The sequence below is a fragment of the Monomorium pharaonis genome, chromosome 9 (genome assembly GCF_013373865.1).
Source record: "Monomorium pharaonis isolate MP-MQ-018 chromosome 9, ASM1337386v2, whole genome shotgun sequence".
In the NCBI taxonomy this organism is placed as follows: Eukaryota; Metazoa; Arthropoda; class Insecta; order Hymenoptera; family Formicidae; genus Monomorium; species Monomorium pharaonis.
In genome coordinates this window covers 10,797,393-10,860,152 of record NC_050475.1, presented here as the reverse complement: position 1 = coordinate 10,860,152, position 62,760 = coordinate 10,797,393, and the positions used below count along the sequence as shown (strand labels likewise).

Genomic DNA, 62,760 nt, shown 5'->3' with positions numbered 1-62,760 from the left:
TTTAACTCCTGTATGCTCCTGTATATAATAAATCTGTCTGATTTACGCTAGTTTGACGTCTTGTCACCAGGAGTGCTCGGGAAATCTTTGCATCGCCAATAATCCGAATTTCCGACCCGCTTTAATGACAAACAATTTCTCGGCTTCGTCGAAAGCTAATTTTATGCTGTTAAACGCTCTTTGTTCCTCTGAACCCCATGCGAACTTTATGTTCTTTTTTAGCAGGTTTTCTAGAGGTTTGGTCATTTCTGCGAGACCTTTTATAAATCTCCTATCCCAATTTACTAAGCCTGAAAATGCTTGAACGCCCTTCTTGTTTTTAGGACGTGCTAAATTTTTAATCGCCATCTTTGTATCTTCATTCATTTCTGCGGTTATCTCATCGAAAGTGTGACCCAAGAACTTTATCTCGGTTTTCATAAATTCACATTTTTCCGCATTTAATCTGAATTCTACCTTCTCTAATTTTCTGAGAACGTAGTTCAAATCAAACAAATGTTCCTCGAGCGTATTTGATGCTATCAATATATTATCTAAGTAAACTATAGTGAACGGATCGCATTTATCTCCTAACGCTTTTCGTATTGCTCGCGTAAAGGATGCTCCCGCCGTTTTAAGACCGAATGGTAGTCTATTAAAAACGTAAGTTTGGTTGTAAAAAATAAAACCTGTGTATTTTGTACTTTTTTTATCCAGAGGTATTTGCCAAAATGCCTTAGCCACGTCCAATGTGGTAAAGTATTTCCGGCTTCCTATTCTACAAAATACTTCGTCAATCGTCGGTGGTTAATCGTGATCATTCGTCATTCTCTTATTAAATTGGCGCGTCAAGACATAGTCTAATTTCGTCTGACTTTTTCACAACTACGACTAATGGATTAACATATTGCGTTGCCTCGCGTTTTACGATTCCATGCTTTTCGAGATCTAATATATGTTCACGTAGTTTGTCGTGATGTGCGTCTGGTATCGAATACGTTTTTGCTTTGTACGCCTTATCCGTTTTCATTACGATAGAATATTCGTAGTGTATCACGCGTTCTATTTCGTTTTTAAATAATTTATCGAATTTATTTATTAAATTTTTTAAGAGTGTCTTAAACAACGTCGCTTCTTCCGCATTTATCGCGTTTATTTTACTGCGACTTTCGTTATTTTGATTTGATGCTGCGCTATTAAATTCGACTGCGAATTGTTTGTGACTGCACTTCAGTATCGCGGCCTGGTCTATCAGAAAATCAATTCCGAGAATCATCTCGTATGAAAGGTTTTTAATCACGTAAAATTCGTGTAAATATTTTTCTTTCTCGATCTCGAATTTTACTTGCACGCGATTCGCGATGGGTTGACCCTTGTCGCTGAACGCTCCTCGCAAAACAACCCAGATAGGCAAATAAAGGCAACGTGTTGTTATTTTGCTGTCTCTTATTCCCTATTAATTTTATCAAACTAAAGCCAAGGTGTTTCCTCAAACTGTCTATTGTTCTGACATCATATAAAATTCTACATTAGAATTCAACAAACTGACGGCAAGTTGTCAACATGCATGCACAATTGCTGTCAATGTGACAAGTTTATTATTCCTCAATGTATGCACTTATAATTTTATAAACTCATGAAGGTTATTTGCTCTCCTGATGTTAACTTCGTTCCACGTTAAATTACAATGACAGCAAATTGTGGGCAAGTTCACAACATACATGCAGTGCATTAATTTGCTCGATATGCTTAATCTTGCTTGGTTATCTGGGAAATTGCTTGATCGGTATAACGCGCATCTCGATCGCTTCCGAAATGAACTTGTCGTAGAGATCTTTAAGTCACTGCCGATATCTGTGCCCCCGTGTCGACCAATGCTTTTATCGCAACGTTTCCAATTTTCACCCGCACGTATGGTTTAGGCTTTTTTGTATCCGCGTGTTGGTCTTGTTTTGACACTTCTTCGACATCGCGTATGAGTACGAATTATCGCCACATTTTTTTCTTCCGCGTCGATAATCTCGTTGACTTCGCTTTCGTTTCCGGTATCGGTTTTATTATTTTCTTTTGAGCTTATCGTGACTACTTTACGTTTTGGTTTCGCGTCATTTTTTACGCAACATTTTTCGTTCAGTACTCGGATTTCTGGTTTCTCGTGACTTCAAGTTTTTTAACGCCCTTTTTGCGACCTTCCGATCATACAAGACCAGTACTTTTCCCTCCGCTTCGTTCTCGCTTTCCGATTCGGAATTATCAGCTTTGCGCAATGACTTTGGTTCGTAATTTCGCGACTTTTGTTTCGTGTATGCGTTTTTGTTCTCCCCGTGTTTACTTTCTCGCCACGACTGAGATTCCGTCGCGCATCGGTTAGTCACTCGATCGTTGCTCGCATTGTAACGGCATTTGTTTATGACCGGTGCCGCCCTTCGCAACGCATCTGCTTTGTTGTCAGATTCTCTGTTCGGTACTCCCCTCTTTCCGACTTTGCATAATTTCGTCTAGTTTCGGACTTTGCGTTTTTATAAGTCATTTGGGCTTTTGGGGTTTCTTCTCGCGTTTTATTTTTCTTATTCCGTTTTATTTCATATTCGAGTTCGTCTAACAGTTTCGTGAACTCTTCTTATTTTTCACTGTCGTCGGCCTTATTTCGCGCGCTATTTCCCTTCCGAAATACCTTTTGACGTTCCTTATAATTTCCGTCTCTGACATTGGTGGGTTTAGATATTTCGCTCTTTTAGCTAAGTCTAACGCGTATTCCGCCATTGACATTTTTTTATTCGGCGCGTAGCTTTCCGTATAGATATGTTCGCGAAATCTGGCTTGTTACTCGTTGCTCCAAAAATATTCCACGAAGAGCTTCTTTGCCTCATCTATATCTTCTGATTCGCGTACGTCAAACCAATTTAACGCAGTACCACGCATACATTTTCCAAAGAAATAAAGCTGTTCTCGCTCGTTAATTTCCTCGTATGACGCGATTTTTTTAAAAGCGTTTTAAAAATTTAATAAAGCTTTGGGCGTCCGTTTCGCCATAATAACGCAAATCTTCGAACGGATTTTTAAGCCAGCCCCCCTTTGGTAATCTCGCATGTACTATAGAACTATCGTCTCGGTCGATTACCATTTTACGCGTCAATGCGTCGTTGCTTCCCGCTTTTTCCGGCACGTTTTCGCATTCGCTCGCACCTTTGGTTTCGTTTGCGCATCGTGTTCTACGCGTTTCCAGGCTCTCTAACCTCGCACAAATTTCGTCTAAGCACAAAACAATATCATCCTTTTCCACGCTACTCGATTCTCTTTCGCGCATTATTTCGCGCTGATTTAATCGTTTTTTAAGAATCTCGTTTTCTTCGATTAATCTTTTTATTTTATCCGCATCGGTTTCCGTCGCACTTTGTTTCGCTTGTTCAGATGCTTTTGTTTTCGATCGTGCCTATCTTCGCTCGATTGTTTCTTTGGCGAATGTTGCACCAAAGGCTTTGTGTAGTCGCGTTCTACGCTCTTTTCGTTATCTTTGTCCAAACACATTTTAATCGTATTATTACGTATTTACTAACGTATCTCGGTACTCGCGAAAATATAACACGTTAAGATTCGCTCGCTTATTGCTAAACTTTCCGATCTATTGTAAACCAATTGATCATTTTAAGTCGAGATCACTCGCGATCGTCATTTCGGTTTAGTCGAATCCTGTCACGGTCGCCATGATTTCATTAGCGCGGTTTTCACTGCCGCGCGGATACTTCGTGATTTGCCAGAAGAACTCGAGCATCGAACTTTGTTACCAAATTTACAGACCCTTTCGTTTAGTTACACTGTGACCGATCTACGCTACGTTGAAAATATATTCGTTTCGGAAAAACAAGAACTACAAACCTTTAGATGATCGTTTTTTACGTCCTTTCGGTCGCCAGCTTTTTTATCCACCAAGAAGCAAGGATTCACGCACGGCAATGGACTTTCTTCCTTCCCGTCGGCTGCCGTCGGAACGAGAAACTTCGTGTTTCGTCGAATAAACACGCAAGTATTATTTAACTATTGTTATTTTATTATTCACTCACTCAAGCGGATTACTAATATCTTTTATTACGTCGTGGATTGGTTTGTTCATCTCGGGGGCTGCTCGGCAGCTGGGCTTTTACGCGCCGGTGTCCGGGCTGGCGGTAGACCGAAAGGCCCCCTCTTTCTCCTCGGCCTGTTTAACGTTTCCCGGCGTGCCGTGGCAGTTCCGGGGGGAGCGTCCCAGATGCGCACAGTAATAAACGGACACAGCAGGCTGAGTGAAACGGACACAGTAACAAACGGACACAGACCAAACGGACACAGTAATAAACGGACACAGTGCGAAACGGACACAGTAATAAACGGACACAGTGCGAAACGGACACAGACCAAATGCGCACACTGCACATGCGCACACTGCACGTGTGCAAGGACCAAATGCAATCCATGTACATTGCAAGCAGAGTAAAGTCCACATAGGTTAGCGACTTGGACGGGGTGGGTGCGGGAGGGGGGCCGAAGGCCCCCTTGCACCCCCCGTGTGTGTGTGTGTGTGTGTGTGTGTGTGTGTGCGTGCGTGCAAAGCATTCACTGCATCACATGGGTTTGCGACTTTCCGTGTATGCATTTGGTCCGTGCGCATGTGCAGTGTGCGCATTTGGTCTGTGTCCGTTTCGCACTGTGTCCGTTTCGCTCTGTGCGCATTTGGTCTGTGTCCGTTTCGCACTGTGTCCGTTTCGCACTGTGTCCGTTTCGCTCTGTGCGCATTTGGTCTGTGTCCGTTTGTTACTGTGTCCGTTTCGCACTGTGTCCGTTTTGCACTGTGTCCGTTTGTTACTGTGTCCGTTTCGCACTGTGTCCGTTTTGCACTGTGTCCGTTTGTTACTGTGTCCGTTTCGCACTGTGTCCGTTTATTACTGTGTCCGTTTGGTCTGTGTCCGTTTCACTTAGCTTGCTGTGTCCGTTTATTATTGTGCGCATCTGGGACTCACTTGTTCCGGGTGAGCACCCCCTCCTTCCCGCACTGCGAGCAAAACAGCTTTGGGGGTCTCTTGCAAAAGCGGCGGGTATGTCCTCGTTGCTCGCACCCCCAGCAGCACTCGCGAGAGTCGTATGCGGGGGTGATGGCGGCGGCGGCGGCGGTCTTCGGCTTTTCCTTGCCCCTCGGTGGTTAGTAGTTCTGTTCGTAGCGCCTAGCGCGCTCGTAATTGTCGGTAAACTGCAACAGTCCCGGGAGGTCGAGGAAGTCATTTCGGCGCGCGTACAAGTGGTATTCCGGTCGCAAGTTATGGTAGATGGCTTCCAGGCGGTCCTCCGCGGGTAATCCTCCGTGACGGCGTATCAAGGTCTGGAGTGCTGTCATGTATTCTCGTGCAGTCTCATTCGGCCCCTGGGTCCGGCGGGCGATCTCGGCCTCCAGCTCGAAGCGGGTCTTGGTGGGTACGAAGTACCGCCGGCAGTCCTTCTCAAAGTCTGCCCAGCCTCTCCAGTCGTCCCGGTTGTTCCGATACCAGAGCAGCGCCTGGTCTTTGAAAAGCAGCGGGAGGTATCGTTGTAATTGTGTCTGTGTCAGCCCGTAGCTGAGGCGCAGGTTCTCGAGGCGCTCTAGGAATGCGACTCCGTCTTTTCCGTCGAACTGGCATCCCCATTTGCGGACGGTATCCAGTAGTGCCGCCGTGTCCGATAAGGTACCCTTGCGTCGTGTTCGGGGGGTCCCTCGGACGGTTGCCATCTTATCTGCGCTGCTGTCGTCGACCGTGGTTTCTCCTCCCGTCATCTCGGGGCCGTCGGTGGCGAATTTGTCGCTCGCGGTATCTTACCTATTCACTCAACCAGTCCCTGTTCGGGCGCCATTTTGTAACCGTGAATTTTGAATTCTATTCGCTACGGATAGCCGCGGGTAATTCAGGGTTCGGGCAACGGGCTGGTAGAGTGAATAACAAAGGCACTATGAATATGCTTAACACTATGGTTTATTAAAATACTCCTAGCTAATATGTACAATTGTCCCTACCTAATATGCACAGTGCTTAACCTAATATCTCGCGGTGCGAGATGCGGAAGATTCGCTGTTGGCGACGTGTGTCGCGGTGCGCGTGTGCCCGTGGTAGTTCGACGCTGGATTGGCTGCGGCGGGCGTACGGCTCGTGCGTCGGTCGATCGGTACGTCGATTGGCGGTAGCGGCCGGTCTCGGTGATCGCGGCACTCGTGGCGGTACAGCTACGGCTCACAGTGATGCCAAACGCCTAAATTCTTGGACATGGTTTGAAAAATCTCAAAGACTCGACTGATACGCATACAATTTGGTACATAAAGGTTTTTGGGGTTGCTAATTTTGAATTTGGTATCAAAATTTAAAAAAACAAAATAGCGGATTGAATATAGCGGACAAAAATTCAAAAAGTACATGAATATTGACTTCTATTTGTAAGTTTTTTTAGTAATATTTTAATCAGTCTCATAGAAAATAGTATAATAATTCTAGGCACATATTCTCTAAATTTCCTAGAGTGAAACATTACTCTAAAAAAGTAAAAATTGGACATATCTAAGTTTGAGTGATTTGTCAATTTGGGAATTACTTTGAAAAAGGACCTCGGTAATAGATAATGTAGGAGGCAAGGGGACTCACTTTAAAAAAGCACCCCGATAATAGATAATGTGAGAGGCAAGGGAACTCACATTAAAAAAGCACCTCGATGATAGATAATGTGAGAGGCGATTTCCTCGTGGTAAACTGCCGAAACGATAAGTTTTATAGGCTAATTGCAGACGTCCTGGAAATATTATATGTGTTATATTTTATATTATATTATAATTTTTCTTGGCAACTAAACATTGCAACACTGCAACTAGTATGTAAGTTCAACATGACAACAATCGCCGTCCGCCGCGGCCCGGTCGCCCAGCCGGCGCGGCGCGGCACGGCGGCGCGGTGTGAATTATTATTTTTAATCATGTTCCACCACTCCGATTAATTTAAAAAAAAAAATGTGTTAAAGAAGATCTAGAGATGTTTTTGTGAAAATATAAAAGTGGTATCTCAGAACTATCACCCCCCAAAAAATTCATAAAAAATTCAAAAATTTTTTTATCGGGTTTTTTTTTACCACAAAAATTACTTAAAATTTTCTCAAACTTGTCTAAATGATGTTTACAACATATATTTTTTTCATTAAAATCGATCCAACCATTTTAAAAAAAAACCACTTTCTTTATTTTTCTTTCCCCCTCCATAACTCCCCCAAAAATGCAATTTTGTAACTAATATTTGGGGAAGTTTTACATCTCATGAGTGCCAACTAATGATATCAATTTGAGCTCAATTAGTGCGGGGGCAGATTTTACCTGCTTATTCCGCTATGCCCTTTGGAAATTCTTTTCTAGAATTAAAGTACACATATTAATATCCATCTGTGAATTGGACTTTATGTCGAGGACAAAAAATTTTTTTATTGCTCTACTTATCGACTTTTTACGCGTATATAACCTAAATTTTCGTTTCACAATTTCGTCTCAATTAGACACTAAAATCTAATTTTTTAAACTCGACACTATTTGTTCTTGTCGTCTACTAGTCTGTGAATACGAATTTCGTAGATACAAACTGTAGATCTTTTATATTAAGCAAACATTATTATGATGTGACAGCAAATTAACAATTTTTTCTCGTTTTTGGAGGAAATTCCACTCCACAGACTGATAGCAATGCGTATTTTTTTATTCTGGAGAAGGATTTCCAAATCTATAAAAGAAATAAAAAGATATTGTTAAACAAAAATTACTATCTTTTTGTTGGTAAAACAGACAACTCCAGCATCCCCTTAATGATATTGATAGGCTTATAACTGTATCATGTACTACATATATATAAGATGTATTAGAATGTAAATAAGACTGACTATAATTAAAATAATTAAACTGATCACACTAATAATTAATAAAAACATCTTTTTTAGATCACGCAACGCACGAAAACGCGGTGGCTCGCTCCACGGCTACTTTTGCCTTGTTTCCGCCTCGCCCTGCGCTGCTTCTTTCGATCTCTCGAGCCTAACGATAAGTATGTTCTTGCCGTCCTTGGCCCTTGCTTCAGTTTTGGTCGCCTTGAACTTCTTCAGTTCCTTGGGGCCATCCTGCCTCGCCATGGGTGGAAGAATCACCTGGTCGTCCCTTGGTATCGGTCTCATTAGAGCACTAAAAAAGTAGGTATTCTCACATCCGCCATTTTTCTTCAAACTAGCAAGTAACTAGCATAATGTTTTACATATATAATACATCGCAATAACCTTTACAGTCTCAAGATCATAAATATCGTGTCTTCGTTTCATTGTCGCTTAAAGTTTGGTGTTTTCAAAGATTATTGACGTATATATTGTCACGACTTTTCCTGACCGGGAAAGCCGCGAGCAAAAAGCAGCGAGACCGATAGGGTAACCGGTACCCCCGATGCCGTGCTTGTCGCGCTCGAATCTCGGCCACACGTTATCACGAGAATTGTTGGGCGCCAGACGCGCTTGACGACGCGTCAATTCGCGAAAATCGTTACGCCAAGGTGTCCTTGATCCTCGCGCGACAATCTCGACCAGCTCTGCCTAACGGTAGAGGGGCGGGGCAGATCGTAAGGGAGCAGGCGGCGGCGGAAACACGAACTGGTGGACGACACACCAAAAAAAAAACTAGACTCCGAGCTTAACAAATAACGATCTTTATTAGAAATAAATGTCAGATAGAAACAATAATCTCACGGGACGCGGCATGCGGCGCTCCGACAATGCGGCGCCACGGCGCGAATTAGACCAAAAAGAAACGCGAACGACACGCGGGAAGCTCCCGCGGTAGGCACGCGGCCGACAAGGACGGGCGGTGGAATCTCCCGCGCACAATGAATTTCGGGCGTTCGCACGTGCCGACACTCCCGGCAACTATAGATCCCGACCGCGTGGCTCACGAGGGTCACAAAGCAATCGCCGGCCGCTGCCGCACTTTACCCCGTCGCGAAACCGGAAGTCCCGTCCACCCGCTACTCGCGACGCAATACTCGCTCGCGCGAGGGCTTTGCGGCGCACACGGTCGAGGGGAATCTCCGACGGAACCCGAGCGTCCTCACAACCGTCCTCCCCGTGGCTCGGCGCGTTGGCGTCCCGTCCGCTTGCATCCGATGAATCCCCAATTACTTACGCAAACGTATGACCGCCCTGCGGCCCACGCGAATCACGCACCAACACAAAAACGGATGCAGAACGGGCCCGGGGACACCTCGCCGACCGGCAACCGCTCACACTGAATTATCTGGGTAGGCCACCTCACCGATAAGGTCCTGGCTCGTCCCCTGGCCCGACATCCTCCCTCGTCTCCAGGCTCGTCCCTTTGCCCTGGTTGAGGCCTCGCACAAGCCACACCGATAATTCACCAGGGACACGACACGCAACTTAACGGCTGGACCGCTCGCAGGCAAAAGCGGGGTGGATCGCGGTCGATCCCGGATCGACGCTGCGACCCCCCGTCCAGTCATGCGCATTGTTTCCGCGCCGCGACCCAATTGCTGCAAGGCACGCAGTCCTGCGTACGCAGGGACGTGCGCGCCATAATCCTTCCGGGGGCCTCGCAGGCCCCCGCAAAATTTTCTTTCTCCCGCTGGGCCACTTCCCGAGCCGGGGCAGCGCCCGCGGAGACCTCCGTTCCTCGCGAGAGGACTTGACGCCTCCCTCGATGTGTTTGGTCCCATCCGGGCTCCTCCACAGCCCTCCGAGATGTTCCGTCGTGGTGTTGGCGGGCACCGCCGCTTTAGGCTCCGGCCGTGGCTCTCCCAGGGCCACGCCGAATTCCCGTGCGGGCCGCGTGCTCGTCTCTCCCGGGCACCAGTGGCGTCCTTCCTCCTTCCTCGCATCGCCGTCGCTCATTCTCCTCCTCTCTCGCTCTCTCGCCGAATTCCATCGAGAGGCGGTCGCCGCGCAAAGAAATCAAAAATATGTAATATTAATAGTACGCTCGCTAGGCCCGTCGCGGTTCCCCATGGAGATCCCCTCTCGCCTCTCGCCTATTTTCCCCGTACGGCGCGAATTCGCAGCCTGTGACGGGGGAGGAACGCTGCTACCCGTGGCAGCTGAGCTACCACGTCACAATATATACAAAACATACTTAATTTTTCATGCTAGTTAGAAGAAAAATGGCGGACGTGAGAATACTCACTTTTATAGTGCCTTAGTCTCATCTTCCTCTCCAAAGGGTTTTGTCCAGACTTATTTTCTGGACATAGCGCTTTCTTTTTTGTTGGCGTGGGTGGAATTTCCTCCTCGGTTTCACTGGCGGAGGATGAAAGGTCCTTGAGATGTTGTCTCGTTCTTTTACGGAAGGTCCACTTCCTTATCTTTCTCGGTGATGTTTTTTTTTGGCGAGTCTTTTTTACTGTATTGGTCCTCGCTATATTGATTATCTTGCTCGATGAGTTGGTTTTCCTTATTATTTTTTGCCTCAGCCTCGTCGTCTGTTTGATCGCGTTCAGATACTGGTTCCTGATTGGGTGTATCGAACTCGGGCTGTTGGAGGTTATGCTCGTCGATGGTATTGGGTTGTTATCCGTCGTTATCTGATTTGGCCTTTGCTTCGCTTCGTTTTTCGGATCGTTTACTGGATCTTCCGGAAGTAGGAAGTACTTGATGTTTATACTTCCGTTAATTATATTAGCGATAACTTGTAGGTTAGGTGGTTTTTTATTTTTGTCCACCAATTCGGTTTCGATCATTACCTTGTCACGACATTGCCTTGACCTTTGTCACGACATTGCCTTCCTTATCTTTTATCTCAGCAGTGTCGAACGCACTATCTCTCTTTGATATATTTTTATAGTGGTTGTTGACGAAATCGGTGAGCGCGTTAGATTTTTTTTTATCGTGGCGCAGTAGTTCCAATGCCTTTTTTCTGTCGAACTTTTCTTTTGTCGATTCCGTTTCTTGGGTCATGTTCCTCAAGAAGTCTAACCTCTTTTGCTTCCTCGCGACTGGCTCGAGGTTAAGGACATTCATCATTACCCTGTCGAGCAGTTCTTCTTCGCTGTCGAGATTTAATTTCGAAATATCTTTCATTATTCGCGTTAGTAGACTTGATATTTCGTCGGGTTGCTGTGCACTTGGTTTGCTTTTTTGCCGATGTTGACTTTCAGCCCGAACGGCGCGTGCAAGTTTTAACCATAGATCGCGTAGTCGTGAGATTTGCTTGTCGGGGTTAGATTCTTTTTCCCTAGACCCTTTCGATTGGCTTACGCGTCGTGCCACTGCGTTGCCGCCTATTGGTTGATCGCTCGGTTTATCGCGTGACTTAAAATTAAGGTGCTTTTTTGTCGCATTATTCGCGTCGCTGTTACTGAGTCGTTTGGGCGATTTTTCGGTTTGTTCATTTAATTTATCTTTTATATATCATTCGTACGCGCTCTGCTCGGGGTCGCACACTACTAGCTCATACGCCGCAGAATTTTCTCACGTAATTATTAGGCTTTTTTCCCGCGTTTGGTTTTGAAAGCTATTTATCGTATATGTTTTGTTTATTTTATCTCGCGAGTTTTTTCTCTCGTAATTTAATCGTGTTATTATTCCCATGTCTGATGACGTGGAAAAATCGCTATCGCTTATTTCGACGACTTTATCGTTAATTTCGATGTTATTTACGCGTTTATTTCCCGATTCTTGGTTTCGTGATATGCTATACGAGTTTACATTTTTTAGTGTAGTGTGTATCGTAGGGTTACACTTTTGGGTGTAGTTTTCGCTATCGGTTTCTAACGCGTTTCGTGTGGAAAATCGTAAATTCTTTGCTTACGCTTGTCGGATGTCTGTCTGGAATGAGTATTGGGCTGATCTTGGTCAGTTTGTAGTCGCTGTCGACATCTATTGGCTTGGTGGTGTTGCTCGTGTCCCTCGTTAAGCCGGATTCACTTTGTGATATGCTCGCGCCTGGTTTGGCCTCGTCGGGGTCGCTACGATTTTCTTTCTCTCCTTTCTGGCGATTCTCGAATTTGGATAGTTGCTTGTCCATTTGAGACAGAACTAACGCAGACTTCCCGTACGAAAAAAAATTATAAGAGAATTATTTAAAAAATATTGAAAAACTTCTGAGAATAATATAGGAAAACTATTGAAATACTATTGAAAAATATTGGAATACTACTGTGTTCTTATTACAATACTATTAGAAAACTACTGAGAGCCTATACGTTAAGTATAGTATTATTCCTAATAGTATTTTCGTCGACAACTACTGAATTCTGATACCAAAACTATTTGTGAAATATTCGAACAAAATTTGTTTTTACATTTCAGTGATAAAGAACGAAACTTCTAACAAATTTGTGATGCATAAAAAACATCTTTCGAGTAAATTTCTCCCTAAATTTTCTTGAGCTCTTATTTTTATTTCAACTTTTCCTTTTCCATAAAAAAACTTTTTTTTTAATATAAATTTTAACTGTAAGTACATAAGAAATAATTTATAAAAAAATGTGGATTTATAATTAAAATGTCTAAAAACTTTAAATTTTTGTAATATTTTTTTATTTTAAATACAATATATAACTTTTTAGTCATATTTTTTGCAAGAAACATATACATGTGTACATATAAAAGAACAAAATTTTAACTCATAAAGAATTACATTAGGATAAATTTAATAAACGATAAATTATTTAATCAATTTCCACTGTATTTACCAAAGGCACGATATGTAACTTATATATATCACATATATATCACTATTTTCGTAAAAGTAGTAATTGCACCGAGGAAAGTTATTTGTTTTCTTTGGTCTGGTTTTTCTTTGCTCGAGGTACAGCATTGTTACATTTCTGTCTGACAGCTGCTTTAAAAAGTTTTTGAGTGTCCTTATTACACTCAAATATTGAAAACACATGCATGAGCTGTAATAATTAAAAAAATAAATTAATTTTTAAGAAAATTTTAAAAATATGTTAACAAAAATAACGCAATAGTAAAATAAATATATATATATAATATTTCTTGGTTGTAAGAAAACGCAAGACATAATATTAAATTTATAAATTATTTATATATAAGATATAGTCGAGGCATGAAATTCGTCCATAATTTTTTAGGTAAATTTAATTTATTCTTTATTTGATACTTACGGCGTCATTAATACTTAATCATATTTACTACAGTAGTGCAGAGTGTATGTTTCTTTTTCAATATACTTTCATATTAAAAAGAAAGATATGCTTTGAACTAATGAAAATTAGTATGGCTAGGCATCAATGACGCCATACTATGTATGTACACGGACCTTCAACGATAAAAAGAATTTTTCCATTGGACGAGAAAAAATTCACAAACTAATTCCAAAAAGTACAGACAATTATTTAGTCTACATTTTTATAAATGTATCTTATTATAGGCTTTCCTTTTAGGGAACACAATCGACACAAGTATCGTTTTATCTTTGTTACTCATTGAACATAAAAAAAGATAGAACGATGCATGTGTCGATTGTGTCGCTAAAAGGAAAGCAGCCATATTTTATTATTGATATATGCGACAAAATTTTCAGAATTTTAAATACTATAGATTAATGCAGAATGTTTTAAATTGCATAATATGTCTGATGCGTGATTATATAATAAAAAGTATTAGTAAAATCAAAAGAGTATAGGTTGTTGAACCACGAGATCTTCGTGTTTGAACAACCTACAATGTTGAAGTTAATTAATCTTATCAATAATATTATATTAACTCTAACAACATATTTATATAATTTGTTATATTAAATTTAATTACATATATAATTTATGCTATTTAAATTATAAATTTTATTAGAATAGTAATATTTAGTATTACAGTCTCTTTATTAACAATAAATTCGTAATTTATCCAGCTTAATTCTTGAAAAACGCTGTAAAAGTTAGAATTACCTTCAATTGCCTCATGACGTTTTGGATTTAAACGTTCTTTAGGTGTTATATTTGCTCCTTTCATAGTATTAGCAATTTTTCCCGTTAAACTACATGATGCCAGTTCTTCTTTAGAAAAAACTACTGATAGTAAATCGCATGTGTATTGCGAAATACTATTTCTGTTACAATTTCGAAGACGACTAGCACTTACAAGGACACCTGTTTCACCAAGATCAATCATTTTTTCCTATGAATAAAAAAAAATCAATTATTTTTGTACACAAAAAAATGTAAAATAAATATATGAAAATTATACTTACATTATTAGATTCTTTATTTGATTCCATTTCTAATATGTTATTTGTAGTATTTATCTCATTTTTACTTTTCTGTAAATATATTTTAGAATCGTAAATATAAATCTTAATATCTAATCTTAAATATAAATTAAATTCTCTATAAATGTAAAAATATGACATTATATTATACATAAATAAAAAAGTTAAAGCTCTAGTAATAGATAGATTATTTTATTATTTACAATGATAAAATAATTAATCTATATTTAACAGTTAAACGAATATAATTTTTAAATAGTTAAGACAGTTAAAAAAATATTTTTTTTATACAAGAAATTAATTTTATTTTGAATCTAAATAAAATATAAGAAACTCGTTATTTTTTAAGTTTAACATTATTTTAAAATAAATAAGATAAATTGATATTTCTATAAATAAAAAATAATATTTACTTTGAAGTCAGTGAAATCAACTTTGTCGTTAAGTTTCTCTGTTTTAAGAAGTATGTTCTCCACTAAATTGTTTATTCTCGGCAAATCTAAAAATTACATATAAAACAATTAGAACATTAACAAATGAAAGAGTGAATATGTGTAGTGAATGTATAATACGATTTCTCCTAACATAATATATACTTAAATTTTTATATATAGTTGATATGTAATATATTTCTAAGTAGTTGTACTATGAGAGTTCTGACCCAAGTTGGAGTGGGGATAAGGGGAAGGGAGGGGAGGGTAATTAATCGAGGGGAGGGTAATTAATTGAGGGGGAGAGGGGATTTAATCGAGGAGGAGAGAGTAATTAATTGAGGGGAGAGGGTATTTAATTGTAGGGGAGAGGATAAATAATAGAGGGGAGGGTAATTAATTGAGGGGAGAGGGTATTTAATTGTAGGGGAGAGAGTATTTAATTGTAGGGGAGAGGGTAATTAATTGAGGGGAGAGGGTATTTAATTGTAGGGGAGAGGATAAATAATAGAGGGGAGGGTATTTAATTGTAGGGAGAGGGTAATTAATCGAGGAGGAGAGGGTAATTAATAGAGGGGGAGTATTAATCGGGGAAATTAATCGAGGGGATTAATTAATCTTTGGCGAAAGAAGGGTTATCAAATAATTTATCAGGAGGGGTGGGGTTAACATGTCACATAAATTTCAAATTTCTTTTGTTCTTATTGTTCTGTATAACAATTGACCTGTCACATAAATTTCAATTTTCTTTTTTCTTTTTAACAAATGTCTCTATCATAAATTTCAAACTTTCTTTTTTCTTTTGTTTATTGTATCTTTTAACAAATGTCTCTATCATAAATTTCAAACTTTCTTTTTTCTTTTGTTTATTGTTTCTCTGTAACAAATTATCCTATCATAAATTTTGAACTTTCTTTGTTTATTGTTTCTTTTTATCAAATTACCCTGTCATAAATTTTGAACTTTTTTTTCTTTTTTCTTTTTTATTGTTTCTCTGTAACAAATTACCCTGTCATTAATTTTGAACTTTCTTTTCTTTTTTCTTTGTTTATTGTTTCTTTGTAACAAATTACCCTGTCATAAATTTTAAACTTTCTTTTTTCTTTTGTTTATTGTTTCTTTTTAACAAATTACCCTATCATAAATTTCAAAACTCTTTTGTTTATTGTTTTTCTAACAAATGAGAAACTTGTCTCAACATGTTTTCGAAAGTCCTTTGTGCTCATCACCACCACCGCCGCTCAGGTAAAGAGACTTTATTATTATTTCATATATGTAATGGAATTTTTATTTGATTATTTATAATTTGAGTTAGATTACATATGCATATGTATTCTAATTTAAATTATAAATAATTAAATAATAAAAATTATATTACGTATATTCCACTCCAGTTAGAGTTTGCTCTCTATCTCTCTCCCACTACACTAATCGTATAAGCAGCGCCCTTATCTTGGCTGCTAGCGAGCGCCGATATCAGGCTGCTAGATTTTACAAACATAAAAACTTTAAATTTTTAAATAAATAAATAAATAAAATAAAATAACATGCGGATGCTGTAGTCTGCGTTTAATATTATACCTGAAAATTTCTTTGATACAATTGAACCTATAGTAACATAATAAATCTTAGCTTTCTCTTTTTCGAAATTCTTTTCAAAGATCATGTGACTTACAAATAGCATAAGTATATATAGGTGAGACTCTTAGAGCATCCCTTAGACGTTTTCAAGTCTATTTCTGAGCAAGTTTATCCGAAGTCTGTGTGCAGCTAGTTTTCAAGTGTGATTAGTAAAAGATATAGTTTTTCCGAAAAATGAGTAATATGGAAATCGAAGTTATCGACATCGCTGATGATGATTACATCGAAGTTATCGACATCGCTGATGATGATTACATCGAAATCATCGACATCGCGGACGATGATGATGAAGTCGAAATTGAAGATGTACATAATGTACATTGTGTAAATAATGTAAATATAGATGTAAATAATGAAGAAAATATAAATATGGATGTAAATATGGATGAACAAATCGACGTTGCTGACATCGTACAACATCATATAAACGACGAGAATTTTTTTTAACATCATCGATGATTTTGATGAAAATGTGCCGGATTTCCACCTTGAGGAGGAACAAGAGGATAACGAGAGCGTGCTGTCTGAAGATAGCAATTACAATAGTGACTGTAGTGATGATTTTGAAGAATCTGTGGAAAGGCCTATCAGTATTAGGCAAGTCCAAGCCATAAACGAAGAAACGAAACATTGTGCTATTTTTTCATACTATAAAACCGAGCAGACATACGGCACAGGCACATACACGGCTTGTGCTGAATGCATGGTGGAATTGATGGTCGCAGACGTGGACCATTTTTTCGCCGTCCGTCAACACCTTACGGACAGGTTTACGGCAATTAGCAGCAAATATTGCTCTAATTGTCGTAAACCAGTATACATATTAATTCCATGCAATATGTGTCCGGTCTGCACACATAAAAAAAAAAAAAAAAAAAAAAAATAATAATAATTAAATAAATAAAAAAAAAACTATGAAAAAACTAAGAAAAAAATCACAAATAAAATAAAGTTAAAAAAACATACATTTCTTGACAATAGTCACCATTTCCACCACCACTACCACTATTATTGGAGGGGCGCACCGTATAAGAAGAACATCGCCATACATCAGTCGCTCATTACGAATATCCTCACTACAGTCGCTCATTACCAAACGGACAACAAAGGATAACGTTGGCTGCTGGAGTCAATTGGAAAAACGTACTTCCCGAAGATGAACTACTACGTTCCAATCCAGGAAAACGAAGCTCATGATAAACCGTAAGTATTTGTCATTTTAAATTCATAATATTTGTTTTTTATATTTAAAAAAAATTTTTTTCTATAACTCGCTTTATTCTTTTTACAGAAAATCACAGCCGCGCCATACACCTCGCATCCTGAGAAGGAGATTTCCCCTTACGGCTACATCCTACAAGTACTTGGAAATGGGGATCAGCGTGGAGTCTGAGCCTTTTGTGGAGATGATTCTTGGCGACAACAAGGGAAATCAGCTAATTTTGCCATATATAACATGGCAAAAATTTATCGAGAGACGTGTGGATATTGAAAAACTTATACGAGCAACTATACCATCTTCGAGACTTTTTATTTGTGATTTAGTAATAGAAATTGTAAACGTACACGATAAAGGTATCGTAAGATTAACACTGTGTAATACCTGTATATATATGAAACCATCAACTGTACAATTTTTACTTAATCTCGAACACTGCATTGAATCTGTATATAATCAATTATATCAAAATACTTATAGTGTAAGCGATAAATATAAGAAGTTTATTACTATTTTGCGTCAAAATTATGTTACTAATAAGTATGATGCTATAAAAATTCTGAATGAAAATTACAATAAAACTTGTATCATAGAATGCGAACTAGTGACTTATGCATCCGATAATATTGTATATGATGCTTTACATAATTAATAAATATGTTTTTGTATAAATGTTAAAAATTATTTAAGAATTATTCCTATCTCCTATCAATTATCCTAATATATAAAATTAATTTAATTTGTTAAATGTAGTTTTTATTAAAGAGAGAAAAAAAGAAAGGGAAATATGATGGGAAAAATAAAATAAAGTAAAAGATTATATATATTTTATTTGTTATTTTTATTATTATTAGACCACCAATTATACAGTTTGAATACATTCTGTAAAGCGCAATTGTTCACATGATTCCGACAGCGTAAAGTATGCGTAACATCCATTTTATTTAGAGGTTTTATGTCTTCGTAATGCACCTCGATGTTTTCGACATAGACTTTCTGTCTCGCGGATGTGATTTGAGGTCGCAGTTGAGCACCAATACCTAGCTGCTTTAAAAAATTAGAGAGGTAGGGAGAGGAACAACGCATGTACGTTTCCTATTACTTCCTTCTTTCTTGATACCATTATTCTCTCTCTAGCATCTACCCTTTACTGCATAATCCTCACGTTCTCTCTTAAGCTATTTTTATTCTCTCTCATACTTTTACCTAAACGTATGCTCTCACTTGCTCCAACTGATCGCAGCATAATCTGGTTCTCGTTCACATTCGTTTCTTTGCTTGCGGTATTGTACTAAAGCAATAGGCGTGAGAGATAAAAAAAAAAACAATATGTTGAATATACGTTTAAATATGCTGTATAATACTTCAATTATTGCAAACTTTTTTATCCTATCGATTATTTCACTCAAACGAGTAAGTGCATTGTTTCAAAATTCAACAATACAGCTAAGATGTATCATTGCAAAGTTTCATTAACATCTGTTCATTAATTTTACGTTTAATACAGCAATAAAAACCAAAAAATTATAAAAATTCATCGATATCCATAAGAGCCCATGTAAATAAAATATTTAATATCCAAATAACTAGCTAGTTCAGCTTTTTTGAAATTTTAACAGTCAATTTATACCACTAATTTAAACTTTTCTACAAAGTTTCATAAAAATCTATTCATTTTGATTTAGCAGAGGAACTCTCTTAAGTAATCGTTTTCTTCAGCAACAAAAGTGTATTCTTGACAATAATTTCAAGATATACTTGGAACAAATATTAAAAAATCTTTGTACGTACATATACTTACGTGTTACTTATCATGTACTTACAAAATATTATATTATATATATATTTTTTTTTTTTTGAGAATATTATAATATACTAATTAAAAAATTTTCTTTTAAAGCAAATTTTTTTAATTAAAAAATTTTCCTTCTAGGTTTACAATGTATCTTTAAGTCAAAAGAAGTATTCTTCAAGTAAAGGAAAACATTACGAGAAAGAATTTTTACTTTGTCACAAAAGAAATCTTTATAACAAGTAAATCTCTATTCTTAAACGCTATATGTCTTGTTACGAGTGTGAAATGCTATCCTAAACTAGAAATGTATATTAATAATAATTAGATTTTTGGAGAGAATATTTTATCATTATTAATTTTAATAAAATATTTACATTATAAATATGATAATGATGTAATAAACATGTCGATGCATCAAACATATTACAACGTGTTTTTCATGATGACATGACATCATCGAGATCAAAAGATCAAGATGAAAGTAGATCCTGCAACATATGTTTCATGATAATGCTACGCCACGTAATTGTATCTAGATGATCACGTGATTGAATCTAGCTAAAATGCCGTAATAAATATACTAGGTATAAAAAAAAAATGCTAAGAGAATAAAATAAATAAATCATTATGTTGAAGCGTTGAAAGCAGTACATCATGGAACAAAATCTATTACAAATCGCTCAGCGAGTTTGAAGGATGAATACGATACATAGAACCAACGATGCAAAGAATATTTCGAGTCATTGAAAGAGTCGACTAAACTTTGTAAATACAATTCGAGAACGCGGTCTAGCGATACGAGGCTACTAAAAAAGTTGTAATTAAGAGATTCGAGGTTGCGGTTTAGCGCTGACACCCGACTGCTTAAAAATTAGAGAGGTGAGAGGAAGAAACAATGCATATACGTTTCTTATTATTGTCTCTTTTTCTCTAAGGGTATCATCGTTCTCTCTCACACACCTAGCGTGCTCCCATATTATCTTTATTCTTTCTTATACTTATATCTAACCTAATCTAACCTAACCTAACCTAACCATATGCTCTCACTCAATCCAACCTATTGCAGCATAATGTTCGCTCTTGCTCATGATCGTCAACGTGCTCACGGTATTGTACTAAAGCAAGAGACGTGAGGGATGGAAAAAAATGTTGGACATGTTAAATTTTTTTTTTTACAAGTTTAACGTTATAGGTGTAATATATAGTTAACGTTTATAGATGTAATATATATATATATATATGTATATATATATATATATATATATATATATATATAGTTATCTTTTTACGTACTAAACGCTAAGAGCTTCTAATTAACGATACCGATACCTCTTAACGAGTTACAGAATCGCACTACTGGCGCGTATCGCGTTCAGTACCCGATCGAAATTCGTTACGGCGAACGTGATATTGTACAACCACATAAACTGCACATAAATAATATCGAAAATTTTAACTAGTGGATTGAACGTCACATTAACACAGCCGTTTACATTAAACATATGGCATACAACTCGAACATTATCATGCGTACGTTTTGAGATTCCAAATGTGTGAAGCATCTTTAATTACATAAATCCTGACTGTTAACGGTCCAACACTTATAAAGTTGTATGAGTTCTTATAATCGGTCCGAAGGAAAATCAGAGACGTTCTATCGCTGCTCATAGAGTCCCTTTCATGTTTCAAGAAACATTACCAATTTTACTTTATTTTATTCTTATTTTTATTTTTTTTTCTTTACGTACGTAAATCATACATCGATAAACGTATGTAAATCATACATTGGTTCATACATGTTCTTTCTCATACATGTACATAACCGCGCGCGTATCTCCTCTTTCCCACCACTGCTATCATAAACATATTGCTTTTTCCTTTTTTAAATTAGATTAGATACACGCATTATCAAACCGCTTCATACATCTATCAAAATGCTTCATACATTTATCAAAATGTTTCATGCATCTATCGAACTACTATTAAACCATTATCGAACCACTATCAAACCACTGTCAAACCGCATCGTATACATACCGAACCATCAAAACATTACTGACAGCATCTCGATGGGATCATCCCAGTGCACGTAATCGATCGCTTACGTTTGCTTGAAGTTTGGCGTGGCAGGTCTTATTATAAATGAACGTGAAAGAACGTGAAACGAACGCGAAAGAACGTGAAACGAACGTGAAAGAACGTGAAACGAACGTGAAAGAACGTGAAACGAACGCGAAAGAACGTGAAACGAACGCAAAAGAACGTGAAAGAACGTGAAAGAACGTGAAAGAACGTGAAACGAACGTGAAAGAACGTGAAACGAACGCGAAAGAACGTGAAAGAACGTGAAACGAACGCGAAAGAACGTGAAACAAACGTGAAAAAACGTGAAACGAACGTGAAAGAACGTGAAAGAACGTGAAACGAACGCAAAAGAACGTGAAACGAACGTGAAAGAACGTGAAACGAACGTGAAAGAACGTGAAACGAACGCGAAAGAACGTGAAACGAACGCAAAAGAACGTGAAAGAACGTGAAAGAACGTGAAAGAACGTGAAACGAACGCGAAAGAACGTGAAACGAACGCAAAAGAACGTGAAACGAACGTGAAACGAACGCAAAAGAACGTGAAAGAACGTGAAATGAACGTGAAAGAACGTGAAACGAACGTGAAAGAACGTTCTTTCACGTTCTTTTGCGTTCGTTTCACGTTCTTTCGCGTTCGTTTCACGTTCTTTCACGTTCGTTTCACGTTCTTTCACGTTCGTTTCACGTTCTTTCGCGTTCGTTTCACGTTCTTTCACGTTCATTTATAATAAGACCTGCCACGCCAAACTTCAAGCAAACGTAAGCGATCGATTACGTGCACTGGGATGATCCCATCGAGATGCTGTCAGTAATGTTTTGATGGTTCGGTATGTATACGATGCGGTTTGACAGTGGTTTGATAGTGGTTCGATAATGGTTTAATAGTAGTTCGATAGATGCATGAAACATTTTGATAAATGTATGAAGCATTTTGATAGATGTATGAAGCGGTTTGATAATGCGTGTATCTAATCTAATTTAAAAAAGGAAAAAGCAATATGTTTATGATAGCAGTGGTGGGAAAGAGGAGATACGCGCGCGGTTATGTACATGTATGAGAAAGAACATGTATGAACCAATGTATGATTTACATACGTTTATCGATGTATGATTTACGTACGTAAAGAAAAAAAAATAAAAATAAGAATAAAATAAAGTAAAATTGGTAATGTTTCTTGAAACATGAAAGGGACTCTATGAGCAGCGATAGAACGTCTCTGATTTTCCTTCGGACCGATTATAAGAACTCATACAACTTTATAAGTGTTGGACCGTTAACAGTCAGGATTTATGTAATTAAAGATGCTTCACACATTTGGAATCTCAAAACGTACGCATGATAATGTTCGAGTTGTATGCCATATGTTTAATGTAAACGGCTGTGTTAATGTGACGTTCAATCCACTAGTTAAAATTTTCGATATTATTTATGTGCAGTTTATGTGGTTGTACAATATCACGTTCGCCGTAACGAATTTCGATCGGGTACTGAACGCGATACGCGCCAGTAGTGCGATTCTGTAACTCGTTAAGAGGTATCGGTATCGTTAATTAGAAGCTCTTAGCGTTTAGTACGTAAAAAGATAACTATATATATATATATATATATATATATATATATATATACATATATATATATATATATTACATCTATAAACGTTAACTATATATTACACCTATAACGTTAAACTTGTAAAAAAAAAAATTTAACATGTCCAACATTTTTTTCCATCCCTCACGTCTCTTGCTTTAGTACAATACCGTGAGCACGTTGACGATCATGAGCAAGAGCGAACATTATGCTGCAATAGGTTGGATTGAGTGAGAGCATATGGTTAGGTTAGGTTAGGTTAGATTAGGTTAGATATAAGTATAAGAAAGAATAAAGATAATATGGGAGCACGCTAGGTGTGTGAGAGAGAACGATGATACCCTTAGAGAAAAAGAGACAATAATAAGAAACGTATATGCATTGTTTCTTCCTCTCACCTCTCTAATTTTTAAGCAGTCGGGTGTCAGCGCTAAACCGCAACCTCGAATCTCTTAATTACAACTTTTTTAGTAGCCTCGTATCGCTAGACCGCGTTCTCGAATTGTATTTACAAAGTTTAGTCGACTCTTTCAATGACTCGAAATATTCTTTGCATCGTTGGTTCTATGTATCGTATTCATCCTTCAAACTCGCTGAGCGATTTGTAATAGATTTTGTTCCATGATGTACTGCTTTCAACGCTTCAACATAATGATTTATTTATTTTATTCTCTTAGCATTTTTTTTTTATACCTAGTATATTTATTACGGCATTTTAGCTAGATTCAATCACGTGATCATCTAGATACAATTACGTGGCGTAGCATTATCATGAAACATATGTTGCAGGATCTACTTTCATCTTGATCTTTTGATCTCGATGATGTCATGTCATCATGAAAAACACGTTGTAATATGTTTGATGCATCGACATGTTTATTACATCATTATCATATTTATAATGTAAATATTTTATTAAAATTAATAATGATAAAATATTCTCTCCAAAAATCTAATTATTATTAATATACATTTCTAGTTTAGGATAGCATTTCACACTCGTAACAAGACATATAGCGTTTAAGAATAGAGATTTACTTGTTATAAAGATTTCTTTTGTGACAAAGTAAAAATTCTTTCTCGTAATGTTTTCCTTTACTTGAAGAATACTTCTTTTGACTTAAAGATACATTGTAAACCTAGAAGGAAAATTTTTTAATTAAAAAAATTTGCTTTAAAAGAAAATTTTTTAATTAGTATATTATAATATTCTCAAAAAAAAAAAAAATATATATATAATATAATATTTTGTAAGTACATGATAAGTAACACGTAAGTATATGTACGTACAAAGATTTTTTAATATTTGTTCCAAGTATATCTTGAAATTATTGTCAAGAATACACTTTTGTTGCTGAAGAAAACGATTACTTAAGAGAGTTCCTCTGCTAAATCAAAATGAATAGATTTTTATGAAACTTTGTAGAAAAGTTTAAATTAGTGGTATAAATTGACTGTTAAAATTTCAAAAAAGCTGAACTAGCTAGTTATTTGGATATTAAATATTTTATTTACATGGGCTCTTATGGATATCGATGAATTTTTATAATTTTTTGGTTTTTATTGCTGTATTAAACGTAAAATTAATGAACAGATGTTAATGAAACTTTGCAATGATACATCTTAGCTGTATTGTTGAATTTTGAAACAATGCACTTACTCGTTTGAGTGAAATAATCGATAGGATAAAAAAGTTTGCAATAATTGAAGTATTATACAGCATATTTAAACGTATATTCAACATATTGTTTTTTTTTTTATCTCTCACGCCTATTGCTTTAGTACAATACCGCAAGCAAAGAAACGAATGTGAACGAGAACCAGATTATGCTGCGATCAGTTGGAGCAAGTGAGAGCATACGTTTAGGTAAAAGTATGAGAGAGAATAAAAATAGCTTAAGAGAGAACGTGAGGATTATGCAGTAAAGGGTAGATGCTAGAGAGAGAATAATGGTATCAAGAAAGAAGGAAGTAATAGGAAACGTACATGCGTTGTTCCTCTCCCTACCTCTCTAATTTTTTAAAGCAGCTAGGTATTGGTGCTCAACTGCGACCTCAAATCACATCCGCGAGACAGAAAGTCTATGTCGAAAACATCGAGGTGCATTACGAAGACATAAAACCTCTAAATAAAATGGATGTTACGCATACTTTACGCTGTCGGAATCATGTGAACAATTGCGCTTTACAGAATGTATTCAAACTGTATAATTGGTGGTCTAATAATAATAAAAATAACAAATAAAATATATATAATCTTTTACTTTATTTTATTTTTCCCATCATATTTCCCTTTCTTTTTTTCTCTCTTTAATAAAAACTACATTTAACAAATTAAATTAATTTTATATATTAGGATAATTGATAGGAGATAGGAATAATTCTTAAATAATTTTTAACATTTATACAAAAACATATTTATTAATTATGTAAAGCATCATATACAATATTATCGGATGCATAAGTCACTAGTTCGCATTCTATGATACAAGTTTTATTGTAATTTTCATTCAGAATTTTTATAGCATCATACTTATTAGTAACATAATTTTGACGCAAAATAGTAATAAACTTCTTATATTTATCGCTTACACTATAAGTATTTTGATATAATTGATTATATACAGATTCAATGCAGTGTTCGAGATTAAGTAAAAATTGTACAGTTGATGGTTTCATATATATACAGGTATTACACAGTGTTAATCTTACGATACCTTTATCGTGTACGTTTACAATTTCTATTACTAAATCACAAATAAAAAGTCTCGAAGATGGTATAGTTGCTCGTATAAGTTTTTCAATATCCACACGTCTCTCGATAAATTTTTGCCATGTTATATATGGCAAAATTAGCTGATTTCCCTTGTTGTCGCCAAGAATCATCTCCACAAAAGGCTCAGACTCCACGCTGATCCCCATTTCCAAGTACTTGTAGGATGTAGCCGTAAGGGGAAATCTCCTTCTCAGGATGCGAGGTGTATGGCGCGGCTGTGATTTTCTGTAAAAAGAATAAAGCGAGTTATAGAAAAAAATTTTTTTTAAATATAAAAAACAAATATTATGAATTTAAAATGACAAATACTTACGGTTTATCATGAGCTTCGTTTTCCTGGATTGGAACGTAGTAGTTCATCTTCGGGAAGTACGTTTTTCCAATTGACTCCAGCAGCCAACGTTATCCTTTGTTGTCCGTTTGGTAATGAGCGACTGTAGTGAGGATATTCGTAATGAGCGACTGATGTATGGCGATGTTCTTCTTATACGGTGCGCCCCTCCAATAATAGTGGTAGTGGTGGTGGAAATGGTGACTATTGTCAAGAAATGTATGTTTTTTTAACTTTATTTTATTTGTGATTTTTTTCTTAGTTTTTTCATAGTTTTTTTTTTATTTATTTAATTATTATTATTATTATTTTTTTTTTTTTTTTTTTTTTTATGTGTGCAGACCGGACACATATTGCATGGAATTAATATGTATACTGGTTTACGACAATTAGAGCAATATTTGCTGCTAATTGCCGTAAACCTGTCCGTAAGGTGTTGACGGACGGCGAAAAAATGGTCCACGTCTGCGACCATCAATTCCACCATGCATTCAGCACAAGCCGTGTATGTGCCTGTGCCGTATGTCTGCTCGGTTTTATAGTATGAAAAAATAGCACAATGTTTCGTTTCTTCGTTTATGGCTTGGACTTGCCTAATACTGATAGGCCTTTCCACAGATTCTTCAAAATCATCACTACAGTCACTATTGTAATTGCTATCTTCAGACAGCACGCTCTCGTTATCCTCTTGTTCCTCCTCAAGGTGGAAATCCGGCACATTTTCATCAAAATCATCGATGATGTTAAAAAAAATTCTCGTCGTTTATATGATGTTGTACGATGTCAGCAACGTCGATTTGTTCATCCATATTTACATCCATATTTATATTTTCTTCATTATTTACATCTATATTTACATTATTTACACAATGTACATTATGTACATCTTCAATTTCGACTTCATCATCATCGTCCGCGATGTCGATGATTTCGATGTAATCATCATCAGCGATGTCGATAACTTCGATGTAATCATCATCAGCGATGTCGATAACTTCGATTTCCATATTACTCATTTTTCGGAAAAACTATATCTTTTACTAATCACACTTGAAAACTAGCTGCACACAGACTTCGGATAAACTTGCTCAGAAATAGACTTGAAAACGTCTAAGGGATGCTCTAAGAGTCTCACCTATATATACTTATGCTATTTGTAAGTCACATGATCTTTGAAAAGAATTTCGAAAAAGAGAAAGCTAAGATTTATTATGTTACTATAGGTTCAATTGTATCAAAGAAATTTTCAGGTATAATATTAAACGCAGACTACAGCATCCGCATGTTATTTTATTTTATTTATTTATTTATTTAAAAATTTAAAGTTTTTATGTTTGTAAAATCTAGCAGCCTGATATCGGCGCTCGCTAGCAGCCAAGATAAGGGCGCTGCTTATACGATTAGTGTAGTGGGAGAGAGATAGAGAGCAAACTCTAACTGGAGTGGAATATACGTAATATAATTTTTATTATTTAATTATTTATAATTTAAATTAGAATACATATGCATATGTAATCTAACTCAAATTATAAATAATCAAATAAAAATTCCATTACATATATGAAATAATAATAAAGTCTCTTTACCTGAGCGGCGGTGGTGGTGATGAGCACAAAGGACTTTCGAAAACATGTTGAGACAAGTTTCTCATTTGTTAGAAAAACAATAAACAAAAGAGTTTTGAAATTTATGATAGGGTAATTTGTTAAAAAGAAACAATAAACAAAAGAAAAAAGAAAGTTTAAAATTTATGACAGGGTAATTTGTTACAAAGAAACAATAAACAAAGAAAAAAGAAAAGAAAGTTCAAAATTAATGACAGGGTAATTTGTTACAGAGAAACAATAAAAAAGAAAAAAGAAAAAAAAGTTCAAAATTTATGACAGGGTAATTTGATAAAAAGAAACAATAAACAAAGAAAGTTCAAAATTTATGATAGGATAATTTGTTACAGAGAAACAATAAACAAAAGAAAAAGAAAGTTTGAAATTTATGATAGAGACATTTGTTAAAAGATACAATAAACAAAAGAAAAAAGAAAGTTTGAAATTTATGATAGAGACATTTGTTAAAAAGAAAAAGAAAATTGAAATTTATGTGACAGGTCAATTGTTATACAGAACAATAAGAACAAAAGAAATTTGAAATTTATGTGACATGTTAACCCCACCCCTCCTGATAAATTATTTGATAACCCTTCTTTCGCCAAAGATTAATTAATCCCCTCGATTAATTTCCCCGATTAATACTCCCCCTCTATTAATTACCCTCTCCTCCTCGATTAATTACCCTCTCCCTACAATTAAATACCCTCCCCTCTATTATTTATCCTCTCCCCTACAATTAAATACCCTCTCCCCTCAATTAATTACCCTCTCCCCTACAATTAAATACTCTCTCCCCTACAATTAAATACCCTCTCCCCTCAATTAATTACCCTCCCCTCTATTATTTATCCTCTCCCCTACAATTAAATACCCTCTCCCCTCAATTAATTACTCTCTCCTCCTCGATTAAATCCCCTCTCCCCCTCAATTAATTACCCTCCCCTCGATTAATTACCCTCCCCTCCCTTCCCCTTATCCCCACTCCAACTTGGGTCAGAACTCTCATAGTACAACTACTTTTCTATTTATATGTAGTATAATTAAATATATTTAAAATATATTTAAAAAATATATATAGTATATAGTATGTAAAATATACAATTTTATACAAATAAAATACGTACTTTCAATACAAGAAAGTGATATACGCAATGCCATATTTTCCTTTTTTAAATCATCATTTTCTTTCTTTAAAGTGTCGTTCTCTTGTATTAAATGCTGCGACATTTTTGAAGAGCTGTCATCATCTGAAGATTGTCCACAATCTATCTTTAAATTTAAAAAAAAGATAAAATATGTAAATGTGCCAAAATATTATATTATTTTTAGCAAACGTATAAATATCTTACTATACATACATTTTTCATTATCTTTACTTCGGTCCATAGTTTTGAGGATTTGGTTTCAGTAGTTCCACGTTTTATCCCACTTTTTTTGTATTTCTGCTTTAAAAAATAGAAATGGAGCATAAATAAATAATATAAATAATTTAAAAAAATTAATAAAGTGCAGTAAATGTATATCATATAATAACCTTTTTATTCTGACTATTCTCTTTTTCATCGTCACTCCATTGTTTTTTACACATTGATTTCCTTTGTCCTTTAGTTGGTTCTAAAACTCCATATGTTTCTAGATTGTCCCGTTGTTCGCACATTTTAGTCCATTCTTAAAATTAAATATTTTTAAAATAAAATATTGTACCATAAAGTGTGTAATCCATACCAAAATCAAAGTATATATATTTATTATATTTATTTTTTACTAGACACCACAGATGCTTTGCGCGCACTATTTAGCATTTTATTCTCTACTTTTTAAAAATAAATTGCAATGATAATTCTATAGATAACCATCTATACAAATTATTATTTGCTAACTCCGCAATGATAGTCACAAGTTCACAAAGTAAGCATAATAAGAGAACCAATCAGCATTGCAGAAAGGCTCTCACAACATGCAAAGAGAAGCGGAAGAAATAATTGAAGGTAAAAAAAAAATAAAATAGATATTTAAAAGATAATAAAAACATTTTTGATATTTTGTTTAGTTTACGAGATATATCAAAAATATCCAAAAATCTCAACCATGAACGGTAGTTTCATCCCTTCAAACTGTTTTTGAGCCCAAACGGAAAATTTCTAAATTAATATATTTACCCCCTCTATTTCTCATTTACGTCAAGTTTCATTAAAATCTGAATTTTCGGGTTTGTGAGGTTCCTTTATTAGTACATTAAAAAAATCGATGTGTTCATTGAAATAATAAGTTCATGTCGTATATTATTTTATACTGTAAAAAATAAATATATTTATATTTGTACATATGCATACCACCAAAAAAAAGTATCTTTGCCGCAACTATTTTCCAGTCACACGTTCGTACTCTTTTTTTCATGATTGATGCTGGTGCAATGTCGCAATCAGGCCATTTTATTTCAATTTCGTTTTTATTTTTAAATATATTTAAGTATTTCTCTTCATCATTTATTTTATTTTGCAGCCAGTCTTCATAACCAACAGCAATTTTTTTATCTTCATTAACGAATTCCAGTAGAAGACACTTATTATTATCCATTTTGCTCTATAGAAAATACTTATTTAGATGCTGTAAACATGCACATACATATATACTTTACGTGTGTATGTGTGGTAAACTGTATGTTAAAAAATAAACATATATATATATATATATATATATATATATATATATATACATATATATAAATATACATATGGTATAATATAGATATTTTTAATAAAATCCTCTCTTCCTTTTTGACATTGTGTCGTTAAAAAATTACAATATATCAATCTTTATAAACACAAAATGCAAGATTAATTTTACATAAAAAATATCTCGGCACGTGCAATTTCGAAATTTTGAATCGAGTACTTACTTCGATCTTTATTATCCTTTACTTCCTTATTTTTCGAGAGTAACGGCTCTTCAACTTGTTTTTTACCTCTGTTGTTTATTGTTTGTTTATTGGCAAAATTCGTCAGATTGATGTTTTAGAGTTTAGACTATTATTATCACTCGTCTGTATCTATCTCTATCTATCACTTATATTTGTGTAACACACTGAGAGATTCCAAAAAATATAATCGTCGTAAGTAACGTACGTAATGCTGTTTCTTAAGATTATGAGTAACACGCAATCCTTCACTGACAATGCAACATTCAATCCTTCTTTATTAACAAGCCGATGTACTATTACGTTGTTTGTTGCCGCGCAGTTAAACGTTACCGTGTCGTGTGCATAGACGTCGGATACAGGCAATAGACCAATCACAGCGACCGAAGTGTAAGCTAGTGTAGAGGGTGTGTTCTGTTTCACACATGATATTGTAACGTCCCAGCGTCCGGAAAATTTTGTCCAAAAGTTTTCTCGCGAAACTTGTCCAGATGCATGCGCGCTGAGTTACCTTACTCAGTAATGTGTTTCTATGGCTCATTCTTACTTTCGTTTAAGTCGTCATTATATAATAATAATTCAAATATTAAGCACTTAATCGTACTTTAAAATTACGTACATATATATATCAAAATCATATATTACATATACGTATACTTTAAGTTATCTAGCATTATTTTAACTCTCTTATCGATACGAACGCATAGGCAACCGGATCGTTTAAACTTCTAAATTCTTACTCTCGTATTGCTTATGAGTTCGTCGAGGATTAATTAACTGTAAGATAAATAAGAACCGGATATTTGTAAAGGCCCTTGCACGTGCACTGTCGGATGATTAAAGAAATGATATCTCGTCAACTGAATCCTCAAAGATTCAAACGGAACGGTTCTAAAACAAAATCTGCTATTATCAATACGACGGCGACAGGATGTCGCGCCTAAAAAAATACAATACGAAATTAATCCGCGTAATATCCGGACTGCGTGTCGGAAGATCAGGTGAACCATAGCTAGGCATTTAACATAAACAGTCCGTAAGATATCCATTTCACGTTGGCGACGAGATGTCGCGCCCAGGAAATAATTAAGATTGATAAACCGGCAAGATATTCGGTAGTGAAAGCGATCCTAGCCGAAAAATATTCCGGATCAAATGATCAACGAAATCCTAGATGAGATATCTCCAATAAACATCCGCACACGTGCAGATGGTCTCACGCACCTTATCAGCGGCCCCCGAAACTCGGTTCCCGCCAAGCCGCCGAATCACTCCCACTCTTACCGACTTTTGCGCTTCGCGCGTGTTCCCTACTCCGGAGCGCTAGCGGCCGCTGAGCGCAGCGCCGATTTTGCTCGATCCCTTTGTCCGCGCCCTATTTAAATCCGCGCACAGACGCCGGATCATTCATTCATTCACTCATTATTTTTTCGACACTCGTTCAGCATACTTATTAGTTCAGTCACTAGTTCTCGGTCACGCGTCACTCTTCAATCTTCAAGTTATCTGCAACCTCTCTTGTATAGTTTCGCGATCAACTCATTGTCAATTAAGTTAACCAGTGCGTGCTCCGACAGACTGCCATCATCGACATATCTCTACGATCATCTTCAACTGTCAACCTACATCAACCATCTAATTATTAGTGGACCAAACTATTGCTTCAAACTATATTATAACTCGTGAGTACTAATTAATTATTGTTTACTTTCGCTCCCTAGAATATTTTCCGAAATCGAACTGTGCCATATTATAAGGAATCCTTTTGATAAGGATTAATTGTCGGTCCACTTCCAAATAATTATGAAACAACTCCTCTAGGTACAACCCTTTCCCCTCCCTTGTGCCCGCGATGAATTCTACAACACCTAAAGTGAGTAGGCTCAATGATTGAAATATCGTCGGTGAAATTAGAAAAGCCGGTATATTCGTGCTCAACAAGATCATAGATTCCGCTAGCGAGCATTCTATTGCTCACCAGCGATATAAGTAAACAAAACCATAAATTCCGCTAGCGAGCATTCTATTGCTCGCCAGCGATATAAGTGAACAAAATCGTAGATTCCGCTAGCGAGCGTTCTATCGCTTGCCAGCGATATAAGTTAGTTAATCATTCACAAGCACGAATATACTCGACGGCCCTAATTTCCCTTGACGTAGAAAATGCTTAACTAAGCGTTCAATCGCTTAACCAAGCGTTTATTTGTAGACCATCAAGAAGAATCGCCACCGCGCTGGAAAAAGGAAAAGGGAAAAGATCCTCAAAGCTCAACAAAAAGCCCTAGAGCGGGCTTTCGAGGAAATTGAGAATTTCGTGGGCTACCCGCTGGAACACACCCCCCTTCCTCCTCCAGTCACAGACGCTCCGCCAGGAAGAGCAATCTCTTCCATTGATCTGTTCCAAGAAGACACCGTCCCTTTGGAAAATTATAATCAGTTAACGTCCAACGCGCCTGAAATAATTACGCTCAGCGATTCCGATCACGATTCCCCGGAGTTGGAACCTTTAGATCCAACAACAGAATACCATAGCGATGCAGTAGCACAGATTATTATATTTCCGCCAGAAAATTATGTGATACATGTAATAATCCTATACGTTGTTTTATTAATAAATATATACATATATATATCCAGGTTTCTTAATCTTAACTACATCAAGGTCATACTAACCAAATCCCACAAGGTTTTCCATCGGCAACAAGCTCTCGCCATACCCGGGTAGAGTTCGTGTAAGCGGGCTGCCCGAAATTCGAAAGGAGAGCCCCCGCGTCGGTCAGGCGACCGAGGCGTCGCGACGCACACATTGAGAAGAAATATCCCTAGACCCGGACATTACAATATGCATGTTGCATCATGCGTGAAACGGAACGCATCCTAGCACTCTCTACACTAGCTTACACTTCCAGTCCTTCGGATTTCGGTCGCTGTGTGATTGGTCTATTGCCTGTATCCGACGTCTATGCACACGACACGGTAACGTTTAACTGCGCGGCAACAAACAACGTAATAGTACATCGGTTTGTTAATAAAGAAGGATTGAGTGTTGCGTTGTCAGTGAAGGATTGCGTCTTACTCATAATCTTAAGAAACAGCATTACGTACGTTACTTACGACGATTATATTTTTTGGAATCCCTCAGTGTGTTACACAAATATAAGTGATAGATAGAGATAGATACAGACGAGTGATAATAATAGTCTAAACTCTAAAACATCAATCTGACGAATTTCGCCAATAAACAAACAATAAACAACAGAGGTAAAAAACAAGTTGAAGAGCCGTTACTCTCGAAAGATAAGGAAGTAAAGGACAATAAAGATCGAAATACCCGATTCAAAATTTCGAAATTGCACGTGCCGAGATATTTTTTATGTAAAATTAATTTTGTATTTTGTGTTTCTAAAGATTTATATATTGTAATTTATCAACAACACAATGTCGAAAAGGAAAAGAGGATCTTATAAAAAATATCTGACAGACGATTCTGAAGAAATTCCTGTAACAACAAAATATTCTCGTCTATTAAGTGCAAAAAAGGGAAAATAGGAAAACAGGTAAATTCATAATTATTGTTATATGGTTGTCGTAATATTTTGTACTTCAGTATTAAATATGTATAGATCCTTATATATAATTTTAATTATTAATGTTATTAATATTTTTTAAGACATAATTATTTTTAGTTAAATACATATGACATAATTTACAAAATTCTATCTTTACACATTTTAGTGTAATGTAAGTGAAAGTGATAATTGAAACAATGAAGTTAGGACCATGGCACAAGCTCTTCCGTAAGGCGATACATCAAGTGATCTTACATACTGATCTTAAACTTTGACTTGTACTTAGCCCTGCATTTGGCGCAATATCTGTATTGGATACTCGTTTAGGCTAAATGCATCACCGTTTTCACACAGTAAACATTTTTTTATTAATCCTAATATTCGTCAATTGTTTTTTACTATTTTAAAGTTTAATATAAGATTTATCAATCAAATAGAAATTTTAAATTATATGCACATTGCGACCATTTGTGGATAAAAAATATTGTGCTTAATGCAGGATTAAAAATAAACTCAAGTTAACACACAAAGAAATCCTTAACTTAAGAATATACGTTAAGGATTTCTTTGGGGAGCATCCCAGATGCACATAGATCGAAGCGGACACCAATCAGAACTAACTGAGTTAGTTAGAATTAGGATAAATTTATAGAATTTGATTAGTGGTCTCCGTTTCCATCTGTGCGCATCTGGGACTCACTCTTTCTTTGTACGTTGATTTAAGTTAAATTTTCAATATGAGCTTAGGTTTATATAGAGTATTCAACGTAACGTAACGCTTTATGGAAAAGCTTGTGTGGTGGCCCTTAGTTTTGTATACTTATATATATTTGAATTAGTAATGTCAAATTACAACTGTATTAACTGTAAACATCAACTAATTACACATATATACATTTGTAGATGGATCAAGAATGTGATCATGAACAAAATGATGTTATTATCCAAGAACATTCTTTCCAAGAATCTTTCGAAAAAGAAAACATGAATCACCATTATTCTGGACTTAACAATGAAAATAATAAGTCTAAAGAAGATAAAAATGAACAAGATTATCAATCTGAAAATGAATCTGAAAATAATGATTGTTTTGATAATAAAAATGACAATAATGAAATTTATTATTTTGACGATAATGGAGAGCTTTATGAAGATGATAATAGTTCTGATAGTGAAGAAAGTGAGAACCATGATGAATATCAAGAATACTCACAAGTAACTTTACAATTTTATTTATTTCTAACAAAAATATGCAATATTATAATTTATCATTTAATAAAAAAAGAAATTCGATACTCTTTGTCTGCAAAGTATGATCGGAAATATAATTATATTAGCAGACACTCCGTAAATACATATTTTCTTGCAGGAACCTACACGATTGTCTATATATGAAGGATGTGATTTAAGTAAAGAAGAAAGTCAATTGATGATAATGAGTATGGCAATTCAAAACAAATTGACTGATTCTGCATTACAAGCTTTACTTCAAATTATTGATTCTCATTTGCCTTATAGGGTATATTCCTCAAAGTATCATTTTCTACAATTTTTTCCAAAGGTAGTTTTCTGTAAATATTATTTTTGTCCAACGTGCTTTATTATATTGACATTTCATTGTGATACTATTACTGAATGTAATAACTGTCGAAAACGTTATGAACAAAACCAATTACAAAGAAATTTTAACTATTTTTATCATTTTTCATTGAAGTCGCAGTTGATCGAGTTATTAAAAACTAAATTATTTACACAATTTAGAAAAAATAATCTCATTGAAAGTGATATTGTAGATGGAAAACTTTATCGTAAGTTAAAAGAACAAAAAGTTATATGTGATAACGATATTACTATTCAGTGGAACACAGATGGTGTAGAAATATTTAATTCGTCCACATACACTATATGGCCGATTCAAGTATGTATAAATGAATTACCATATCGAGTTAGAAGAGATAACATTTTGCTTTGTGGATTATGGTTTTATAACCATAAACCACCAATGAATTTGTTTCTTCGTCCATTCATAGACGAACTTTTAGAATTAGAAACAAATGGATTCTGGTGTGTTCCATATAAACACAAGGAACCCATACTCGTAAAAGTTTATACACTTCTTGCAGCTGTAGATACAATAGCTAGACCACTTATTCAAAACATGAAGCAATTTAATGGTGCATATGGATGTTCATATTGTTTCCATAAAGGAGAACAAACTTTAATTGGAAGAGGTCAAACACGTATATATTCTGGTAATAAAAGCATGTTACGAAACATAAAGCAACATTATAAACATATTGAAAGAGCTAATAATGAAGGAAGACCAGTAAAAGGTGTTAAAGGTTCTTCAGTAATAATGCTTTTAAGTACGTGTCATATTATTCATTCTTTTCCACCAGAATATATGCATTCAGTTTTATTAGGCGTGACAAAATTATTTGGAACATTGTGGTTTGACTCAGTTAATAATAATAAAGATTGGTACTTAGGCTTAAAAGTTACTGAATTCAATAATAAATTACTAGCTATACGACCTCCTTGTGAAATTATAAGAACGCCACAATCTGTGAAAAATACAAAATGGAAAGCAAACGAATGGAAATCTTTCTTATTGTATTATTCGCTTATTTGCTTGAATGATATAATGCCACGAAAATATATTAAACATTGGTTACTATTTGTATATAGCATTTATATTTTTTCCAAAACAAAATTTACAGATAACGAGTTTGATAAAGCGAAAATAGCACTTTATGAATTTGTTTTAAATGTCGAGTTACTCTATGGAAAAGAATATATGAAATATAACTTACATATGATGCTTCATTTGCCAGATTATGTGAAAAAATACGGTGCCGTATGGGCATGGTCAGCATTTCCGTTTGAACACTTTAATGGTATAATAGCAAAGATGTTTCATGGAAGTCAATGTATATCACTACAAATTTGTACAATTTATTCCAGAATAAGATATATTAAACAAAATTCAGATATCTTTAGTAGGTCTAATTGTAGTAGACAAGGAAAGAAAGTGTTTCAATATATAATGAAAGAAACTAAAATTTTAAAATGTATAAAATATGGAGATGATTTGAGAATATTTGGGAAACCTGTAAATATAACTTTGTCATTGTCTCAAAAACTGTTGATTGAGGAATTATTACAGCAAACAATTACACAAGAAGTAAAATCATTTCAAAGATTTTCTTATAAAAATACTCTTTATCATAGTTACAAATATTCTCGTCTTATTAAAAGAAATAATAGTACAGTTCTATTAAATAATAAAGAATTAATAGTAATTTCAGATCTAATCTTAATTAATACATCAGAACTACAAGAAATATACTATGTTGTCCTTGGTAAAAAATTACAAATAATGGACGAAGAACTTTGTAAACACAAATGTATATCAACAAAAATGTTTTCATTTATAGCACGTAAAACAAACAATGATATTTCTTGTTTTCCATCAAATTTTGATAAAAAATGTTGTAATATCCCTTATAAAGAAAATAAGTTATATATCGTGCCTTTGGTAAATACAGTAGAAATTGATTAAATAATTTACTGTTTATTAAATTTATCATAATGTAATTCTTTATGAGTTAAAATTTTGTTCTTTTATATGTACACATGTATATGTTTCTTGCAAAAAATATGACTAAAAAGTTATATATTGTATTTAAAATAAAAAAATATTACAAAAATTTAAAGTTTTTAGACATTTTAATTATAAATCCACATTTTTTTTATAGATTATTTCTTATGTTTACTTACAGTTAAAATTTATATTAAAAAAAAAGTTTTTTTATGGAAAAGGAAAAGTTGAAATAAAAATAAGAGCTCAAGAAAATTTAGGGAGAAATTTACTCGAAAGATGTTTTTTATGCATCACAAATTTGTTAGAAGTTTCGTTCTTTATCACTGAAATGTAAAAACAAATTTTGTTCGAATATTTCACAAATAGTTTTGGTATCAGAATTCAGTAGTTGTCGACGAAAATACTATTAGGAATAATACTATACTTAACGTATAGGCTCTCAGTAGTTTTCTAATAGTATTGTAATAAGAACACAGTAGTATTCCAATATTTTTCAATAGTATTTCAATAGATTTCCTATATTATTCTCAGAAGTTTTTCAATATTTTTTAAATAATTCTCTTATAATTTTTTTTCGTACGGGTTCGCCTTTTCCCATCTCTTTAGACTCGGTTCTTTGGACGCTGGTTGTCGGATCAAGTTAGCAAGTTCTTTTCTTGAGTTTCTGGCTATCAATAAGATTGGTTTTTTTCCTTCCAGTATCATGGCTTCGACACTTAAGGTTCTTGAGAATATTTCAACTTGGACGGTCACCGCTTCAATGGTCGTTCGCTTTTCGCGTTTTAAGTACGCCGAGATGTTTTTTGAGTCCGTTGTTCGCGGGAGTCTCGTTCCATTTTTTTCGATCATCTCTACAGCCTCGCTGGTGATCACGTTAAATTCACCGCGTGTGTCCATGATTACTTTCATTTTTTGTTCTTCCATCTTACCAGTCAGCCAGTTAGTTTGCGCCTGATCTGACAGTATTGCTTGGATGCGAGAAATATGTCGCATTCCTTTTTCATTTATCAGCTGGCTCTTTCTTCTTCTCCGTCACTGCGGGATAGTTTCGCCTTGGGTCGTAACATCGAGATCGTCGGATTCTTCTGACAGTGGTCGCTTCGTTACACGCTCTTGTTCTAACTTGTGTATATATTAATTTATTTGTTTGTTACTAATTTGTTTTTTGTTTTTAGGTGCACTAATCGGGAGCGTCCCAGATGCGCACAGTAATAAACGGACACAGCAGGCTGAGTGAAACGGACATAGTAACAAACGGACACAGTAATAAACGGACACAGTAACAAACGGACACAGTAACAAACGGACACAGACCAAATGCGCACAGAGCGAAATGGACACAGTGCGAAATGGACACAGATCAAATGCGCACAGAGCGAAACGGACACAGTGCGAAACGGACATAGACCAAATGCGCACACTGCACGTGCGCACGGACCAAATGCAATCCATGTACATTGCAAACAGAGTAAAGTCCACATAGGTTAGCGACTTGGACGGGGTGGGTGCGGGAGGGGGGCCGAAGGCCCCCCTTGCACCCCCCCGCGCGCGCGCGCGCGCGTGTGTGTGTGTGTGTGTGTGTGCGTACGTGCGTGCGTGCAAAGCATTCACTGCATCACATGGGTTTGCGACTTTCCGTGTATGCATTTGGTCCGTGCGCATGTGCAGTGTGCGCATTTGGTCTGTGTCCGTTTCGCACTGTGTTCGTTTCGCTCTGTGCGCATTTGGTCTGTGTCCGTTTGTTACTGTGTCCGTTTCGCACTGTGTCATTCCATCTTTGTTACTTACGGAAAGTTGAACAAAGATAGAAAAACACTCCAGTGCATCCGTTGCGAATTTAAAAACGCACCCATACTGTAGATTTTCAGTACCGACAGCAAATATCGGAACGCAGCCAATATTTTTTCTCATTCTAACTTATTGCATCAGTGCAACAGTGCAACTAGTGTAACGTCCGGGTCTAGGGATATTTCTTCTCAATGTGTGCGTCGCGACGCCTCGGTCGCCTGACCGACGCGGGAGCTCTCCTTTCGAATTTCGGGCAGCCCGCTTACACGGACTCTACTCGGGTATGGCGAGAGCTTGTTGCCGATGGAAAACCTTGTGGGGTTTGGTTAGTGTGACCTTAAGATTAAGTATAAGAAATCTGGACGTATATATGTATATATTTATTAATAAAACAATGTATAGTATTTATTACAAATATCGCTTAATTTTCGGGCGGAAATATAATGATTTGTGCTACTGTATCGCTATTATATTCTGCTGTTGGATCTAAAGGCTCTAGCTCTGGGGGATCGTCGTTAGAATCGCTGAGTGTAATTATTTCAGGCGCGTTGGACGTTAACTGGTTATAATTTTCCAGAGGGACGGTGTCTTCTTGGAACAAATCAATGGAAGAGATTGCTCTTCCTGGCGGAGCGTCTGTGACTGGAGGAGGAAGGGGGTGTGTTCCAGCGGGTAGCCCACGAAATTCTCAATTTCCTCGAAAGCCCGCTCTAGGGCTTTTTGTTGAGCTTTAAGGATCTTTTCCCTTTTCCTTTTTCCAGCGCGATGGCGATTCTTCTTGGTCTACAAATAAACGCTTGAACGCTTAGTTAAGCATTTTTCTGCGTCAAAGGAAATTAGGGCCGTCGAGTATATTCGTGCTTGTGAATAATTAACTAACTTATATCGCTGGCAAGCGATAGAATGCTCGCTAGCGGAATCTACGGTTTTGTTCACTTATATCGCTGGCGAGCAATAGAATGCTCGCTAGCGGAATCTATGGTTTTGTTTACTTATATTGCTGGTGAGCAATAGAATGCTCGCTAGCGGAATCTATGGTTTTGTTGAGCACGAATATACCGGCTTTTCCAATTTCACCGACGATATTTCAATCATTGAGCCTACTCACTTTAGGTGTTGTAGAATTCATCGCGGCAAAAGGGAGGGGAGAGAGTTGTACCTAGAGGAGTTGTTTCACAATTATTTGGAAGTGGATCGACAATTAATTTTTATAGTCCTTATTATCGAAAGGATTCCTTATAATATGGCGCAGTTCAATTTATGAAAATATCGGAAAATATTCTAGGGAGCGAAACTAAACAATAATTAATCAGTACTCACGAGTTATAATATAGTTTGAAGCAATAGCTCGGTCCAGTAACAATTAGATGGTTGATGTAGGTTGACGGTTGAAGGTGGTCGATCGCAGAGATGTGTTGATGATGGCAGTCTGTCGGAGCACGCACTGTTTGACTTAAGTGACAATGAGTTGATCGCGAAGCTGTAGGAGAGAGGTTGCAAATTTACAGTAACTTGAAGATTAAAGAGTGACGCGTGACTGAGAACTAGTGACTGAACTAATCGCTGAATAAGTATGCTGAACAAGTGTCGAAAAAATAATGATGATCCGGCTTCTGTGCGCGGATTTAAATAGGACGCGGACAAAGAGATCGAGCAAAATCGGCGCTGCACTCAGCGGCTGTTAGCGCTCCGGAGTAGGGAACACGCGCAAGAGTCGGTAAGAGTGGGAGTGATTCGGCGGCTTGGCGGGAACCGAGTTTCGGGGGCCGCTGATAAGGCGCGTGAGATCGTTTGCACGTGTGCGGATGTTTATTGGAGATATCTCATCTAGGATTTCGTCGATCATTTGATCCGGAATATTTTTCGGCTAGGATCGCTTTCACTACCAAATATCTCGCCGGTTTATCAATCTTAATTATTTCTTGGGCGCGACATCTCGTCGCCAACGTGAAATGGATATCTTACGGACTGTTTATGTTAAATGCCTAGCTATGGTTCACCTGATCTTCCGACACGCAGTCCGGATATTACGCGGATTAATTTCGTATTGTATTTCTTTAGGCGCGACATCCTGTCGCGGTCGTGTTGATAATAGCAGATTTTGTTTTAGAAACGTTCGGTTTGAATCTTTGAGGATTCAGTTGACGAGATATCATTTCTTTAATCATCCGACAGTGCACGTGCAGGGGCCTTTACAAGTATCCGGTTTTTATTTATCTTACAGTTAATTAATCCTCGACGAACTCATAAGCAATACGAGAGTGAGAATTTAGAAGTTTAAACGATCCGATTGCCTATGCGTTCGTACCGATAAGAGAGTTAAAATAATGTTAGATATAACTTAAAGTATATGTATATGTAATATATGGTTTTGATATATATATGTACGTAATTTTAAAGTACGATTAAGTGCTTAATATTTGAATTATTATTATATAATGACGACTTAAACGAAAGTAAGAATGAGCCATAGAAACGCATTACTGAGTAAGGTAACTCAGCGCGCGTGCATCCGGACAAGTTTTGCGAGAAAACTTTTGGACAAAATTTTCCGGACGCTGGGACGTTACACTAGAAAGAACAGACCAAAGGACAGGCCAATGATCATAGAGTGTATGTGGTCACCGAGCGTGCGCACGTGGTCGCGGAGCATGATCTCATGTCGTTACGTTTCGTCGGTATGACAGGTTTCATAACCTGAATATTCGCCAACTTTAACGATTAATATCTTGAGATATTTGAGGTGATGTGTTTAAACTAAATAATTATCGAAATTGGTAGTAATTGAAGTGCCGTGCTTTATGTTTTTAAAATTATATTTGCATTTTATTAAATATATATTGTGTGATTGTCACAAGTGAGGTGAATTGGTATTCACAACTGTGTTAATTTAAATAATATTAAAGAAGTGGCAACAGGAATTACAAAAGGATCCATGCAGTTACAATACATGGGATTCATTTCAGCATGAGATCATCATTATTGTCTCCGCTATCTGAATCTTGTGCAATGTAACGAAGTCATCAACATTACAGCTTGACTAATTATTTGTATTTATTGAAGAAAAAATATAACTTTCTTTCTTGTAACATATGTTTAGATAATCACATTTGTTTTTAATTCGTGCATATTTGTGATTCAGTGAATGAGTGTAAGATGCAAAGTGTTATGTTATATATTGCGTATAATTCTAAAATTTAATCAAATTTATGTGATTTTATTTTTAATGTTGCTGATGTAACTTAGTTTATGACTATACTTTATTTTGCGAAGTAAATTGTGCAGATAAAACTAAGGAATGCAGTTACATAAGTAAAATAAAGATATTTTAACAACAACAAATTGTTATCACTGAAACTTAATTATTAATTCTCTTCAAATTTTACTCGATTTTAATTGAAGAAGCAACACCTTTATATTTTAATTTTATCAACAAATTTATGTGTATTGAAGTTATATTTTTAACATATGTATGTGTTGCTTATTTTACAAAGTGAAAGAGTGCATTGTTATACACTCCTTGCATTACATTATTAACCATTTGTTGAGACCAATACAAGTTCTAATACTAATGAATGCAACTAATCTGACAGATTAACTAGCCAAATCTTGATATTTCATGTTTAAAAAGAAATTAGTATGAAAGCGTAAGATATTGTATGAATCAATGTTCTCGGGTTGAGGCTTTCTAAATTAGATTATATAAATACTACTGTGAACAAGTGCTGTTTGCATGGTTATTACAACATTGAAATAATCTCTAAATATTAAAAATTTCAATGTTCAGCTTGGGAAAATTCATGAAGAAAATTTTATTGAATCTATGTCTATTCAATGTGCTATTTTACCCGGTTATGCATTTTACTTACAAGTTGTCCAGGATATACATATTTACAATTAAGTAAAATGGTTTAATTAATTGGACTAAGTTAAATTTTTAAATTACTATTATTTTTGTAAATTGTATTATTTTATATTGTTGTGTTTAAAATTTTTTTTAATGTATGCTTGTTACATTAAATATATGATTAAAATTATGTAAATAAATAAAATTCCTAACAAATCACATGTCACTGTAAAATGATATAGTGTCATGGAAATCGTCATTTCTTAGTTAATTATTTGTGTATACTTACTAATATGTTATATTTAAAAAAATGTGTTTATGTATATGTATATGTTAGACAGTTAATTTACTCAGTTAATCATCAACATTATGTATCCATGTATAAAATTTTGTAATGTCGTTGTAATCATCAATCTGTAATTATTTGTTTATACATATGTAATAAGTTGTATTTCAAGAATATTAGTCATGTATGCATCAGAGAGTCAATGTATTCTAATGTATACAATAATATATGGTAATTAACCATATATTAAATATAACCTTGTAATGTCGTCAAAATCATTGATCTATAGTTATTTGTTTATATATACGTATCATCAAGTTATATTTCAAAAATATTGATTACGTATGCATCAAAGAGTAAATGTACTCTAATGTATGCAATAATATATTAACAGCAGCATATTTTTCACTTATGAATAGGGCTTTATACTAATGCTATAAGATATAACATACATTTAACATATATTATGACATATATTTAGAAAACATGCTTTTTACAAGGGATACACAAATTATAATTTCATGTGAATGTATTTGTTTATCAATATTTGTCTGAAAACATATCTTATGTCTGAAATTATTCAATATTTTAGAAGGGAAAATACCTATGCAATTTTGTATAGAGTTTTGACAGACCTAACCAAATTTTGGCTAACTTCTACGAACAAAATAAAATGTTTCACTGTTTCAATAAATTTGGATCACTCAGAAACTTTTTTAATAACATTTCATAACATACAAACAAATTTAAAAAAAAGGATTAATATTGACGTTGACAATATTGACGCGTGGTCAATATTGACGTGGGCAATATTGACGCGTGGCCAATAGTGACGTGGTCAATATTGACGCGTGGGCAATAATGACGTGGCCAATATTGACGCGTAGGCAATAGTGACGTGGGCAATAATGACGTGAGCAATATTGACGCGTGGTCAATAATGACGTGGTCAATATTGACGTGGTCAATATTGACGTGGTCAATATTGACGCGTGGCCAATAATGACGCGTGGCCAATAGTGACGTGGCCAATATTGACGCGTGGGCAATAATGACATGGTCAATAATAACGAGTGGTCAATATTGACGTGGGCAATATTGACGTGGCCAATCCACCCTGTGGTCAATCGGGATCGTGGTCAATATTGACGTGGTCAATCGGGACCGTGGCCAATATTGACGTGGCCAAACGGGTGCCACTCAATTTATTTACTTTTTAATTTCATTGTTAAATTTATCTTTTTCCATAACCTTAATAATTTGATGGAAATTGCGATCTATTTCCCACATAGCACACGTGGATTCTGAGAACGTTCCGCAGGATATCGGAACAGTAGATTGCGTAGATACTGAGAACAATCGAGCTTCGTACTGAGATATACTACAGTACAAACTAAGTATCTTCCTATGTCTCGTTTCTCCTATGGCATAGTACGTACCTGCGAATATCCCGCAGTATCTGTATAGTATGGGAATCGTCAGAGAACGGTCGATCATGTATATGCACGCATACATTTACACGCCTATGCGCGCGCGCTCACATCGGATCAGATTTATAGGTTAGATAGGCGTATCCGTGGAATTTTATTAAAAAAGAATTTTTTTATGCAACTTTGAAATAAATTTATTATTTCATTTTAATCTACAAAACAATATTGCAATCAACCATATTACAAAACAATATTACAATCAATTACGCTGAAAAAATCAAATATTTCCTTAACTGGTCCTTAATATTTTTATCCGGTTTTATATCGTCCGGATATAAAACTAATTTGAGACACCTCGGCAGTTCTTCGGCTGCTTCCTACAAATAATAGAACATAATTCTGATAACGTACAGTTAGAATACTTATAAAATTAAATTATGTAATAATTTTTTGATATATGTAATAATTTTTCATAAGTCTTGTTAATAAATTCGAGATTATCTTTGTTGCCGTTGAGATCTCAGAAAGAACTTATATGGTAAATAATATTGTCATGACTAACAAATATTGATAACATAAATCGTAAGCGGTTAATGTTTGTGCATTAATAAACAACAGAGCTGATGGAGTGTGACTCGCAACCTTTTCTCTCTCTCTATCTCTCTCTCCCCTCTCGCCTCATCTTCAATTAGAAGATATAGAAATAATTAATTTGCAAGACATGCTTCATCAGCCCTATTGTTCATTAATGCACAAACATTAACCGCTTACAATTTGTTATCAATATTAGTAATAATAATCCATTGTTTAAGTTAATCTCTGCTTACATTTATAATAGCAAATATCATAATAAAATTTATAATTTAGAAAATAATTTTATTTGTCATTCTTAAATAGAGATCTGTAATTATTTTTAGGAATACAATTCCAATTTTGCTTAAATTTTATTCATATAAAATATAAAATAACAATGGTATTAGACGTACCTTGGAATGAAGATACAGATTACATTAAATTGGAGGAAAATCACGCTTGGAAAATCAAATATTTCATTAACTGGTCCTTAATATTTAATTTTATCCAGTTTTGTATCGTCCGGATATAAAACTAATTTGTGACACCTCGACAGTTCTTCGGCTGCTTCCTACAAATAATAGAACATAATTCTAATAACGTACAGTTAGAATTATTATAAAATATTGTAATAATTTTTTGATATATATGTAATAATTTTTCATAAGTCTTGTTAATAAATTTGAGATTATCTTTGTTGCCGCTGAAATCTCAGAAAAAACTTATATGGTCGAATAATATTATCATGACTAACAAATATTGATAACATAAATCGTAAGCGATTAATGTTTGTGCATTAATAAACAACAGAGCTGATGGAGCGTGGCTCGAAACCTTTTCTCTTTATCTCTCTTTCCCTCCTCACCCCATCTTTGATTATAAGATATAGAAAAATAATTAATTTGCGAGACATGCTTCGTCAGCCCTGTTGTTCATTAATGCACAAACATTAACCGCTTACGATTTATGTTATCAATATTTGTTAGTAGGTAATGACAATATTATTCATCGTATAAGTTCTTTCTGAGATCTCAGCAGCAACCAAGATAACCTCAAATTTATTAACAAGACTTTTATGGAAATCATTACATATATAAAAAAATATTACATAATTTAGTTTTGTAAGTATTTGTAGTAATGTATTCAATATAAATATCAATATTGCATGACATAAGGGAAACATTACCTTGGATAAAGAATCTCTTGCGAAATCGTGCAACCTAGCAAACATAAACTCGTCGGAAAGACAAAACAGGTGGGGACACTGTGGGAACCGCTGTGGAGCCTAACACAGTACTACCAACGTACATTCCCCAGATAGCAGACGACGCTGAGTCGCTACCGTCATTGTATTTTACAGCTCAGCAGTTGCCATTACTTCTTTTCTAGTCTAGTCGTCGCGCGCGCTGCTGGGCGTTCAGGATAGATAATAAAGGAGAACTTGTGTACCTCTAATTCCGAGCTTCTTCATTTTTGCCTTACTTCAACATCAGCCGCAGTAGTTGGGAACTGCATAGCCGTCGCTATCCCCACATTGGTGACCCCGACGTGATCCGGGCAAAGACTGATACAACTCAAATGCAACGGACGCGAGTCCGACAAGAACGAGGCCACGTTTTAAGCGTGCCTCACCGCCATTAACCCGCGTTGCGCACGTGTCCGCATTATAACCCGCGCCTTTCACGTTCTCGTTTCGTCAAACGCGAGTGCACCGTCTCACCTTTCGACGCATCTCGGCATCGGTGTATTTTCCACGCCACGATGGCCGAGAGTGACACGACTAACAATTCGCAGAACACCGCGCCCAGCGCGACTAACGACCATCAGATCGGACGCATCAGTATACGGCCACCGCAATTTAGCAAGGAAAAGCCGGCGATATGGTTCATCCAAATGAAGGCGCAGTTCGCCACCAGTGGGATAACACAGGATCTTACGAAGTTCTACCACGCCGTGCAAGCGCTTGATGCGACCGTACTGCACGAGGTAAGCGATATCGTAACCAATCCACCGACGGATAATAAATACGAGACTCTAAAAACACGAATATTGACTGAGTTTCAAGATAGCGAGGAGAAACGCCTTAAAACGCTCCTTAACCAAACCGAGCTCGGCGATAAGCGACCATCTCGTCTACTCAAGCACATGAGAGACCTCGCGGAAAACAAGATTTCCGAAGAACTACTCAAATCGTTCTGGTTACAACGCCTTCCCACTAGCACGCAGACGATACTCTCCATCAGTCAAGATCCACTCGACAAGCTAGCGACCATGGCAGATCGCGTACACGACATCGCATCCCCTAGCATTTCCAACCTGGACCTAGTCCCCGCGACTTCCACCGCCACCTCACTAGAAAATCAACTCTGCGAGTTAATTAAAAGAGTTGATCGCATCGAGACTCGGAGACGAGACGCATCCCCGCGACGCTACCGGAGGAGGTCCACCAGCAGGCCTCACATCAGGTCAGCTTCACCAAGCGCGAAAATCTGTTGGTATCACCAACGTTTTGGTAGGGAGGCCAAGAGATGCACTACGCCCTGCGACTGGTTGGACAAGACGACCAACCAAAAGGAAAACTAGGACCCGGGGTGTTATCTGCGGCAGGCGCCCCGGACGCAGTGTTACGCCGCCTTTTCGTCACGGATCGTCACACCGGAAGGAGATTTTTAGTCGACACAGGAGCCGACGTTTCCGTCATTCCGGCGCCGCCTAGATTCCGGCACAGCCCACCCAGCCTCACGCTGAGCGCCGCAAACGGCACGCCCATCCCTACACACGGACAAAGACTCGTCCACTTGGACCTGGGATTACGCAGAGTTTTCCAGTGGCTATTTTTGCTAGCAGAGGTCAACAAACCCATTTTAGGTACAGACTTTCTATCGCATTTCAACCTCCTCGTAGATATCAGGGGAAAAAGGTTGGTCGACGGCAGCTTACTAACCTTAAAGTGCCAGCCCGCGTAGGTATCATTGCAGCCTTACAGGTCCCACGCCTCAAACTCGGCACTGCGTTCGATGACCTGCTCACCGAGTTTCCAGAGATCACGCGGAGCTCAATATCTCGGACGGGGCCGACAGAACATACCGTCACCCACGCCATTACCACGAAGGGACAGCCAATTTTCGCGCGCCCCCGCCGCCTCGCGCCAGACAAACTCAAGGCAGCCAAGCTCGAATTTCAATTCATGCTGCAGCAGGGACTGTGCCGCCCATCCAAAAGTCCGTGGGCAAGCCCGTTACACTTCGTAGCAAAGAAATCCGGCAACTGGAGACCATGCGGTGACTACCGTAAACTCAACGCCGTCACCGAACCTGACCGTTACCCAATTCCATTTCTACAGGACTGCGTACAATTCCTTCACGGGGCAACCATCTTTTCCACCATCGATCTTGTGCGTGCATATCAACAAATACCCGTCAAGGAAGACGACATCCCAAAGACAGCAATAATCACGCCTTTTGGCCTTTTCGAGTTTCCGTTTATGACATTCGGACTGCGCAATGCGGCACAAACCTTTCAGAGGTTCATGGACGAAGTAATGCGAGGACTAAATTTTTGCTATGTTTATTTAGACGACATCATCGTCGCGTCAAAAGACCCTCAAGAACACCGCGAGCATCTAAAAACGTTATTTCAGCGTCTCAAAGAGGTCGGTATAGTTATCAACGTGGCTAAGTGCGTTTTCGGCGCGCCGGAAGTCACATTCTTGGGTCATCACATCTCACCCAAGGGTTTAGTTCCAACTGCACAGAAGATCCAGGCAATTAAGGATTTTCCACGACCCGTCAACGTTGAAGGGTTGCGCAGGTTTTTAGGTATGATCAATTTCTACAACCGATTTTTACCTAACGCCGCACACACGCAAAATGTTTTACAGAAAGAAATTGCTGGTCACAAAAAAGGTTCACAATCCTCAATCAACTGGACGAACGAGTCGGAAACCGCCTTCACACAACTCAAGGACGATTTGGCAAACGCCACATTACTCGCGTTTCCAGACCCTGAGGCACAGTTTTTAGTGCAAACAGATGCTTCAAGTTCCGCAATCGGCGCAGTCCTCCAGCAATTTAAAGACCACTCCTGGCAACCTCTCAGTTTTTTCTCAAGAAAGCTAACTCCAGCTCAAGCTAAATACTCCGCTTACGACAGAGAGCTATACGCAGTTTACTCAGCCGTCAAGCATTTTCGTTTCATGCTGGAAGGGCGAAATTTCTTCGTTCTCACCGACCATAAGCCGCTCACATTCGCTTTCGCACAAAAGCCCGAGCGAGCTTCACCAAGACAATGCCGTCAGTTGACTTTCATCTCAGAGTTTACAACGGACATTAGACACGTCCCCGGGGAGGATAACACCGTGGCCGATACACTGTCCAGAATCGACGCAGTCGCCATGCCCACCATCGTCGACACCGAAGAACTCGCTCGCGAACAGATGTCAGACGAAGATTTACAACGCGTACTTTAATCACAGTCATCGTCACTCAAGCTCCAGAGATTTTTGCTTCCCGAGACCAATTCAACTCTCTATTGCGACACGTCTACAGACGAGATCCGGCCTTTCGTTCCCGCGTCACTGCGACGGCGTATATTTGACATGGTGCATCGGATGTCGCATCCCAGCGGAAGAGCTACCAGGCGCCAAGTTGCTCAAAAATTTATTTGGCCAAGCATGAACAAAGACATCGCAGCATGGGCAAAAACATGTCTTCAATGTCAACGCTCCAAGATCGCAAGGCACAATCGTTTCATTCCAGAGAAATTGCAAGTACCCGACGCGCGTTTCGAACACGTTCATTTGGATATAATAGGCCCACTTCCACCTTCCCGTGACTATAGATACTGTCTTACTCTAATCGACCGTTTCTCACGATGGCCTGAAGTCGCTCCTATAACGGAAATTTTAGCAGACACCATTGCAAGACAATTTTTCGCAACATGGATTTCTCGTTATGGCGCTCCCAAAGTCATCACGACCGATCGCGGCGCCCAATTCGAGGCAGCGCTATTCAACGCTTTAACTGATTTGGTCGGAACCAGGCGCACACGCACCACAGCTTATCACCCGGAATCTAACGGATTAATCGAGCGATGGCACAGATTGTTAAAAGCAGCAATCATGTGTCAAGCCGGCGACGAATGGATCGACGCCTTACCCGTAGTCTTATTGGGTCTCCGCACGTGCTATAAGGAAGATATTCAAGCATCGTCAGCAGAACTACTCTTCGGAAAGACTCTCAGAATTCCAGGTGAATTTTTTGACCACGAGGAAATGTCAAATGACCCTAAATACTTCGTCGAACCTTTTCGGAAGATGATGCAACGCCTTAAGCCATCACCGACGGCGCACCACATTCGCAGTAAACCATTTGTCTACAAAGATTTATACGCATGCACCCACGCATTTTTGAGAGATGATTCCGTCAGACGTCCTCTGGAGCAGCCTTATTCAGGACCGTACAAAATTTCTAAAAGGATCTCAGACAGAGTTTTCGCCCTCGAGGTCGAAGGTCAAATTATTAACGTAATGGTAGATCGACTCAAACCCGCCTACCTAGCACAGGAGGATCCGCCCGCTACAAACGAACCCATCCCAGGAACTTCACCTCGAAGATCAGAAGAACCAACGACAACCAACGGTGCAATCGTCTCACAACCCATCCCAAAAAGTGCACCAGCATTAAAGACTTATTCTAGATTAGTTAAAACAAAAAAGACTGTTAGATTTAAGAAATAACGCTCAATTTAACAATTTTTTTAATTATCTTTAACGGCAATACTAGCTTTAAACACTCATTTTACGTTAACAGTAGGATTAAACACATTTGTGACTCACTGAACTTTTATACAAGTTCATACTCAGGGAGGAGTAGTGTGGAGCCTCACACAGTACTACCAACGTACATTCCCCAGATAGCAGACGGCGCTGAGTCGCTACCGTCATTGTATTTTACAGCTCAGCAGTTGCCATTACTTCTTTTCTAGTCTAGTCGTCGCGCGCGCTGCTGAGCGTTCAGGATAGATAATAAAGGAGAACTTGTGTACCTCTAATTCCGAGCTTCTTCATTTTTGCCTTACTTCAACATCAGCCGCAGTAGTTGGGGCACAGTATATACAGTAGCGCAACTTCTTGTCGGCACGTTTGATGTTAGTATTGGCCAAAATGGAGTGCGCTTGCGCGAAATAAGGCAGTATAATCACGTGACAATCATCACGTGATCTCTGTTCTTCTCTCTTCATCATATAATGCTTTCTCATTTCTTTTCTATTTTAGATCATATTAAAGATAATTTAATTGTAATTGAAATGTAGAATTATTGTTCCCTGGAAATTAAACACTGGCAGCATTAGATTGCCAATTGATTAATTATTTATTTTTAGTATTAAAAGTAGCAACATTACATTTAATACAAAAAATAAGTAATTAATTACTAACCAATTTAATACTGTCAGTATTAAATTTTCATAATAAGGGTTAACGATACAATGTTAATACGTGCGTAAAAAATTTTTTAACTGAAATATTAAAAAATATTAAATTATATAAATATTTTAATAGTTAATTATTTAATACAATATATATAAATGTGATAGTAATTAAATAAATATAATAATAAAATGAATAAAAACAGCATAAATAAATAGTATATATATATCAGATTTATAATTTTATTTTCTTTATGATTTATTAAAATAATATTGCAATATAAGTGATAAAAACATTTCAAATTGCAGGTTAGATGTATGCATAAAAAGAATTGATACATAAATATAATACAAAATTGATACATAAATATGGTACAAAAATAAAATACAGATAACACACATAATATATACAAATAAATTATTTAAACAATTTAAAATAATGTAACTTTTTAGATTAAATACATATGTATATGTAAATATGTAACATTTTATGATACATATATTCTGCATTAAATATCTACTAGTTTTTTCGCCCGCGTTTCAATAAATTTTTTTCCTAACATCAATTATTTTCGTGTCCGACAATTTATAATGTTTCAACTTTTATACATCTCATATATAATACACTATTTTCCACACCACCTTTGAGGTACAGTGTCAGGCGCGTTTTTTTTTTAAGTGGTGTCCCTAGTAGGGCTAATCCACTGTTTTTCAGTTTTACATTTTTTTTAGAGAATGTCCAAACACATTAATAATATGCATTAATAATACTTTTGTAATAAAATAAATATAATAAATAAAATAACTACAAACTATAAGTAAAACTAAATATAATATAACTAAATAAAATTGAATATAATTCGCATTATAATTGTAAAACTAATAATATATAAACAAAATTCTTTTTACTCATCTCTCTCATTCTATCCGTATCTCAGCTACTCGATCCACCTCGATACGAATTAAAAAGAGAGAAAGATAAAAAAGAAGAAACAAAACATATAATAATAATGAATAATAAATATAAATGTATAATATATTCACGTAATTACATTAAACTTATAAAAACAAAGCTACAAATAGTTATAAAATAAAAAGATATTTATAGATGTTTGATATTTAAAAGTTTTCTATTTTTTTTATGAAGTTCTTTCGTTGTGTTTTCTTTACATGATTTATTATGTTCTGATAATGTGAAATAAATACGCATACGTAAAAATAATTTTATAAGAAATATTGTAGGAAAATCCGGACATGGCGGTTAAAAAATTATATCTTGAGCAAGCTGAAATAAGTAACCGCCAATATTTTTTTGAAAACAATTTTTTTCAAAATTTTTCACAAACATTTCTTCTAATTTATGTATATAGAAACAGAAATCATAGGTTGTAAGTTTCCGAACGAGTTTGTTTCGTTGTTTTCATAAGCTCGAAATGAAGAATATAATGTTGTATTATCCAAAGTAGCCTTGTTTTTATTTAAATAAGCTATACATGTATCACATGAATGTATCTCTAAACATCTTTTTATTAAGTACCCACATACATATATAAATGCATTTTCTTCTGGCAGATCCATTGTATAATAATCATGATTTGGGATATCTAAAATTATACGTGATGAAGATGGAACAAATTCAGAAACGGTAGATGAAATAGAACTTGGTGTTCCAATTAGGTTTAACATATCATTTTCATCTGAAGCACAATTTTGCGTATCTGGATGTTTCAGAAAGGTTATACTAAATAATTTTTTAAAAGCTCTTGTAAATTGTATAGGTGTTGAATTTAAAGAATTACCACCTTGTTGTCTTATTAAACCAAAAAAATTTTCGAGACAATCTTGATTAATCCTACGTGTTCTTAAGTATGGAAAGTTATAACATTTTAATTTTTCCCAGAGTTTTATTATACTTTTAATCGTAATCTGCCAGCAGATAAAGCAGTTCACTTTTACATAAGTACCATTATTATTTAGGACTTTGATACATTTCAAAAAATAGAACATTTCTTCTAAAAATTGAAGTTGTTTATCGCTTTCGGTAAAAGCTTTGCCATATTGTTTAGGGCTAGTTGTAGAAGAAGAATTTAAAAGATCAAATAATTTATCAAAATGATCTATTAAATCAATGGTTCCAACTGCTTCACTTGGAAGTAAACCGGAAGACATTTGCGTACACATGCCTGCAGCGACACGATTGCTAAATACTTGGACAGCAAATTTTACTTTCATTCTTTGGAAACCATTGGGTTCAATATGGCATTTTGATAATTTAGGTGCCAATTTTATCCATTGTTTACTATCTCTTTCATAAAATTGAACAATGTGAGACCATGATGCTATTTTATTATTAAACTCAAAATCATGCTTTAAAAGATTATTGCGTGTTGCTTTTATTAAATGAGGAGTATCAAAAATATAAAGTACTTCTTCCTCTTCAACTAAAAAGGTTGAGTTTTCTATTGAAATTCCTAGATTACGAGATAACTGGATAAAATTAGATCCCATATCACTTACTAATGCATGTACTGTTGCACCACTAATTCTTAATTTAATTATTGTTTTAAATATCAAATCTTTTAAATCATTCATCCGACATGTAGTTTCAACAAAACAATAACATAACGGTAGTTTCCAATTGCCTGCAATGCTACGTGCCATTATAACAAAAACGTTTTTTGCAGGAATAGACGATTTTTGCTTCCCATTATCCTCAAACCCGATAATTTCATCTTGCGATAAATTATAAAATAAATGAGATTTTAAACTCATCTCATCTACGCATAAAATACAGTGTCTGTCCATAGGAGGCAATGACTTTAATTTTAATGTTAAAGTATTAAAAATTTTATCATTTAAACCAGGCGCAATATTCCACGTTTGAGTTAACAACTGTAAAGAACGTATTGAAGGTAATGATATTGTTTTCTTCATTTCTCTATAATTTCGCGGGCTTAAAAAATATAAAGATAACGCGAATTTTTTAAATTCAGGATCGTATCTTTGACCACAATTACGTTTCAGTTGTGCGTCAATTTGTGCCGACAATATTTTGGCAAACCTTACAGGTAATAACTTACTTCCTAGTTTACGCAAAGTCTCAAATTCATTCGCATCTTCTGTATTTGCTGTTTTCCTTTTGTTCTGTCTTTTACCTTTTCGTAAGCGTCTAATAGTTTCTCGCATCGTTTTAATTTGCGCTTTCAATTTTTGATTTTTCATCCTCAATGTTTTTCGAGGAGAATTGTCAGATATTGCTTGTTGGGATGCCTTCGTACCACATGTGCCAGATGTACTTCTACATACAAAATATTTAAATATGTTACAAATTGCAAAAATAAATTAATTAGAAGAAGTAAAATTAATAATAAATTTAAAATAAAATAACGCGATTGTTTGATAAAAATAAGTAATACAGTTTCTATTATATTATTTCAAATAATGTTAAATTAATATAATATATTTTGCATTTATAAAATTTAACATTATAGATATAAATAAGAAAAATAGTAATATATATGACAACATGTAATTATAAGATAAAATATAATATAATCATAGCACAAATCATATATCTTACGACATTATATATATATATATATATATATATATATATATATTTAAGTATATTATTTTAAAATAAAACTTACGGTTTAGCAATTTCAGCACTATTATTTATTATTTCTCCAGATAATTGTAAATCACTGAAAAAAATTATATATAATTTAGAATTGCCAGTTACGTTGAAACAATTAAATTAACTTAATACATTAGAATGTTATTTTTATTTCAATATTCAAATATTCACAGAATATTTCAAAGAAATTTATATATATATTAGTATTTTTTCTAAGCTTTGTAAAAATAATAAAGTTTTTTATCATTACCTGTTACAATTTTCTTCTGTGCTTGTTGATGGAGTTGCATTCTGTACATCTAAATCCATTTCAGCATTCAAACATATATTTCTACAAAAAAAATTTACATAGCTGTTAAGGTTGTAACAAACCGCACCTATCCGGCGACCAACGACCGCGGCCGGTCTGGCCGACCACCCGCCGGACCGTGATACGGGCATCAGCCCGCGATAAAACCTTAAGATGAAGCGACCGAGACAACGATCGTCTCGATGACCTCGCGCCTCCCGCCAGCATCTCGCTCAGCGAGAGGATGGAGAAGCCCGAAGACCCCCGAGGGTCCACGAGCCTCCACCGAGAGCGGTATAAAAGGCCGCCTTGACGGAGGAAGAGCCACTTCTCGTTTACCCGGTGCCCGAGCTTTCCCCGATCCGCCAAGACACCACGAGAAGAACGAACGCAGACTAGGGTAGAGCGTGCTCCGCCTTAGCCGAGAGTTCTCGGCTACGTTCGTAAAGGAAACACTTCCTAGACTCCGAACCAGCAAGCCGAGGGTGGAGTGTTCTCCGCCTTCGCCAAGGGTTCTTGGCCGCCGGTTCCATCCTCTCCTTACACGGTATAAAGCAAACGGGGTAGAGTGTTCTCCGCCTCGCCCGAGTCTTCTCGGAATACCGTGACCGATTCGCCAAAACCCGACCCGTTTTCGGAGAAACGAAATCACGCGCGCCACACACTACAGAACGGCCCGAGACGATCACGCGCTCACCTCAAGGCCCCGCCGCTACCGCGTCTCGTCAGCTCGCTCGACCGCACAGCTGACGCCCGAGCACGCGCGCACCGCCGCCAAAACGATATCGCGTCGCGAAATATTGTAAATAGTTGTAAATAAATGTACAGATAGCTTTTGTCGTAAAATATACTTAATTATCATAGAACGTACGCTTTCGCTGTTTCTACGGCCTTCCCTGCCCTAGTTCCCGACAAACCTGCCCGCGCAGGGAAACACGGCTGTTACAATTTGAGTCCTCCGCGTGCCGTGACCGCGTCCCTGTTCGGGCGCCAAATTGTAACAGCCGTGTTTCCCTGCGCGGGCAGGTTTGTCGGGAACTAGAGCAGGGAAGGCCGTAGAAACAGCGAAAGCGTACGTTCTATGATAATTAAGTATATTTTACGACAAAAGGTATCTGTACATTTATTTACAACTATTTACAATATTTCGCGACGCGATATCGTTTTGGCGGCGGTGCGCGCGTGCTCGGGCGTCAGCTGTGCGGTCGAGCGAGCTGACGAGACGCGGTAGCGGCGGGGCCTCGAGGTGAGCGCGTGATCGTCTCGGGCCGTTCTGTAGTGTGTGGCGCGCGTGATTTCGTTTCTCCGAAAACGGGTCGGGTTTTGGCGAATCGATCACGGTATCCCGAGAAGACTCGGGCGAGGCGGAGAACACTCTACCCCGTTTGCTTTATACCGTGTAAGGAGAGGATGGAACCGGCGGCCAAGAACCCTTGGCGAAGGCGGAGAACACTCCACCCTCGGCTTGCTGGTTCGGAGTCTAGGAAGTGTTTCCTTTACGAACGTAGCCGAGAACTCTCGGCTAAGGCGGAGCACGCTCTACCCTAGTCTGCGTTCGTTCTTCTCGTGGTGTCTTGGCGGATCGGGGAAAGCTCGGGCACCGGGTAAACGAGAAGTGGCTCTTCCTCCGTCGAGGCGGCCTTTTATACCGCTCTCGGTGGAGGCTCGTGGACCCTCGGGGGTCTTCGGGCTTCTCCATCCTCCATCTCTCGCTGAGCGAGATGCTGGCGGGAGGCGCGAGGTCATCGAGACGGTCGTTGTCTCGGTCGCCTCATCTTAAGGTTTTATCGCGGGCTGATGCTCGTATCACGGTCCGGCGGGTGGTCGGCCAGACCGGCCGCGGTCGTTGGTCACCGGATAGGTGCGGTTTGTTACACCACCCCCCTCTCAAGATAGCACCTGAATTTGAGGTGCTCTTTTACTGCTTCTCCGCTGGGGGGTAGGATTTTTCCTTGCAGGACCGTAGTAGTCCGCAACTGTCGAAGCGCAAGTGCCATCGTCGATTGCCTAGCCGGGCCTTGTATTGCCGGCTCACGTGCACCGAGAAGTGAGGGACGTTTACGATGGTCCCGGGCTCTACCTCTACAGGTATCGGCGGTGGCGGTGCCGGTCCGTAAACTCGGATGGGCTCCAAGGTCGGCCGCTGTTCTCCGGTTGCTGCTGGCTGAGAGGTGACCAATTTCGGACGCGGTGGCCTTGCGGGCGGTGGCTGGAACATCCAAGCGTTTTTGGTCTGGTTCCGCCGGTCGGAGGGCTGGATGAGCTGTCCGTTCCGGTGTCCGACGAGAGCTACCCGGGCCGCTGGTCGTGCCGTTGTTGTTGACTGCTCGGGAGCGACAGCTGGTCGCTTGAAGCCCGGTTGCGTTGGGTCGTATTCCTCGTCATCGTTGAGATAGGCGTTGATGGCTTCCAAAATCTCGTCATGCGCCATGGTCGGAATGCGAGTGAGGCAGAGATTTTCGGGTTTCAGGCTGGTGCCTCGCAATTGCCCTCCCCTCTTGAAGCCCGTTTGTTGTGTTTTGGTGGATTCTTAATGTTCGTCGTCCGTGTTTTCATCTCCGCCACTGGAGCGCGGACGGGAATCGGTGGCCTTCAGGTCCTGTACGTGCGTGTGTCGATACCATTTCCCCCCCTTACTGCGTAGGTCGACGATTACAGGTGAGATAATGCGGCGGACTTCTAAGGATCCGATAAATTTCGGGGCTAATTTCGCATTGAAGGCCTCGGCGCGCTTTGAGAGGGGGTGGTCGCGTTTCCATACCCATTCCCCTAGTTTTGGTTGCCAATTGCGGCGGCGCAAGTTATAATACTTTTCCTGCCGCTGAAAGGCACGTGCGTTCTGTATGCGTACGAATTCGTGCGTTTCTCGGAGTCGTTTCTGCAGCGCGTGAGGATGTGGCCACTCGGTTTCGGTGGGGGGCTTGGTCGGCCGCCTAAGCTCGCGCCCGTACATGAGATACGCCGGTGTATACCCGGTGGCGTCATGTTTTGCGGTATTGTACGCGAACTGGAGTTCACCAATATGCTCGTCCCAAGCGCGGTGATTTCGCCGGACGTATTGTGCGATCATTGTCTTTAGGACTCGGTTTGTTCTCTTGACGGGATTGCAGTGGGGTGCATAGGCCGGCGTAAGGCGATGACGGATGCCGCTTCCGGCGAGCAGATCTTTGAGTGGGGATGACCGCAGCTGGGTGCCGTTGTCCGACAGTATTTCTTCCGGACACCCGTGTTGTAATATGACTGCCCCCGTAAGTTTTTCTACTACGTTCTTCGCGGTCGCGCGTCGCAGTGTGCGTGCTTCTAACCATTTTGTAAATCGATCCTGCATTGTGAGGATCCACGTATGTCCCCTCGTAGTGCATGGTAAGGGTCCGACCAGGTCTATGGCTACTTGTTGCCATGGCCTGGTGACGGCGGTGGGGTGCAGGAACCCTGCGGGTCGTACCTGGGCGGGTTTGTGCGCGAGGCACTCGGGGCACCGACGTACGTAACGCGCGATCTCGCCGAACATGCCGGGCCAATAGTAAAACTCCGCGATACGGGTAATAGTTTTCGCGATGCCGAGGTGCCCCGCGGTCGGCTGGTATCGGCGCAGAAGTTCCTCGCGTTTCCCGGCCGGTACGTATTCTTTCCACTGCGTCTCCGGGGGCGTGTCTCTGAAGTCTAGCGTGTGTAGGACATGCCTCCGAAGCCGGCCCCCTTCGATCCGGAAATCGGGTACATCTTGGGGTGTTTGCTTGACCGTTTGCCACATGCGCCGGTACCACGGGCATTTTGGGAGGACGACGGCGCTTACGGTGGTCTGGCGGGAGAGCGCGTCGGCCACTCGGTTTAGGGATCCCTTGCGATATTGTACCTCGAAGCTGAATTGCTGGAGCTCGAAAGCCCATCGGCCGAGTCGCCCAGCCGGTGAGTCGAGCGTCCTCAGCCAGCGTAATGACTGGTGGTCCGTAACGACCTTGAAGTGGTATCCTTCGAGGTAACAACGCATGCGTCTTATGCCCCACACGACCGCGAGGCACTCGAGCTCGGTGGCACTATAATTGCGTTCGGCCGCGTTGAAGGTCCGGCTGGCATATGCGATCACCCGTTCTCCCTCGGGGAAGTTCTGCGTGAGGACCGCGCCCAAACCCGACGCGCTCGCATCCGTTTGCAGTACGAACTGACGGGTAAAATCGGGGCAAGCCAGTATCGGCGCGGTGGTCAGCGTGCGCTTTAATTCGTTAAAGGCGGTATCTTGTTCGGTTCCCCATTGCCACGATGCCTTTTTACGTGTTAATGCGGTCAACGGGGCGGCGATCGTGGCGAAATCTTTGATGAAGCGCCGGTACCACGAGGCGATCCCGAGAAATTGCCGTACTTGCCGGACGGTTTTCGGAGGTTCCCATCGAGTGATCGCGTCGGTCTTCTCAGGATCGGTTCGCATCCCGTCGCGGTCGACCACGTGCCCGAGATACGTCAATCGATTTACGCCAAACTTGCATTTCGCGGGGTTTAGTCGGAGGCGGGCCTCGCGTAGCCGCCGGAATACCTCGCGCAATGTCTGCAGGTGTTCGGCAAATGAGTCGTTGACGATTATAATATCGTCCAGGTAGACAAATACGTGCGGCTCGAGTTCGGGCCCCAGAACCGCGTCCAGCAAACGCTGAAATGTCGCGGGAGCGGAGTGTAACCCGAAGGGCATGACCCGAAATTGTAGGAGTCCCTTCCCTGGCACGGTAAATGCAGTGATCGGCCGGCTGGCGGGATCGAGCGGCACCTGCCAGTACCCGTTCTTTAGGTCTATCGTGGTTAGGTATCGCGTCCCGCGCAATTTGTCCAGCGTCGCGGAAATCTGCGGTAGCGGGTATGCGTCGGCTTCGGTTACTTCGTTTACTCGGCGGAAGTCCACGCAGAACCGCGGCTTTCCGTCCTTCTTTCGCACGATGACGATAGGCGAGCTCCAGGGACTACGCGAGGGCTCTATAACTTCTTCCCGTAGCATCTCTTCTACTTCGGCGTCGATGATCGATTGCATAGCCGGGTTGCGCGGTCGGTACCGTTGTTTTATTGGCGGGTGATTTTTTACGCGTATCGAATGCTGGACGCGGTCGGTAGGTCCGTGTACGTCTTCGAATAATGGAAGTTCGGTATCGAAAAACTCCCACAGCTGCCCTTCTTCGGTGGGCGTAAGGTCGCGGCAATTAGACGCGGAGAGGAGCTTCGGCGAGACCGCGGCGGCGCGCCGTATCGGTGGCGGGGGAATCGCCTGGCGCAGGCGGGCCCAGAGGTCGACGCCGATCAGAACTTCGGCGTCGAGTCCAGGCATAATCTGGAGGTCGTGCAGAATCACTCGACGGTTTACTGAGATCGGTAGGGTCATGTATCCGACAATATCGGTGCTCGATCCGTCCGCCAGGTGTACCCGACCGGTGACGGCTTTCGTTGTCAGCCCTGCGTCTTGTAATTGCGCGGCGGTATGGGAACTCACGAATGATGCTTCAGATCCGGTGTCCAGCAACGCGAGGAAAGCCCGACCGCGTATTCGAATCGGTAGGTGCGGCCGCGGTTTATAGACTATTCGGAGGGACGGGGCGCGGTCGCGCTTTCCTCGGTCCTGGCGGCGTTTCCCGGCGGGGGGTGGCAATCCCTCGTAAAGACGCCATCCCTGCCGCATTGCGAGCAGAATTTCTTCGGTATACGGCGGCAATCAAACCGAGTGTGCCCCCGCTGCTTGCAGCGCCAGCAGCACTCGGCTTTATCGTATGCGGTGGCGGCGGTCACGGGGCTCCGCGGTATCGCTTGCCGCGATCGGCATTGCTCGTCTAGCACCTCGAAGTTCTCCGCGTGCCGTAATAATTCGTTTACGCGGACGATACCGTCGCGGCGCACGTACAGCTTATACCGTGGCTCCATATTTTCGTACAATATGTCCAGTTGCTCGACGACCGTATACCCCCCTGCGCGTCGCATCATCGTTAATATTTCAGTGGCGTATTTACGGTATTTTTCCCCGGGTTTTTGCATTCGCGCCTGGATTTCGCGACGAAACTGCGTGAGGTATCGGCGTAGTAAATAATATTCGCGGAACTCAGTTATAAATTCGTCCCACCTTTCCCAGTTCTAGCGGTTATTTTGGAACCAAAGGAGGGCCTCCCCTCTCAATAATTCGGGGAGCCCTCGTAACAGTTGCTGGTCGCTGTACCCGTATTCTGTTTTTAATTCTTCTACTCGCTCTAGGAATGACATCGGGTCCTTGCCCTCGAAGTGGCATCCCCATTTTCGAATTCGATTTATGGCCTTCGCCTGTGATTCCGCGGGGGGGTCTTCTTCGGGGGGAATTACCGTGACGTGCGGTACGTCCGATGATGATCCCGGGGGGACGGACATATTGGTTAATCTTTCGGGGTGGAGTGTCACGAATTGGCTTAATCGGCATCGTAGATCGTCTAATGTCCCGTGTGTTTCTAGACCGGTTTTTGCGAGTATGTCTTTTAATTCGTCTTTGGACGCGTTATATATCCACTGCTTCGGCATCGGGTGGCAGGAGCGTAGTACGACGGTTTTGCTGCTTCTCGGTACGATTCTATCGGTCCCTGTTCGGGCGCCAAATTGTAACAGCCGTGTTTCCCTGCGCGGGCAGGTTTGTCGGGAACTAGGGCAGGGAAGGCCGTAGAAACAGCGAAAGCGTACGTTCTATGATAATTAAGTATATTTT

At 38.2% G+C, this 62,760-nt stretch overlaps 5 protein-coding genes across 8 annotated transcripts; 3 read left to right on the top strand and 2 right to left on the bottom strand.

Moving 5' to 3' along the window:
* Nucleotides 1-12,563: 12,563 nt before the first annotated feature.
* Nucleotides 12,564-31,034, bottom strand: LOC118647214. Of its 3 annotated transcripts, XM_036291634.1 has the most exons (9): nucleotides 30,597-31,020; nucleotides 30,031-30,304; nucleotides 29,232-29,365; nucleotides 29,056-29,139; nucleotides 28,822-28,966; nucleotides 14,632-14,717; nucleotides 14,201-14,269; nucleotides 13,899-14,127; nucleotides 12,564-12,890 (listed from the first exon to the last, which is right to left on the bottom strand). In XM_036291634.1, the coding sequence occupies exons 2-9, from the start codon at nucleotides 30,272-30,274 to the stop codon at nucleotides 12,865-12,867; spliced, it is 1,017 nt and encodes a 338-aa protein (XP_036147527.1). In that variant the 5' UTR covers nucleotides 30,275-30,304; nucleotides 30,597-31,020; the 3' UTR covers nucleotides 12,564-12,864. The 3 variants fall into 3 exon arrangements, with proteins under 3 accessions (XP_036147527.1, XP_036147525.1, XP_036147526.1); XM_036291632.1 differs by lacking the exon at nucleotides 12,564-12,890 and having other exon boundaries at nucleotides 12,962-14,127; nucleotides 30,597-31,034; XM_036291633.1 differs by lacking the exon at nucleotides 12,564-12,890 and having other exon boundaries at nucleotides 12,962-14,127; nucleotides 30,031-30,280; nucleotides 30,597-31,034.
* Nucleotides 15,703-19,019, top strand: LOC118647216. The gene is made up of 2 exons (XM_036291636.1): nucleotides 15,703-17,493; nucleotides 17,582-19,019. The coding sequence occupies exons 1-2, from the start codon at nucleotides 17,447-17,449 to the stop codon at nucleotides 18,159-18,161; spliced, it is 627 nt and encodes a 208-aa protein (XP_036147529.1). The 5' UTR covers nucleotides 15,703-17,446; the 3' UTR covers nucleotides 18,162-19,019.
* LOC118647215 lies at nucleotides 24,541-27,869 on the bottom strand. The gene is made up of 2 exons (XM_036291635.1): nucleotides 26,073-27,869; nucleotides 24,541-25,984 (listed from the first exon to the last, which is right to left on the bottom strand). The coding sequence occupies exons 1-2, from the start codon at nucleotides 26,117-26,119 to the stop codon at nucleotides 25,405-25,407; spliced, it is 627 nt and encodes a 208-aa protein (XP_036147528.1). The 5' UTR covers nucleotides 26,120-27,869; the 3' UTR covers nucleotides 24,541-25,404.
* Nucleotides 31,035-34,078: 3,044 nt separating the features above from the next.
* LOC118647213 (GATA zinc finger domain-containing protein 13-like) lies at nucleotides 34,079-37,830 on the top strand. Of its 2 annotated transcripts, XM_036291630.1 has the most exons (4): nucleotides 34,081-34,171; nucleotides 35,087-35,398; nucleotides 35,553-35,744; nucleotides 35,977-36,068. In XM_036291630.1, exons 2-4 carry the CDS (start codon nucleotides 35,087-35,089, stop codon nucleotides 35,998-36,000), a joined length of 528 nt encoding a protein of 175 aa, XP_036147523.1. In that variant the 5' UTR covers nucleotides 34,081-34,171; the 3' UTR covers nucleotides 36,001-36,068. The 2 variants fall into 2 exon arrangements, with proteins under 2 accessions (XP_036147522.1, XP_036147523.1); XM_036291629.1 differs by having other exon boundaries at nucleotides 34,079-34,171; nucleotides 35,553-37,830.
* Nucleotides 37,831-47,472: 9,642 nt separating this feature from the next.
* LOC118647459 lies at nucleotides 47,473-48,294 on the top strand. Its single transcript, XM_036292477.1, has one exon. It carries the CDS (start codon nucleotides 47,473-47,475, stop codon nucleotides 48,292-48,294), a length of 822 nt encoding a protein of 273 aa, XP_036148370.1.
* Nucleotides 48,295-62,760: the final 14,466 nt, after the last annotated feature.

Coding starts and splice junctions, on each gene's coding strand:
- LOC118647214 (XM_036291632.1), bottom strand. CDS start 30,274: ATGGATAATAATAAGTGTCTTCTACTGGAATTCGTTAATGAAGATAAA. Junction 14,718..28,821: donor ATCACTTTCTTGTATTGAAA/GTACGTATTTTA, acceptor TGTAATTTTTAG/ATTTGCCGAGAATAAACAAT. Junction 14,270..14,631: donor TTGATTTCACTGACTTCAAA/GTAAATATTATT, acceptor ATATATTTACAG/AAAAGTAAAAATGAGATAAA.
- LOC118647459 (XM_036292477.1), top strand. CDS start 47,473: ATGGCCGAGAGTGACACGACTAACAATTCGCAGAACACCGCGCCCAGC.
- LOC118647216 (XM_036291636.1), top strand. CDS start 17,447: ATGAACTACTACGTTCCAATCCAGGAAAACGAAGCTCATGATAAACC. Junction 17,494..17,581: donor AACGAAGCTCATGATAAACC/GTAAGTATTTGT, acceptor TTCTTTTTACAG/AAAATCACAGCCGCGCCATA.
- LOC118647215 (XM_036291635.1), bottom strand. CDS start 26,119: ATGAACTACTACGTTCCAATCCAGGAAAACGAAGCTCATGATAAACC. Junction 25,985..26,072: donor AACGAAGCTCATGATAAACC/GTAAGTATTTGT, acceptor TTCTTTTTACAG/AAAATCACAGCCGCGCCATA.
- LOC118647213 (XM_036291629.1), top strand. CDS start 35,087: ATGGATCAAGAATGTGATCATGAACAAAATGATGTTATTATCCAAGAA. Junction 35,399..35,552: donor AATATCAAGAATACTCACAA/GTAACTTTACAA, acceptor ATTTTCTTGCAG/GAACCTACACGATTGTCTAT.